Source organism: Phyllobates terribilis, unplaced genomic scaffold (assembly GCF_046119375.1).
Source record: "Phyllobates terribilis strain yellow unplaced genomic scaffold, ASM4611937v1 Scaffold_249__1_contigs__length_2872098, whole genome shotgun sequence".
NCBI lineage: Eukaryota > Metazoa > Chordata > Amphibia > Anura > Dendrobatidae > Phyllobates > Phyllobates terribilis.
The window spans coordinates 2347167-2419255 of NW_027363009.1; positions in this window are offsets into that span (position 1 = coordinate 2347167).

Below are 72089 nucleotides of genomic sequence, written 5' to 3' on the forward strand. Positions count from 1 at the left end.
TGACAGATCCTCTATATACTACACCACACAGGAGAGCTGACAGATCCTCTATATACTACACCACACAGGAGAGCTGACAGATCATCTGTATACTACACCCCACAGGAGAGCTGACAGATCCTCTATATACTACACCACACAGGAGAGCTGACAGATCCACTATATACTACACCACACAGGAGAGCTGACAGATCCTCTATATACTACACCACACAGGAGAGCTGACAGATCCTCTATATACTACACTACACAGGAGAGCTGACACATCCTCTATATACTACACCACACAGGAGAGCTGACAGATCCTCTATATACTACACCACACAGGAGAGCTGACAGATCCAATATATACTACACCACACAGGAGAGCTGACAGATCCTCTATATACTACACCATACAGGAGAGCTGACAGATCCTCTATATACTACACCACACAGGAGAGCTGACAGATACTCTATAAACTACACCACACAGGAGAGCTGACATATCCTCTTTATACTACACCACACAGGAGAGCTGACAGATACTCTATATACTACACCACACAGGAGAGCTGACAGATCCTCTATATACTACACCACACAGGAGAGCTGACACATCCTCTATATACTACACCACACAGGAGAGCCGACAGTTCCCCTATATACTACACCACACAGGAGAGCTGACAGAGCCTCTATATACTACACCACACAGGAGAGCTGACAGATCCTCTATATACTACACCACACAGGAGAGCTTACAGATCCTCCATATACTACACCACACAGGAGAGCTGATAGATCATCTCTATATTACATCACACGGGAGAGCCGACAGATCCTCTATATACTACACCACACAGGAGAGCTGACAGATCCTCTATATACTATACCACACAGGAGAGCTGACAGATCCTCTATATACTACACCACACAGTAGAGCTGACAGATCCTCTATATACTTCACCACACAGGAGAGCTGACAGATCCTATATATACTACACCACACAGGAGAGCCGTCGGATCCTCTATATACTACACCACACAGGAGAGCTGACAGATCCACTATTTACTACACCACACAGGAGAGCTGACAGATCCTCTATATACTACACCTCACAGGAGAGCCGACAGATCCTCTATATACTACACCACACAGTAGAGCTGACAGATCCTCTATATACTACACCACACAGGAGAGCTGACAGATCCTCTATATACTACAGCAGAGAGGAGGGCTGACAGATCCTCTATACACTACACCACAAAGGAGAGCTGACAGATCCTCTATATACTACACCACACAGGAGAGCTGACAGATCCTCTATATACTACACCACACAGGAGAGCTGACAGATCCTCTATATACTACACCACACAGGAGAGCTGACAGATCCTCTATATAATACAGCACACAGGAGGGCTGACAGATCCTCTATACACTACACCACAAAGGAGAGCTGACAGATCCTCTATATACTACACCACACAGGAGAGCTGACAGATCCACTATATACTACACCACACAGGAGAGCTGACAGATCCTCTATATACTACACCACACAGGAGAGCTGACAGATCCTCTATATACTACACCACACAGGAGAGCCAACAGATCCTCTATATACTACACCACACAGGAGAGCTGACAGATCCTCTATATACTACACCACACAGGAGAGCTGACAGATCCTCTATATAGTACACCACACAGTAGAGCTGACAGATCCACTATATACTACACCACACAGGAGAGCTGACAGATCCTCTATATACTACACCACAAAGGAGAGCTGACAGATCCTCTATATACTACACCACACAGGAGAGCCGACAGATCCTCTATATACTACACCACACGGGAAAGCTGACAGATCCTCTATATACTACAGCACACAGGAGGGCTGACAGATCCTCTATACACTACACCACAAAGGAGAGCTGACAGATCCTCTATATACTACACCACACAGGAGAGCTGACAGAGCCTCTATATACTACACCACACAGGAGAGCTGACAGATCCACTATATACTACACCACACAGGAGAGCTGACAGATCCTCTATATACTACACCACACAGGAGAGCTGACAGATCCTCTATATACTACACCACACAGGAGAGCTGACAGAGCCTCTATATACTACACCACACAGGAGAGCTGACAGATCCACTATATACTACACCACACAGGAGAGCTGACAGATCCACTATATACTACACCACACAGGAGAGCTGACAGATCCTCTATATACTACCCCACACAGGAGAGCTGACAGATACTCTATATACTACACCACACAGGAGAGCTGACACATCCTCTATATACTACACCACACAGGAGAGCTGACAGATCCTCTATATACTACACCACACAGGAGAGCGGGCAGATCCTCTATATACTACCTGTGAAGCACCTGAAGGGTTAATAAACGTCTTGAATGTGGTTTGAGTACCTTGAGGGGTGCAGTTTTTAGAATGGTGTCACTTTTGGGTATTTTCTGTCATAAAGGCCTTTTAAAGTCACTTAAAATGTGATGCGGTCCCTAAAAAAATGGTTTTGTAAATTTTGTTGGAAAAATTAGAAATCGCTGGTCAAATTTTAACCCTTATAGCTCTCTAATAAAAAAAAAGTAGACATGTGGAAATGTTATTTATTAACTATTTTGTGTGACATCTCTCTGATTTAAGGGCATAAAAATTCAAATTTTGAAAATTGCTAAAGTTTCAAAATTTTTGCAGATTTCCTTTTTTTTCACAAATAAACGCAAGTGTTATCGAAGAAGTTTAACCACAATCATGAAGTACAATATGTCAAGAAAAAAGAATCTCAGAATCAGGGGGATCCATTGAAGCGTTCCAGAGTAATTACCTCATAAAGTGACAGTGGTCAGATTTGTAAAAATTGGCCCGGTCATTAATGTGTAAACCACCTTAGGTTGTAAAGGGGTTAAGCATTATATATGAGGATTGGAAGAAAATAAGAATTGTCCTTTATTAGAATGCATATAGAATAAATGTACAGGCAAAAATAAAATAAAACCTGGTGAAAAAAAAGCTGGTGAAGTTTGAAGGATTGCTGTATGCAATTAGGCTACTTTCCCTGCATCTTTGACGGTGATTTAATAGCGCTATACCGCTGTTTTGCGCATGCGCCGATGATTCTAAGATGTTTCCCTTACGAAGAAAACGCTGGGAAGCTTCATAGCATGCTCGCGCATGCGCAAAGTGTTTGTTTTCCACTACCTTTCTGTTTTGACATGCGCATTGTACCCAGCAGGACGCCGATGTTGGCGCTTTTTTCACAAATTGTATGGGGTGAGTCATCAAGTGATCAATCATATAAAGCTGTTCTTAAATAATAATAATGACTCTTTTCATGTATTTTGTATGTTATCTTCACAGCACAGGCACTATAATGAACTTTAACTTGATTGTATATACTTGAATTGCCATTCACTCCTTGTATATCGTATCTCCATTATATGATATGCTCCTATTTGTATAATTACTGTTAACACTATTTGTAATTGTTATACTATATAAGGTTCACTATGTTCACTTTGTTAATACTTGAGAGGCTCACACCTGTCTGTCTGTCTATCTACCTATCATTCTCTCATTATGACATCAGGGTAAAATCTACAGTAAGTCACAGTGATGTGATGACATCATCACATTCTATATCCCAGTGTTACAGCCCAAGGGAAATCACTGCCTCACAGACTTACAAGGGTGAGGGAGTACCTTTTGTTTTTCGTGACGAACGAAGCAAAAATTTATTCTAAAATGGAGAGAAGACGAGCCCAAAGAGATCGGGTTCTGAGAGAAAGGAGAGGAATAAATGAAGAGCAGGTATTGTTGTTCGCTTTAGGGCGAAAAGACATTAATCTACCGGACATGGACCCTGACGCCTCAGAAATGGCGTCCAAACGACAACATTTAGAGAAAATGAGAAAGTCCAAAAGACAAGAGATCCTTACACAGAGAAGGAACATGGAGAACCTCATGGCGTCTGACTCTGCTGCCTCCGCTGAGCTTCAGAGGGCCTTTATTATCTCCTTGAAAAAAATCGGAGATCTGGTCCCTGAAATAAGGAGGAGGAATAAAGAAGCCATCCTCAATAAGCAGAGAAACATCAGCGCAGAGATAGAGCTGGAGGAAGTTCTCCAAGAAACTCCAAGACAGGTCTCATCCAAGGCTGAAAGCCAAGACACCCTGAACCTGCAAAGAGCTGCAGCCCAGAAAAGAATGAGGAACAGCAGAGACTGGGTTGTCCAATGCAGGAGACATCTGAGATATGCTACACCCATCATTAATGGGAATGGTGCCCTATGGAGATCCCACTCATCAACCAAAACCATCTCCATCCCGGATTTTCTGTTCCATCTGAGTGTTTCTTCACCAGACAGATCAATGGATAAAGATGAACCAGGTAAGAAATAAACTTACTCAGTATAATAAGACTGGGGGTGAGGGGGATTATACTCCTAATATTATGTACAGGCCTCAATTATAAATACTGACTAATGGAAGAACTGTCCTTGTTGCCCATAGCAACCAGTCACCTTTCAGTGTTCTATAGAATGTTGAGAAATAGAATCTGTGCTGTGAATCGTTGCTATGGGCAACAGGGTCAGTTTTGCTATTAGAGAGTTTTGATAAATGAAGGACCAAATATTAGACATTTCCTGCTCATTTACATAGTTTTGTTTAAAATTATAATATATGCGCTGGAGCTATATCTATTAACCCCCCTTTGACCGGAAAAACTTTCGCTTTTTTTCTTCCTTCTTCGAAAAGCCATAACTTTTCTTTTATTTGCATGTGAGCTTGCTTTTTTAGTGGACCGAGCTGCAGTTTTGAAGAACACTATTTATTTTGTCTTTCAATTATTTAGAAAAGAGGGGAAAAAAATCAAAGAGTGGTAAAATTGTGGGACGGGGGGAGGGATTCCGACATTGTTCTTTTCTATTGTGTTCATTGTGTGGTAAAAATGACCTCATAAAGTAATTCTCCATGTCAGTGACAAGTGTGGTAATGCTGAACATGCATGGGTTTCCTTTTGACATAAGTGGTGGAAGAAAATTAAAAATGTAATAAAAAACATTGATTTGTGTCTCCATATTCTGAGACATTGTAACTTTGTGATTGTGATACCTCAATGGCGCAGTGTAAAGGCTTCTTTATTGTGTATGAAGCTGTAGCTTTTAATGATCCTTTCTTGGGTAGACAGGACATTACGATATCTTTTTATTGCTATTGTTAGATATTTTTTTTTCTCATTTTAGTATTTACTGTTTGGGAAAATTATTTTTATATTTTTGTATAACGGACTTATACTAATGCCGTGATCCCAGTTATGCTTATTTTTCATTTTTTATTATTATTATTATTATTATTATTATTCATTAGGAAAGTTGTTTCATTCAAATTATATTTTTAAATAATTTTTTGGGTTTATTAATTTTTTTAAATTTATTTAATTTTTTAGTCTCCTTAGAAGACTTGAACCTGCAATTTTTTGATCGCTTGTACTACAAGTGCTTCTCACTAAATTAGAATATCATCAAAAAGTAAATTTATTTTTAGTTTTTCAATACAAAAAGTGAAACTCATATATTATATAGAGTCATTACAAACAGAGTGATCTATTTCAAGTGTTTATTTCTGTTAATGTTGATGATTATGGCTTACAGCCAATGAAAACACAAAAGTCATTATCTCAGTAAATTAGAATATTTTATAACACCAGTTTGAAAAATGATTTTAAAATCTGAAATGTATGTTCAGTAAATGAACTCAATACTTGGTCGGGGCGCCTTTTGCATCAATTACTGCATCAATGCCGCGTGGCATGGAGGCGATCAGCCTGTGGCACTGCTGTGGTGTTATGGAAGCCCAGGTTGCTTTGATAGCAGCCTTCAGCTCGTCTGCATTGTTGGGTCTGGTGTCTCTTATCTTCCTCTTGACAATACCCTATAGATTCTCTATGGGGTTAAGGTCAGGCAAGTTTGCTGGCCAATCAAGCACAGTGATAGTGTTGTTTTTAAACCAGGTATTATTTTTGTATTGAAGAACTGAAATAAATTAACTTTTTGATGATATTCTAATTTAGTGAGAAGCACCTGTATGTGCTGTAATGGAACTGTATCGCTGTATATGGCTATATTATATGTTATCATAAGAAATTAAACCAGGCTGGTCTAAACAGGAGGACAAAAGTGAAAGATATGGGTTTTCAGTAGGTCCAGATAGTCATTACAGTTAATTAACCTCTTGCAATTGTGACCTGGTAGGGGCTAATGGGTGCTGGTAGCAAATTGGCAATCACTTCATTTAAATACCACTGTCAGCATTGAAACGGTTAAACCGCAGTAATCAGAGTGTGCTCCAGTCGCTGTATTTATTGGCACGTGGCAGCTATGTAATACAGCCGGTATCAGCCTGGTAAAATGCAGGCTCAGCGACTGAGCCCGCTCCATACACTTACCACACAACATGACAAACATTTCCATTATGTCTTCTCAAAGAGACTAACAAATCTTGTATCATCTCAGCAGGTGGAAGCCTTATGATGCCCTCTGACATAGCAGACATGCCAGCACATGCTGATGCCAGATCCCTTCTTTTACCCCAGAGAGAACTGGTTAAAATGGAAAATCCTGTTGACCTGTGCAGCCTTGAATTCCACAAAGATCTTGGAGTGGGAGGCTTTGGAAAGGTAAGTGTGAATTTCTCCTTCTCTGTGTTCCTCAATGTATCCTGCACCAGATACACAGGAGGATATACATATTCATTACAGGATGTTCATATGTAATGGTGATTGGGATAAACCAGTGATCCATTACACAGATCCCTATAATAGATGGGAGTTTGGTCTGATCTCCTTTGATTTTTCTCCAGGTCCTCTTGGCATCAGATCCGGTCAGCGGAGAACTGCTGGCTATTAAAATGATGGACAAGAGTCGTATTGATGAGGACACAATCTCTACAGAATTAGACATCCTCTGTATGGCCACTGGCTGCCGCTTCCTAACATCTCTGCGGGGGTTTATGGAAACACCATTAGAATATATATTAGCCATGGAGTATATGGCCGGAGGAGATCTGTTTCACCACCTGGCTCCATCTAATTCATTTGATATGGAAACATCAAGGTAAACTTCTAACAGCCAAATCCTAATAATCTGCTGCCCGTACATTGTAGTCCTAGAGTGTATGTAACCACTGATCCATCCTCTACTTTCTACTCCACAGACTCTTTGCGGCAGAAATGGTTTGCGGACTCCAGTTCCTCCATGAACACGGCGTGATACATTGGTAATCAGTTCATCTTCATAAATCTCTGTTGTCTCCTTACATATCTATTGTATAAAGTTATTTTCATGAATTATCCTCACAATCAGTATCTGCTCCTTCTCCCTTCAGTGACCTGAAGCCACAGAACATTCTCATCGATGACATGGGACATATAAAAATCTCTGACTTTGGCTTATCAGTCATGAATATGGGCGAAGATGACCTATTAGAAGAACAAGTTGGCACTCAGGGTTACATCGCACCTGAGGTAAAAAACATCCCAGTGTGATTGATGGCGATAGTAGGACTGAGTATTAATCTGAGTATCCTGCTCATATCTAATCACAGACTGGTCCTCATGGCCTCTGTGTGTAAATCCCCTCCCCGGTATATTCACCTCATCTCCTATATTATGTTCCCACAGATAATGGATGGAGAAGCCTTCAATCATCTGGCAGATTCCTTTTCATTTGGTGTCATCCTGTACATGATGATTGTGGGGAGCCAACCGTTCTATGGCAGCGGCACACTGGAGGAATACCACCGGTCTCTGCAGGAGGACGTCCCAGATATTCCAGACTGGATGCCCAACGATGCCCTTGACATCCTAGAAGGCGTAAGTAGGATCAGAGAAAGAAGGAAGATGAAGGACTATAAGGAAAGCTATAAGATATGATGTGGAGAGTCCATGGACATTGTGTAATAACGTATCAGTAATAATCCGTAATATAATGATTAATGGTCTCTCTCATTTTCCAGCTTCTTTGCAAATCTCCATCTGCCCGGTATGCTATAACATCCTTCATCCGAGAGCGCCCATTCTTCTACCCTATATACTGGTTCGACGTGGAGTCCGGCGAAGCCGACCCACCATTCCGATGGGGCGATGATGTAAGTATAGCACATAGGGACATCCATAGTGTTATCAATGCTCAGTAACACACATATCCACTATACACCTTATCATTATATCCCCCCGGTATACATTATATATGTGAGGAGACGATTCTCAGATGTGTATATTTCTCGTCTTAAAATGGAGAATAGCGGCGCACACCATATCAAATTACTTCTTTATTAATGTCCTTTAAAACATATCAGCAGGGAGAGAGAGAAGGAGCAGGTGTGGCTGGTCAGACAGACCCGACAATATGTTTTAAAGCACATTAATGAAAAAGTAATTTTATACGGTGAGTGACGCTTTTCTCTATTTTTGGACAGCAATTGTTTCCCCAGTCTGGGGTGTATTTAGCTGAGCACTACTGTGGTCCACGAACCCTTTCTTAATTGTGCAACTCGCAACATTGTACTCAGACTTTATGATAGTGCAGAATCGCCTAACTTTCTTTATTTTGAATATATTTCTCTCCTTACAGGAGGATTAGGCTGATATAAATCAGCCCCATTCCAGTAACATCTAGGAATGAAGCTTTCCATTAATCGGATGAGACAATTACACTGGACTTTCTTATTTACCGGACTGTGACAAACTTACCGATCTTCCACCACATAACATCAACGTACATTTGAGCACCAAACATCCAGGGATTCATTCCGATCGCCATATTTGGGGTCAGGAAGGAATTTTTTTCCCTTGATATGAGGATGATCCAACAACGAGTCCTCAGGGTTATTTTTCGCCTTCCTCTGGATCAACATAGCAAGTAATTAAAGGATGAAATTGAAGGATTTCTTTCAGCCATACTTGTTATGTCACCATCTGGACGACTCATCTACAATGTGGTGGTAAGGAGACGACTATCAGATATGGACAGACAGAAGGCAGCCGCTGCTCCTTCTCCTACCAGACAGGAAAAAAAGAAGGTAGCGGCTGCTCCTTCACCTACCGGATATGGACAGACAGAAGAAAGCGGCTGCTCCTTCTTATAATTGGCCAAGTAAAGAGAGATGGAAGCGGCTGCTCCTTCTCATACTTGGCCATGTAGCGACAGAATGAAGCGGCTGCTTCTTCTACTACCTGGCTGTGGACAGAGAGAAGAAGCGGCTGCTCCTTCATCTACCTAGCCATGGTGAAACAGAAGGCCGTATGGTTGATCGCAGTGCTGTAGGAATCCAGGAAAACTCCAACTGCATAGATCACACATTCCTGCTCTTCTCCTCTCCGTCATGTGTGATCCAGACCTGAATGTCCAAAAACAGCTCAAGTGCAACCAAAGGCCTGAAGAGCGGAATCATCATCTGCTCCTTTCTATAGAAAGTGACTGTATCTACAGACTTTCTTTTTTCATCTTTGCATATTATTAACAACTTATATGCACAAATATATATATTGAACATCTATGGTGTTTCTGGTTAGATTATTCTTATATACAGAACTGCTTGTTGGTATGTTTAATAATATCATAATTGAGCGAACCTTTCAAGGGTTGGTTTGGTTCTGCTCGGCGAACTTACCGATGTTCGTCGAACGGTTCGACGAACATATCCGAATCCCATTGCATTCAATGGGAGGCAAAACCAAACGCATACACAACACGTTCAAAGGGACCGAAAAGCTGCCAAAACAGCTCAAATTATGGGCAGACACCAGGAAAAGTGGCATCAATTGACCCACAGTACAAATTTTATAATGGCACAGCAGCAGTCAGCCATGGGCCATGCATGAGGTATCAGGGTATGGGCCAGCATTTATAGCTTTGAATTTAACTTCAAATTAAGACGAGGTGGGTGAGGGATCGGTGTAGGCCTGCTGTGCTGGGAGCCCTGATACCACATGCAACAGTTCAACCTGCTTTTCTGGTCAGCCACACTCAGGTGGCACAAACATCAGTTTCATAGACTACTATTGATAGAAAAATGTAAGGATAGTAACACAGGTAGTTGACTGAAAGTAAGTGCACGCCTTCCGATCTGAGAGCCCTAGCGCTACAGGCAACACACATGAAGGAGATCCAAAGAGGAGTCTCCAGATTTAAAAAAATTAAAGGCAGACACCACCAAAGTGGCATCAATTTCACCAGAGTAAAAATAGTATAATGGGGACCGACACCTCTTCCACTACAGGAAACCCAGCAGATGGAAACCCAACTTGGAGTCTCCATGTTTTGAAAAAATAGGGGCAGACACCAACAAAGTGACATCAATTTCACCAAAGTAGAAATAGTATAATGGGGACCTACTCCCCTTGCACTACAGGAAACACACCAGATGGACACTAGAGATGAGGAAACTTTCAAAGTTCGGTTCTGCTTGGCGAACTTCCCGATGTTCGCTGAACGGTTCGCCGAGCAAATCCGAATCCCATTGCATTCAATGAAAGGTAAAACCAAAAGCATACACAACACCTTCAAAGGGACCCAAAAGCTGCCAAAACAGCTCAAATTAGCTGCAGACACCAGGAAAAGTGGCATCAATTGACCCACAGTACAAATAGTATAATTATTATTATTTATTATTACAGCGCCATTTATTCCATGGCGCTTTACATGTGAAAAGGGCTATACATAGCAAACAACAAGTACAATAATCTTGAACAAAAAAAAGAGTCACCGACTGGTACAAGAGGAGAGCGGACCATGCAAGCGAAGGCTCACAAACAATCTACTAGGAATGGGTGAGGATACAGAAGGTGAGGGTAGAGATGGTCGTGCAGCGATATGGTGGAGCGAGGATTACTGCAAGTTGTACGCTTGTCCGAAGAGGTAAGTCTTCAGGTTCCTTTTGAAGGTGTTCACGGTAGGCGAGAGTCTCATGTATGTTGGGGTTGAGAGTTGCAGAGTAGCGGAGATGCACAGGACAAATCTTGTATGCGATTGTGGGAAGAGGAGATAAGAGGGGAGCAGAGAAGGAGATCCTGTGAGGAACGGAGGTTGTGTGCAGGTAAGCACTGGGAGACTAGGTCAGAGATGTATGGAAGAGACAGATTTTGGATGGCTTTGTAAGCCAAAGTTAGCGTTTTGAACTGGAGTCTTTGGGCAACAGGGAGCCAGTACAGGGATTGACAGGTGGATAAGTCGGCCAGCAGAGTTTAGGATAGATTGGAGGGGTGCAAGAGTTTTAGAAGTGAGGCCACAGAGCAGGAGCTTGTAGTAGTCGAGGCGGGAGATAATGAGGGCGTGCACTAGTGCTTTTGCAGATTCATGGTTGAGAAATGTGCAGATCAGAGAGATATTTTGAAGTTGGAGTCGGCAGGAAGTGGAAAGTGCTTGGATCTCAGGTTTGAAACTAGATCTCAGGTTAAACTAGAAGAAGAGGGGATGGGAAGAAAAACGCCGGACACGATCATGCAACCAGAGAACATACTAATGAAAGATATGAAGTGCGACAAAGAAGGTCCAAGACAAGATACTTGGAAGGGAGGTAAGAAAATTTCTAATACAATCCACAGGGAGAAGATTGGAACAAAACAAAATCGTGTAAACTGCGTGCTAGCAAATGCCAGGAGCCTGACAAACAAGATGGATGAACTGGAAGCAGAAATATCTACAGGTAACTATGACATAGTGGGAATAACCGAGACATGGTTAGATGAAAGCTATGACTGGGCAGTTAACTTACAGGGTTACAGTCTGTTTAGAAGGGATCGAAGAAGTCGGAAAGGGGGTGGAGTCTGTCTATATGTAAAGACGTGTCTAAAGCCTACAATACGGGAGGATGTATGGGAGGGAAATGAGGAGGTCGAGTCCTTATGGGTGGAGATACATGGGGCAAAAAACAATAATAAAATTATCATAGGAGTCTGTTATAAACCACCAAATATAGCAGAAGCCACGGAAAGTCTATTAATGAGACAAATAGACGAAGTAGCAAAAAATAACGAGGTGATTATTATGGGGGACTTCAACTACCCCGATATAGACTGGGAAACCGAAAGCTGTAGATCTCAGAAAGGAAACAGGTTTCTGTCAATTATCAAAGACAATTATTTGTCACAACTTGTGCAGGAACCAACTAGAGGGACGGCCCTTTTAGACTTAATATTAACTAACAGGCCAGACAGAATAACTGAGGTGCAGGTCGGGGGGCACCTGGGAAATAGTGACCACAACATTATACAATTCCACATGTGCTTCAGTAGGGTGCCCAGCAAGGGAGTCACAAAAACACTGAACTTCAGGAGGGCAAAGTTTGATCAGCTAAGAGATGCCCTTCACCTTATAGACTGGGATAGTATCTTTAGTAATAGGAGCACGGATAGAAAATGGGACATTTTCAAAACAGTTCTACATAGTCACTGTAGAAGGTACATACCTTATGGGAATAACAGGGCTAGGAATAGGAGGAAGCCAATGTGGCTAAATAAGGAAGTCAAGAGGGCAATGAAAAACAAAAAAAGGGCTTTCGGTAAACTTAAACAAGAAGGCAGCGAGGAAGCGCTAATATCTTATAGGGAAAAAAACAAAATCTGTAAGAAACAAATAAGAATAGCAAAAGAGGAGACAGAGAGACTAATTGCCAAGGAAAGTAAAACGAATCCCAAACTGTTCTTTAACTATATAAACAGTAAAAGGATTAAAACTGATGGCGTTGGCCCATTGAAAAATAACCTGGGTAAAATCATAGAGGGCGATGAGGGTAAAGCAAACCTACTCAATAGCTTCTTCTCCACTGTTTTCACAAAAGAAAACAATTTATCGGAGGAAATGCAGAGTGATAAAGTAAATCCTCCGCTAAATATCACCCACCTAACCCAGGAGGAAGTTCAGAAACGCCTAAATAATATCAAAATAGACAAGTCACCAGGCCCAGATGACATACACCCCCGGGTACTAAAAGAATTAAGTAATGAGATAGACAGACCGCTGTATCTTATATTCAAGCACTCTTTATGGACAGGGACTGCCCCACTAGACTGGCGCCAAGCAAATGTGGTACCAATATTCAAAAAGGGGTCTAAAAGTGACCCTGGGAACTATAGACCAGTCAGCTTAACGTCTGTTGTGGGTAAATTGTTTGAAGGATTTCTTAGAGATGCTATTGTAGAATATCTTAATGATAATAACTGTCTAACTCCATATCAACATGGATTCATGAGGGATCGCTCCTGCCAAACAAACCTGATCGCCTTCTACGAGGAGGTGAGCTCACAGCTGGACCGGGGAGAGTCAGTGGATGTTGTATACCTTGACTTCTCCAAAGCGTTTGATACCGTGCCACACAAAAGGTTGGTATATAAAATGAGAATGCTTGGTCTGGGGGATAATGTGTGCAAGTGGGTAAATAGCTGGCTGAGTGATAGAAAGCAGAGGGTGGTTATCAATGGAGTAAGCTCAGGGTGTGTCAGGGTTACTAGCGGGGTGCCTCAAGGGTCTGTCTTGGGCCCTATATTATTTAATATATTTATTAATTATCTAGTGGAAGGGTTGCATAGTAAAATAGCAATATTTGCAGATGATACTAAACTTTGTAAAGTAGTTAATACAGATGAGGACAGGGCACAGCTACAGGAGGATTTAGATAAATTGGGGAGTTGGGCCAAAAAATGGCAAATGGGGTTCAATGCCGATAAATGTAAGGTCATGCACATGGGAAAGAAAAACAGCAGTCACCCATACATATTAAATGGGAAACCGTTGGGGAAATCTGACATGGAGTCTTGGTTAACAGCAAATTAAATTGGAGTGCCCAGTGTCAGGCAGCAGCTGCGAAGGCAAATAGAGTCATGGCATGCATCAGAAGAGGAATAGGGGCATATGATGAGAACATTGTTCTTCCTCTGTATAAAGCGCTGGTAAGGCCGCACTTAGAATATTGTGCACAGTTCTGGGCTCCGGTGCTCAGGAAAGACATATTGGAGCTAGAGAGGGTACAAAGGAGGGCGACTAAGGTAATAAAGGGAATGGAGGGACTAGAATACCCAGAGAGGTTGTCAAAATTAGGCCTATTTACATTGGAAAAGAGAAGGCTTAGGGGAGACCTCATAAACATGTATAAATACATCAGGGGGCAGTACAGAGATCTCTCCCATGACCTGTTTATACCAAGGATGGTGACAAAGACGAGGGGGCACACTATGCGTCTGGAGGAAAGGAGGTTCCTGCACCAGCATAGAAGGGGATTCTTTACGGTCAGAGCCGTGAGACTCTGGAACTCTCTGGGAGAGGAAGTGATGTCCAACTCACTTAAAGAGTTCAAGAGAGGCCTGGACGCCTTTCTTGAGAACAATAAAATTACATCTTATGCTTAGTTAATTAATCCAGGGATTTAATCTTACTGCCAGATTGGTGTCGGGAAGTGAATTTTTCCTCAGTGATGTAAATTGGCCTATACCTCATGGTTTTTTGTTGCCTTCCCCTGGATCAACGCTGCGGAATAGCTGCAGTGCACAAGAAATAGGCTGAACTGGATGGACGCTTGTCTTTTTTCGGCCTTATAAACTATGTAACTATGTAACTATGTAACTATGTAAGATCAGAGTCAAGTTTGTAGGACTGGGGAGAGTGGGTAGCCATTGACTTTGATGGATAGGTCAGCTGAAGGGGTTGAATGAGATGGTGGAAAGATAATTGTGACATGCAGAAGCAGTGCTGTTGCTTCCAAAGCATCCAGCAACTGTTACAAATAACACAAGCACAGGAGACAGGAAGTGTTGTGCTTCAGAAGCATCCAGCAACTAGAGGGCTTAACACGGTCACAGGAGACAGGGAGTGTTTTAGCAGAGCCCCAGGGGGACTGTGGTGAACTTGTTATTGTAGTCTGGCTCAAGCCGAAGAGAGAGGTGGTGTGTATCTGACAGAAGGCAACTAAACAGGATTGAAGAGAAGACTGAAGGCAGATGAGAGGGGTGTCGGTACAGGGGTAGCACTGCTGCAGCAAGGCATGTCCCCTGAAAGCCGGAGGAGTGTCAGCTCCAGTAAGGGGGCAAATAGGAGAGCAGGGCAAGTCAGGCAGGTGCTGGTAGTGGGGGACTCAATTATTAGGGGAACAGATAGGGCAATCTGTCACAAAGACAGGGATCGTCGAACAGTGTGCTGCCTACCTGGCGCTCGAGTCCGGCACATCGCTGATCGGGTTGACAGATTACTGGGAGGGGCTGGTGAGGACCCAGCGGTCATGGTGCACATTGGCACAAATGACAAAGTTAGAGGTAGGTGGAAGGTCCTTAAAGATGATTTCAGGGAATTAGGCTGCAAGCTTAGAGCAAGGACCTCCAAGGTGGTATTCTCGGAAATACTACCTGTACCATGTGCCACGCCAGAGAGGCAACGGGAGATTAGGGAGAAAAATAAGTGGCTCAAGAACTGGTGTAGGAAGGAGGGATTTGGGTTCCTGGAGAACTGGGCCGACTACGCTAGGGAACGGCTGCACCTCAATGGGGAGGGTGCAGCTGTGCTGGGGAGAAAATGGCTAGAAGGTTGGAGGAGTGATTAAACTAGGGATTGGGGGGAGGGTGTTCATTTTATAGCTGGGGAAGATAGTGCAGAGAATGACCTGGGCACAAATAAAGAAATTGGGGGTGGGGTTAGAACAGTCAATAAAGTAAGAAGGAATAGAGGTACAGAGAGATACATAAAATGCATGTACACTAATGCCAGAAGCCTCACCAACAAAATGGAGGAATTAGAATTAATTTTCTTGGAAAATAATTATGGCATGGTGGGGATATCTGAGACATGGCTGGACGAGAGCCATGACTGGGCAGTTAACTTACAGGGCTATAGTCTGTTCTGAAATGACCGTACAAACAAGCGAGGGGGGTGTGTGTTTATATGTAAAATCATCCTTAAAACCCATCTTGCGGGAGAATATATGTGAATATAATGAAAATGTAGAGTCCCTGTGGGTGGAGATAAGGGGAAGGGGAAAAAATAATAAATTACTGATAGGGGTTTCTTATAATCTCCAAAAATAATGGAAGCAGTGGAGAATATCCTTGTAAAGCAAATAGATGAAGTAGCGACTCAAGGAGAACTCATTATTATGGGGGACTTCAACTACCCTGAAATACATTGGGGGACAGAAACCTGTAGTTCAAGCAAAGGTAATAGGTTTTTGACTACTATGAGAGACAATTACCTTTCACAACTGGTTAAGGAACAAACAAGAAGGGGGGCACTGCTAGACCTAATATTTACCAACAAGCCAGACCGCATATCAAATATACGAGTTGGGGGTCACTTGGGTAATAGTGATTACAAAATAATAAGTTTTCATGTAACCTTTAATAAGATGGGTAGTAGAGGGGTTACAAGGACACTAAACTTCAGGAAGGCAAATTTCCAACGGTTGAGAGATGATCTTAGTGCAATATACTGGGACGATATCCTGAGACATAAAGCTACACAAAGCAAATGGGAGACATTTATTAGCATCCTGAATAGGACCGTTGCACAATGTATACCCTATGGGAATAAACATGCTAGAAATAGGAGGAAACCACTATGGCTAAATAGAGCTGTAAGGGGCGCAATAAGTGACAAAAAGAAAGCATTTAGAGAACTAAAGCTAGTAGGTAGTGATGAGGCATTAAATAAATATAGAAAATTAAATAAATTCTGTAAAAACCAAATCAAGGCAGCAAAGATTGAGACAGAGAGAATCATTGCCAGATAAAGTAAAAATAATCCCAAAATATTCTTTAACTACACAAATAGTAAAAAACTAAAAAATGATAGTGTTGGTCCCCTTAAAAATAGTCTGGGTGAAATGGTGGATGAGGATGAGGAAAAAGCCAATATGCTAAATGATTTTTTTCAACCGTATTTACACAAGAAAATCGCATGACAGAAAACATGATAAGTCAGTGATAACAAAAATTCTCCATTAAATGTCACTTGCTTAACCCAGCAGGAAGTACGGCGGCGTCTAAAAATCACTAAAGTTGACAAATCCCCGGGCCCGGATGGGATACACCCACGAGAACTGCAGGAATTAAGTAACGTCATAGATAGACCATTATTTTTAATCTTTAAAGATTCCATAATAACAGGGTCTGTACCACAGGACTGGCGTATAGCAAATGTGGTGCCAATATTCAAAAAGGGGACAAAAACTGAACTTGGAAGTTATAGGCCAGTAAGCTTAACCTCTACTGTGTGTAAAATCCTGGAGGGTTTCCTAAGAGATGCTATACTAGAGTATCTGAGGAGGAATAACTTCATGACCCAATATCAACATGGGTTTACGAGGGACCGTTCCTGTCAAACTAATTTGATCAGTTTTTATGAGGAGGCAAGTTCCGGACTGGACCAAGGAAATGAAGTGAATGTTGTGTATATGGACTTTTCAAAAGCTTTTGATACAGTTCCACGCAAAAGATTGATACATAAAATGAGAACAATGGGGATAGGGGAAAATATATGTAAGTGGGTTAAGAATTGGCTCAGTGATAGGAAACAAAGGGTGGTTATTAATGGAACGCACTCAGACTGGGTCTCAGTTAACAGTGGGGTACCACAGGGGTCAGTATTGGGCCCCCTTCTTTTTAACATATTTATTAATGACTTTTTAGAGGGCATACAGAGTAATATTTCAATATTTGCAGATGACACTAAACTCTGCAGGGTAATCAATACAGAGGAGGGTAATTTTATATTACAGGAGGATCTGTGTAAACTAGAACCTTGGGCTGATAAATGGCAAATGAGCTTTAATGGGGATAAATGTAAGGTAATGCACTGGGACAGAGGAAATAAATTGTATAATTATATGCTTAATTGAAAAACACTGTGCAAAACTGGAACTGAAAAAGACCTGGGTGTATTGGTGGACGACAAGCTCACGTTTAGTGGCCAGTGTCAGGCAGCTGCTGCAAAGGCAAATAAAATAATGGGATGCATTAAAAGAGGCATAGATGCTCATGAGGAGAACATAATTTTACCTCTATACAAGTCACTAGTGCGACCACACTTAGAATACTGTGTACAGTTCTGGTCTCCGGTGTATAAGAAAGACATAGCTGAACTAGAGCGGGTGCAGAGAAGAGCGACCAAGGTTATTAGAGGACTGGGGGGTCTGCTATACCAAGACAGGTTATTACACTTGGGGTTATTTACTGAGGAAAAACTAAGGCTTAGGGGTGATCTTATTACTATGTACAAGTATATGAGGGGACAGTACAAAGACCTTTCTACTGATCTTTTTACTCTGAGACCAGAGACGGGGACAAGGGGGCATCTTCTACGTCTGGAGGAAAGAAGGTTTAATAATAATCACAGACGCGGATTCTTTACTGTAAGAGCAGAGAGACTATGGAACTCTCTGCCGCATGATGTTGTAATGAGTGATTCACTATTAAAATTTAAGAAGGGCATGGATGCCTTTCTTGAAAAGTATAATATTACAGGTTATACAGTGGTGGCCAAAAGTATTGGCACCCCTGCAATTCTGTCAGATAATACTCAGTTTCTTCCTGAAAATGATTGCAATCACAAATTCTTTGTTATTATTCTCTTCATTTAATTTGCTTGCAAGGAAAAAACACAAAAGAGAATGAAGCAAAAATCAAATCATTGATCATTTCACACAAAACTCCAAAAATGGGCCAGACAAAAGTATTAGCACCCTCAGCCTAATACTTGGTTGCACAACCTTTAGCCAAAATAACTGCGAACAACCGCTTCCGGTAACCATCAATGAGTTTCTTACAATGCTCTGCTGGAATTGTAGACCATTCTTCTTTGGCAAACTGCTCCAGGTCCCTGATATTTGAAGGGTGCCTTCTCCAAACTGCCATTTTGAGATCTCTCCACAGGTGTTCTATGGGATTCAGGTCTGGACTCATTGCTGGCCACCTTAGAAGTCTCCAGTGCTTTCTCTCAAACCATTTTATAGTACTTTTGGAAGTGTGTTTTGGGTCATTGTCCTGCTGGAAGACCCATGACCTGTGAGGGAGACCCAGCTTTCTCACACTGGGCGCTACATTATGCTGCAAAATTTGTTGGTAGTCTTCAGACTTCATAATGACATGCACACGGTCAAGCAGTCCAGTGCCAGAGGCAGCAAAGCAACCCCAAAACATCAGGGAACCTCCGCCATGTTTGACTGTAGGGACCGTGTTCTTTTCTTTGAATACCTCTTTTTTTTCCTGTACACTCTATGTTGATGCTTTTTGCCAAAAAGCTCTACTTTTGTCTCATCTGACCAGAGAACATTCTTCCAAAACGTTTTAGGCTTTCTCAGGTAAGTTTTGGCAAACTCCAGCCTGGCTTTTTTATGTCTCGGGGTAAGAAGTGGGGTCTTCCTGGGTATCCTACCATACAGTCCCTTTTCATTCAGACGCCGACGGATAGTACGTGTTGACACTGTTGTACCCTCGGACTGCAGGGCAGCTTGAACTTGTTTGGATGTCAGTCAAGGTTCTTTATTCACCATCCGCACAATCTTGCGTTGAAATCTCTCGTCAATTTTTCTTTTCCGTCCACATCTAGGGAGGTTAGCCACAGTGCCATGGGCTTTAAACTTCTTGATGACACTGCGCACGGAAGACACAGGAACATTCAGGTCTTTAGAGATGGACTTGTAGCCTTGAGAATGTTCATGCTTCCTCACAATTTGGTTTCTCAAGTCCTCAGACAGTTCTTTGGTCTTCTTTCTTTTCTCCATGCTCAATGTGGTACACACAAGGACACAGGACAGAGGTTGAGTCAACTTTAATCCATGTTAACTGGCTGCAAGTGTGATTTAGTTATTGCCAACACCTGTTAGGTGCCACAGGTAAGTTACAGGTGCTGTTAATTACACGAATTAGAGAAGCATCACATGATTTTTGAAACAGTGCCAATACTTTTGTCCACCCCCTTTTTTAGGTTTGGTGTGGAATTATATCCAATTTGGCTTTAGGACAATTCTTTTTGTGTTTTTTCATTGAAGACAAATTAAATGAAGATAATAATGCCAAAGAATTTGTGATTGCAATCATTTTCAGGAAGAAACTGAGTATTATCTGACAGAATTACAGGGGTGCCAATACTTCTGGCCACCACTGTAGTATATAATGGCCGACATATATTGCTCAATATAGTATCATGGCCCCATCTACTATATAATTGGCTTATCCCGTCTGTCTGTCCGTCCAGGAATTGCCGGCCGGACCAATCAGCGAAGCGGGATTTCAGAACAAGATGGCGGCCGTTAGCTCCATACTGTATATACTGGGCCCCATATATTGCTCCATACAGTATATACTGGGCCCTATATATTGCTTCATACAGTATAATGGCCCCATATAGTATATAATGGCAGACATATATTGCTCCATACAGTATAATGGCCCCATATAGTATATAATAGGCCCCATATATTGCTCCATACAGTATATAATAGGCCCCATATATTGCTCCACACAGTATATAATAGGCCCCATATATTGCTCCACACAGTATATAATGGGACCCATATATTGCTCCATACAGTATATAATAGGCCCCATATATTGCTCCACACAGTGTATCATGGGCCCCATATATTGCTCCATACAGTATATACTGAGCCCCATATATTGCTGCACAGTATAATTTCCCCTTATAATATATAAAGGGCCACATTTTTTGCTTCATACTGTATATACTGGGCCCCATATATTGCTTCATACAGTATACACTTGGCCCCATATATTGCTCCATACTGTATATACTGGGCCCCATATATTGCTCCATACAGTACTTACTGGGCCCCATAAATTGCTGCACAGTATAATGGCCCCATATAGTATATAATAGGCCCCATATATTGCTCCATACAGTATATACTGGACCCCATATATTGCTCCATACAGTATATACTGAGCCCCATATATTGCTGCACAGTATAATTTCCCCTTATAATATATAAAGGGCCACATTTTTTGCTTCATACTGTATATACTGGGCCCCATATATTGCTCCATACAGTACTTACTGGGCCCCATAAATTGCTGCACAGTATAATGGCCCCATATAGTATAAAATAGGCCCGATATATTGCTCCATATAGTATAATGGCCACATATAGTATATAATGGGCCCTATATATTGCTCCATACAGTATATACTGGGCCCCATATATTGCTGCACAGTATAATGGCCCCATATAGTATATAATGGGCTCCATAAATTGCTAAACAGTATAATGGCCCCAATATAATATATAAGGGGCCCCATATATTGCTCCATACAGCATAATGGCCCCATGTAGTATAATGACCACATATAGTATATAATAGGCCCCATATATTGCTCCATACAGTATAATGGCCACATATAGTGTATAATGGGCCCCATATATTGCTCCATACAGTATATAATGAGCCCCATATATTGCTCCATACAGCATAATGGCCCCATATAGTGCTCCATACAGTATAATGACCACATATAGTATCTAATAGGCCCCATATAGTGCTCCATACAGTATAATGGTCCCCATATATTGCTCCATACAGTATATACTGGGCCCCATATATTGCTCCATACAGTATATACTGGGCCCCAGATATTGATCCACAGTATAATGGCCCCATATAGAATATAACGGGCCCCATATATTGATGCATACAGTATAATGGCTCCATATATTATATAATGGGCCCCATATATTGCTCCATACAGTATATACTGAGCCCCATATATTGCTCCATACAGTAAAATGGCCACGTATAGTATATAATAGGCCCCATATATTGCTCCATACAGTATAATGGCCCCATATAGTATATAATGTGCCCCATATATTGCTCCCATACAGTATATACTGAACCCCATATACAGTTATATGAAAAAGTTTGGGCACCCCTATTAATCTTAAGCTTAATGTTTTATAAAAATTGGTGTTTTTGCAACAGCTATTTCAGTTTGATATATGTAATAACTGTTGGACACCGTAATGTTTCTGCCTTGAAATGAGGTTTATTGTACTAACAGAAAATGTGCAATCTGCATTCAAACAAAATTTGACCGATGCATAAGTATGGGCACCTCACCAGAAAAGTGACATTAATATTTAGTAGATCCTCCTTTTGCAAAAATAACAGCCTCTAGTCGCTTCCTGTAGCTTTTAATGAGTTCCTGGATCCTGGATGAAGGTATTTTTGACCATTCCTCTTTACAAAACAATTCCAGTTCAGTTAAGTTTGATGGTCGCCGAGCATGGACAGCCCTCTTCAAATGACCCCACAGATGTTCAATGATATTCAGGTCTGGGGACTGGGATGACCATTCCAGAACATTGTAATTGTTCCTCTGCATGAATGCCTGAGTAGATTTGGAGCGGTGTTTTGGATCATTGTCTTGCTGAAAGATCCATCCCCTGCGTAACTTCAACTTTATCACTGATTCTTGAACATTATTGTCAAGAATCTGCTGATACTGAGTGAAATTCATGCGTCCCTCAACTTTAACAAGATTGCCGGTGCCGGCATTGGCCACACAGCCCCAAAGCATGATGGAACCTCCACCAAATTTTACTGTGGGTAGCAAGTGTTTTTCTTGGAATGCTATGTTTTTTTGCCGCCATGCATAACGCCTTTTTGTATGACCAAACAACTCAATCTTGGTTTCATCAGTCCAAAGGACCTTCTTCCAAAAAGAAATTGGCTTCTCCAAATGTGCTTTTGCATACCTCAGCCGACTGTTTGTGGTGTGCTTGCAGAAATGGCTTCTTTCGCATCACTCTCCCATACAGCTTCTCCTTGTGCAAAGTGCGTTGTATAGTTGACCGATGCACAGTGACACCATCTGCAGCAAGTTGATGCTGCAGCTCTCTGGAGGTGGTCTGAGGATTGTCCTTGACTGATCTCACCATTCTTCTTCTCTGCCTTTCTGATGTTTTTCTTGGCCTGCCACTTCTGGCCTTAACAAGAACTGTCCCTGTGTTCTTCCATTTCCTTACTATGTTCCTCACAGTGGAAACTGACAGGTTAAATCTCTGAGACAGCTTTTTGTATCCTTCCCCTGAGCAACTATGTTGAATAATCTTTGTTTTCAGATCATTTGACAGTTGTTTTGAGGAGCCCATGATGCCACTCTTCAGAGGAGATTCAAACAGGAGAACAACTTGCAAGTGGCCACTTTAAGTAGCTTTTCTCATGATTGCAAACACCTGGCTATGAAGTTCAAAGCTCAATAAGGTTACAAAACCAATAAAAGTGCTTTAGTAAGTCAGTAAAAAGTAGGTAGGAGTATTTAAACCAAGAAAATGATAAGGGTGCCCATACTTATGCACCTGTCAAATTTTGTTTGAATGCAGATTGCACATTTTCTGTTAGTACAATAAACCTCATTTCAAGGTAGAAACATTACTGTGTCCAACAGTTATTACATATATCAAACTGAAATAGCTGTTTCAAAAACACCAATTTTTATAAAACATTAAGCTTAAGATTAATAGGGGTGCCCAAACTTTTTCATATAACTGTATTGCTGCACAGTATAATGGCCCCATATAGCATATAATGGGCCCCATATATTGCTCCATACAGTATAATGGCCCCATATAGTGTATAATGTGCCACATATTTTGCTCCATACTGTATATACTAGGCACCATAAATTGCTCAATACAATATAATGGCCCCATATAGTATATAATAGGCCCCATATAGTGCTCCAAACAGTAGAATGGGCCCCATATATTGCTCCACACAGTATATACTGGACCCCATATAATGCTCCATTAAGTATAATGGCCCCATATAGTATATAATGGGCCCCACATATTGCTCCATACAGTATAATGGCCCAATATAGTGCTCCATACAGTATATACTGGACCCCATATATTGCTACATAAAGTATAATGGCCCCATATAGTATATAATGAGCCCCATATATTGTTCCATACAGTATACTGGCCACATATATTTCTCCATACAGTATAATAGCCCCTTATAGTATATAATAGGCCCCACATATTACTCCATACAGTATAATAGCCCCATATATTGCTACATACAGTATATGATGGGCCCCATATATTTCTCCATAGAGTATATAATGGGCCCCATATATTGCTCCATAAAGTATATACTGAGCCCCATTTAATGATCCATACACTATAATGGCCTCATATAGTATATAATACGCACCATATATTGCTCTATACAGTATAATGGCCCCATATAGTATATAATAGGCCCCTTATATTGCTCCATACAGTATAATGGCCCCATATAGTATATAATTGGCCCCATGTATTGCTCCATACAGTATAATGACCTCATATAGTATATAATGGGCCCATATATTGCTCCATACAGTATAATGGCCCCATATAGTATATAATGGGCCCTATATATTGTTCCATACAGTATATACTGGGTCCTCTAAATTGCTCCAAACAATATAAAGGCCCCATGTAGTATATAATGGGCCCAATGTACTGCTCCACACATTATATACTGGGCCCCATAAATTGTTCCATACAATTTAATTGCCCCATATAGTATATAATGGGCTCCATGTTTTGCTCTATGCGGAATATTCTGGGCCCCATAAATTGTTCCATACAGTATAATAGCCCCATATAGTATATAATGGCCTACATATATTGCTCCATACAGTATCATGGCCCCATATACCATATAAGAGGCCCCATATATTGCTCCATACAGTATATACTGAGCCCCATATATTGCTGCACAGTATAATTTCCCCTTATAATATATAAGGGCCACATTTTTTGCTCCATACTGTATATAATGGGCCCCATATATTGCTCCATACAGTACATACTGGACCCCATATATTGCTTCATACAGTATAATGGCCCCATATAGTATATAATGGCCTACATATATTGCTCCATACAGTATCATGGCCCCATATACCATATAAGAGGCCCCATATATTGCTCCACACAGTATATAAAGGGCCCCATATATTGCTCCATACAGTATATACTGAGCCCCATATATTGCTGCACAGTATAATTTCCCCTTATAATATATAAGGGCCACATTTTTTGCTCCATACTGTATATAATGGGCCCCATATATTGCTCCATACAGTATATACTGGGCCCCATATATTGCTCCATACAGTACAAACTGGGCCCCATATATTGCTCCATACTGTATATACTGGGCCCCATATATTGCTCCATACAGTACTTACTGGGCCCCATATATTGCTGCACAGTATAATGGCCCCATATATTGCTCCATACAGTATAATGGCCCCATATAGTGTATACTGTGCCACATATTTTGCTCCAAACTGTATATACTGGGTACCATAAATTGCTCAATACAGTATAATGGCCCCATATAGTGCTCCATACAGTATAATGGGCCCATATATTGCTCCATACAGTATATACTGGACCCCATATATTGCTCCATAAAGCATAATGGCCCCATATAGTATATAATGGACCCCATATATTGCTCCATACGGTATAATAGCCCCTTATAGTATATAATTGGGCCCCACATATTGCTCCATACAGTATAATGGCCCCATATAGTGCTCTATACAGTATATACTGGACCCCATATATTGCTCTATAAAGTATAAAGGCCGCATATAGTATATAATGAGCCCCATATATTGTTCCATACAGTATAATGGCCACATATATTTCTCCATACAGTATAACCCCCTCATATAGTATATGATAGGCTCCATATATTGCTCCATAGAGTATATACTGGGCCCCATATATTGCTCCATACAGTATAATGGCCCCATATATTATATAATGGGCCCAATATATTGCTCCATAGAGTATATACTAGGCCCATATATTGCTCCATACAGTATAATGGCCCCATATATTATATAATGGGCCCAATATATTGCTCCATACAGTATATACTGGGCCCTAGATACTGTTCCATACAGTATAATGGTCACATATAGTATATAATAGGTCCCATATATTGCTCCATACAGTGTAATGGCCATATATAGTATATAATAGGCCCCAAATATTGCTCCATACAGTATATACTGGGCCCCATATATTGCTGCAAAGTATAATGGCCCCATGTAATATATAAAGGGCCACATTTTTTGCTCAATACTGTATATAGTGGGCCCCAATATATTGCTAAATACAGTATATACTGGGCCCCATATACAATATAATTGCTCCATATAGTATATAATGGGCTCCATAAATTGCTCCATACAGTATAATGGACCCATATATTATACAATGGGCCCAATATATTGCTCCATACAGTATATACTGGGCCCCATATATTGCTCCATAATGTATATACTGGGCCCAATATATTGCTCCATACACTTCTTACTGTGCCCCTTATATTGCTGCACAGTATTATGGCCCCATATAGTATAAAATAAGCCCGATATATTGTTCCATATAGTATAATGGCCACTTATAGTATATAATGGGCCCCATATATTGCTCCATATAGTATATACTGGGCCCCATATATTGCTGCACAGTATAATGGCCCCATATAGTATATAATAGGCTCCATAAATTGCTAAATACAGTAAAATGGCCCCATATAATATATAATGGGCCCCATATATTGCTCCATACAGCATAATGGCCCCATATAGTGCTCCATATAGTATAATGACCACATATAGTATATAATAGGCCCCATATATTGCTCCATACAGTATAATGGCCACATATAGTATATATTGGGCCCCATATATTGCTCCATACAGTATATAATGGGCCCCATATATTGCTCCATACAGCATAATGGCCACATATAGTGCTCCATACAGTATAATGACCACATATAGTATATAATAGGCCCCATATATTGCTCCAAACAGTATATACTGGGTCCCATATATTGCTCCATACAGTATATACTGGGCCCAGATATTAATCCACAGTATAATGGCCCCATATAGAATATAATGGGCCCCATATATTGATGCATACAGTATAATGGCTCCATATATTATATAATGGGCCCGATATATTGCTCCATACAGTAAAATGGCCACATATAGTATATAATAGGCCCCATTTATTGCTCCATACAGTATAATGGCCCCATATAGTATATAATGGGCCCCATATATTGCTCCATACATTATATACTGAGCCCTATATATTGCTGCACAGTATAATGCCCCATATAGTAAATAATGGCCCCATATATTGCTCCATACAGTGTAATGGCCCCATATAGTGTATAATGTGCCACATATTTTGCTCCATACTGTATATCCTGGGCACCATAAATTACTAAATACAGTATAATGGCCCAATATAGTGCTCTATACAGTATAATGACCACATATAGTATATAATAGGCCCCATATAATGCTCCATACAGTATAATGGGCCCCATATATTGCTCCATACAGCATACACTGGACCTAATATATTGCTCCATAAAGTATAATGGTGCCATATAGTATATAATGGACCCCATATAGTGCTCCATACAGTATATACTGGATCCATATATTGCTCCATAAAGTATAATGGCCCCATATAGTATATAATGATCCCCATATATTGTTCCATACAGTATAATGGCCACATATATCTCTCCATACAGTATAATAGCCCCTTATAGTACATAATAGGCCCCACATATTGCTCCATACAGTATAATGGCCTCATATATTGCTACATACAGTATATAATGGGCCCCATATATTGCTCCATACAGTATATAATGGGCCCCATATATTGCTCCATACAGTATATACTGAGCCCCATTTATTGCTCCATACACTATAATGGCCCCATATAGTATATAATAGGCCCCTTATATTGCTCCATACAGTATATAATTGGCCCCATATCTTGTCCATACAGTATATTGGCCCCATATAGTATATAATGGGCCCTATATAGTATATAATGGGCCCCATGTATTGCTCTATACAGTATAATGGCCCCATATAGTATATAATTGGCCCCATGTATTGCTCCATACAGTATAATGGCCCCATATATTGCTCCATACAGTATAATGGCCCCATATAGTATATAATGGGCCCTATATATTGTTCCACACAGTATATACTGGGTCCTCTAAATAGCTCCAAACAATATAAAGGCCCCATGTAGTATATAATGGGCCCAATGTATTGCTCCTCACAGTATATACTGGGCCCAATAAATTGTTCCATACAATATAATTGCCCCATATAGTATATAATGGGCTCCATGTATTGCTCTATACAGTATATACTGGGCCCCATAAATTGTTCCATACAGTATATTATCTCCATATAGTATATAATGGGCCCCATATATTGCTCCATACAGTATAATGGCTCCATATAGTATATACTGGGCCTCATATACAGTATTGCTCCATACAGTATAATGGCCCCATAAAGTATATAATGGGCCTCATATAATGCTCCATACAGTATATACTGTGTCCCATATATTGCTTCATACAGTACAATGGCCCCATATATAGTATATAATGGCCGACATATATTGCTCCATACAGTATTATGGCCCCATATAGCATATAATAGGCCCCATATATTGCTCCACACAGTATATAATGGGCCCCATATATTGCTCCATACAGAATATACTGAGCCCCATTTATTGCTGCACAGTATAATTTCCCCTTATAATATATAAAGGGACACATTTTTGCCTCCATACTGTATATACTGGGCCCCATAAATTGTTCCATACAGTATATTATCTCCATATAGTATATAATGGGCCCCATATATTGCTCCATACAGTATAATGGCCCCATAGAGTATATAATGGGCCTCATATAATGCTCCATACAGTATATACTGTGTCCCATATATTGCTTCATACAGTACAATGGCCCCATATAGTATATAATGGCCGACATATATTGCTCCATACAGTATTATGGCCCCATATAGCATATAATAGGCCCCATATATTGCTCCACATAGTATATAATGGGCCCCATATATTGCTCCATACAGTATATACTGAGCCCCATTTATTGCTGCACAGTATAATTTCCACTTATAATATATAAAGGGACACATTTTTGGCTCCATACTGTATATACTGGGTCCCATATTTTGCTCCATACAGTATATACTTGGCCCCATATATTGCTCCATACTGTATATACTGGGCCCCATATATTGCTCCATACAGTACTTACTGGTCCCCATATATTGCTGCACAGTATAATGGCCCCATATAGTATTTAATGGGCTCCATAAATTGTAAAATACAGTATAATGGCCCCATATAATATATAATGGGCCCCATATATTGCTCCTTACAGCATAATAGCCCCATATAGTGTTCCATACGGTATAATGACCACATATAGTATATAATGGGCCCCATATATTGCTCCATACAGTATATAATGGGCCCCATATATTGCTCCATACAGTATATACTGAGCCCCATTTATTGCTCCATACACTATAATGGCCCCATATAGTATATAATAGGCCCCTTATATTGCTCCATACAGTATATAATTGGCCCTATATCTTGTCCATACAGTATATTGGCCCCATATAGTATATAATGGGCCCTATATAGTATATAATGGGCCCCATGTATTGCTCCATACAGTATAATGGCCCCATATAGTATAGAATTGGCCCCATGTATTGCTCCATACAGTATAATGGTCCCATATATTGCTCCATACAGTATAATGGCCCCATATAGTATATAATGGGCCCTATATATTGTTCCACACAGTATATACTGGGTCCTCTAAATAGCTCCAAACAATATAAAGGCCCCATGTAGTATATAATGGGCCCAATGTATTGCTCCTCACAGTATATACTGGGCCCAATAAATTGTTCCATACAATATAATTGCCCCATATAGTATATAATGGGCTCCATGTATTGCTCTATACAGTATATACTGGGCCCCATAAATTGTTCCATACAGTATATTATCTCCATATAGTATATAATGGGCCCCATATATTGCTCCATACAGTATAATGGCTCCATATAGTATATACTGGGCCCCATACACAGTATTGCTCCATACAGTATAATGGCCCCATAGAGTATATAATGGGCCTCATATAATGCTCCATACAGTATATACTGTGTCCCATATATTGCTTCATACAGTACAATGGCCCCATATAGTATATAATGGCCAACATATATTGCTCCATACAGTATTATGGCCCCATATAGCATATAATAGGCCCATATATTGCTCCACACAGTATATAATGGGCCCCATATATTGCTCCATACAGTATATACTGGGCCCCATATATTGCTGCACAGTATAATTTCCCCTTATAATATATAAAGGGACACATTTTTGGCTCCATACTGTATATACTGGGCCCCATAAATTGTTCCATACAGTATATTATCTCCATATAGTATATAATGGGCCCCATATATTGCTCCATACAGTATAATGGCTCCATATAGTATATACTGGGCCCCATATACAGTATTGCTCCATACAGTATAATGGCCCCATAGAGTATATAATGGGCCTCATATAATGCTCCATACAGTATATACTGTGTCCCATATATTGCTTCATACAGTACAATGGCCCCATATAGTATATAATGGCCGACATATATTGCTCCATACAGTATTATGGCCCCATATAGCATATAATAGGCCCCATATATTGCTCCACACAGTATATAATGGGCCCCATATATTGCTCCATACAGTATATACTGAGCCCCATTTATTGCTGCACAGTATAATTTCCCCTTACAATATATAAAGGGACACATTTTTGGCTCCATACTGTATATACTGGTCCCATATTTTGCTCCATACAGTATATACTTGGCCTCATATATTGCTCCATACTGTATATACTGGGCCCCATATATTGCTCCATACAGTACTTACTGGTCCCCATATATTGCTGCACAGTATAATGGCCCCATATAGTATTTAATGGGCTCCATAAATTGTAAAATACAGTATAATGGCCCCATATAATATATAATGGGCCCCATATAATGCTCCATACAGTATATACTGTGTCCCATATATTGCTTCATACAGTACAATGGCCCCATATAGTATATAATGGCTGACATATATTGCTCCATACAGTATTATGGCCCCATATAGCATATAATAGGCCCCATATATTGCTCCAAACAGTATATAATGGGCCCCATATATTGCTCCATACAGTATATACTGAGTCCCATTTATTGCTGCACAGTATAATTTCCCCTTATAATATATAAAGGGACACATTTTTGGCTCCATACTGTATATACTGGGCCCCATAAATTGTTCCATACAGTATATTATCTCCATATAGTATATAATGGGCCCCATATATTGCTCCATACAGTATAATGGCTCCATATAGTATATACTGGGCCCCATATACAATATTGCTCCATAAAGTATAATGGCCCCATAGAGTATATAATGGGCCTCATATAATGCTCCATACAGTATATACTGTGTCCCATATATTGCTTCATACAGTACAATGGCCCCATATAGTATATAATGGCCGACATATATTGCTCCATACAGTATTATGGCCCCATATAGCATATAATAGGCCCCATATATTGCTCCACATAGTATGTAATGGGCCCCATATATTGCTCCATACAGTATATACTGAGCCCCATTTATTGCTGCACAGTATAATTTCCCTTTATAATATATAAAGGGACACATTTTTGGCTCCATACTGTATATACTGGGTCCCATATTTTCCTCCATACAGTATATACTTGGCCCCATATATTGCTCCATACTGTATATACTGGGCCCCATATATTGCTCCATACAGTACTTACTGGTCCCCATATATTGCTGCACAGTATAATGGCCCCATATAGTATTTAATGGGCTCCATAAATTGTAAAATACAGTATAATGGCCCCATATATTATATAATGGGCCCCATATATTGCTCCTTACAGCATAATAGCCCCATATAGTGTTCGATACGGTATAATGACCACATATAGTATATAATAGGCCCCATATATTGCTCCATACAGTATAATGACCACATATAGTATATAATGGGCCCCATATATTGCTCCATACAGTATATAATGGACCCCATACATTGCTCCATACAGCATAATGGACCCATATAGTGCTCCAAACAGTATAATGACCACATATAGTATATAATAGGTCCCATATAGTGCTCCATACAGTATATACTGGGCCCCATATATTGCTCCATACAGTATATACTGGACCACATATAGTATATAATAGGCCCCACATAGTGCTCCATACAGTATATACTGGACCCCATATATTGCTCCATACAGTATAATGGCCCCATATAGTATATTATGGGCCCCATATATTGCTCCATACAGTATATACTGAGCCCCAGATATTGCTCCACAGTATAATGGCCCCTTATAATATATAAATGGCCATTTTTTTTGCTCAATACTGTATATACTGGGCCTCATATATTGCTCCATACAGTATATACTGGGCCCCATATATTGCTCCATACAGTATAATGGCCCCATATAGTATATAATAGGCCCCATATATTGCTCCATACAGTATAATGGTCCCATATATTACTTCATACAGTATAATAGGCCCCCATATATTGCTCCATACAGTATAATGGTCCCATATATTACTTCATACAGTATAATAGGCCCCCATATATTGCTCCATACAGTATAATGGTCCCATATATTGCTTCATACAGTATAATAGGCCCCATATATTGCTCCATACAGTATAATGGTCCCATATATTGCTTCATACAGTATAATAGGCCCCATATATTGCTCCATACAGTATAATGGTCCCATATATTGCTGCACAGTAAAATGGCCCCATATAGTATATAATGTGCCACATATTTTGCTCCATACTGTATATACTGGGCACCATAAATTGCTCAATACAGTATAAGGGCCTCATATAGTATATAATGGGCCCCATATATTGCTCCATACAGTATAATGGCCCCATATATTGCCCAGGGGAGGAAATTGTGCAACCCACCTCGGGGTCCTGGGATCCCCCAGTACCCCTGGAACACTTGTGTGCTGAAGATATAGCGGTAGCAAAACAAATGCTGAGAGAATAGTGTCATGTGTTCTCCAAAGATGACTCTGATATGACTCTGATATAGGCAGTATCCCGTCATTGCATTTGAAAATCAATTTGAAAGACACGACCCCAGTAACCAGAAGTGACATGTCTGTGCTAAAACCATTACATTGTGAAGTGAAAGAATATTCACAAGATCTCATCAAGAGAGGTTGGGTCCAAAAGTCGAAGTCATCTTATTCCTCTCCAATTTTCTGTGTTAGGAAGAAGGATGGTACGTTGTGACTCTGTTGTGATTACTGGGAGCTAAACCGAAAGTGAGTACCTGATCGACACCCGATACCAAAGATCCAAGATATGACGGATAGCCAATCAAGAAGCACCTGGTTCTCTGTCCTCGATCAGAGTAAGGCATACCACCAAAGGTTTGTCGAAGAGTCCAGTAGACCTTTGACAGCATTCATCACACCGTGGAGATTATATGAGTGGATCTGCATACCGTTTGGACTCAGTTCAGCTCCAGCATAATTTCAGATGAGCATGGAGTCATGTTTAGAAGGATTGAGGGACGATATCTGCCAGCCGTACTTGGATGACAATGTGGTACACAGCAAAACCTTCCGGGAGCATGTTGAACACGTGAGGACCGTATTTCAACGATATCAACAACATGGAGTTAAGTTGACCCCAAAGAAGTGTGAACTGTTCAAAAGACAAGTCCGCTTTCTAGGGAAAATTGTGTCCAGAGAAGGATATACCATGGACCCAGCAGAAATCGCTCCTGTACTAACCTTAAAAGACAGGCAGCCCTCGACCGTCGGGGAGTTGATGCAGATATTAGGATTCCTCTCCTACTATCGTACTTACGTTCGGAACTTCTCCAGGATTGTCGCCGTACTATACCTCCTCTTGGGGGGGATAACAGAGACAACAACACTCACGGAGAAAAAGAAGAACGCGGGTAGGACATGGCTTAAAAGAAAGAACGCTGTTTCATCCCATCAGCCCATTCTCTGGACAGCCGACCACCAGGAGGTATTGGAAAAACTAGTAGACTACCTGGTAAAACCTTGGGATATCCTGATTTCAATTTACCATTTGTTCTTCATTGTAACGCTTCTCAAGTTGGACTGGGAGCTGCCCTGTATCAGCATCAAGATGGAAAAATGAGAGTGATCGGTTACGGTTCTAGAACGTTGACAGATGTCGAGAAGAAATACCATCTACATTCCAGAAAATTGGAGTTCCTGGCATTGAAATGGGCTATCTGAGAACGATTTAGAGATTAGTTCTACTAGAGGAAAGAGTTTGAGGTATGCACTGACAAAAACCCTTTGACCTATGTCCTTACTACAGCCAAACTGATTGCAACGGGTCAGAAATGGGTTGCTGAACTAGCTGACTTCAATTTCAGCATCAAGTACAGGCCAAGAAAATGCAATGTGGATGCTGACGGATTGTCAAGAATGCCACTAGAGCCTGAGGAGTTCATGCAAGAATGCTCGGAGGAAGTCAGTCTGGAAGCAATTGAGATCAGTACCCAAGCAGTACAAGCTTATCAGGAGGAAGACACACAATTATGGTATCCGTTGATGGTGGAAAACACCATAAAAACGAGAGCACAAGATCACCCCCGGTCTATTCAACAATTACCAAAACGGCAGCACAACGGGAAGATTAGATAATTGGTAGAATACTACTTTATGTGGACCAAAATCGGTTTCCAAGTAAACGAGAGAGAGCCAATGAGTCATCAGCAGTATCTGTTTTAATTAAAGAGTGGACGAAGCTCTACCTCACTGAAGACGGTATCCTGTATCGTAAAGGAGGACAAAAACGGCAGTTGGTACTACCCAGAGTATTCCATAGGTTGGTCTTCAAAGCACTCCATGAAAACATGGGACACCTGGGAGTGGAAAGGACAACCAACTTGATCCATGAACGTTTCTTCTGGCCGTACATACAGAGAGGTATTGAGAGGTACGTGACCAGGGAGTGTGCGTGTCTGAAACACATCAACACATCAACCCGGGCACCTATGGGAAACATCCAAACTACATATCCATTTGAGATGGTCTCAATAGACTTTCTACATCTCGAGACGTGCAAGGGTGGTTACTAATACATCTTGGTGGTGATGGACCATTTTACACGATTTGCTCAAGCATATGCCACCACCAATACATCGGGTCGAACAGCGGCAGAGAAGATCTTCAATGATTTTGCTGTGAGGTTTGGGTTCACTACAAGGTTACGCCACGGCCAAGAAAGAGAATTTGAGAACCAGCTCTTTGCCAAGCTCGGAAAGTACTGTAGAATTCAGAGATCCCACAAAACGCCCTATCACTCAGAAGGTAATGGACAAGTGGAATGTTTTAACCAAACATTATTGTCAATGTTGCGCACTTTAACTGCTGATGAGAAGAAAGACTGGAAGAGTTCTCTGTCAAAAGTGGTACATGCCTATAACTGTGCAAAGTCCAACGGGTTGCTCACCCTTTTTCCTATTGTATGGACGGTCGCCAAGACTGCCAATCAACATCATGTTCCATACTCCGGTGTCAGAGACTTACAGATTGTATCAGGAGTACGTTCGGAAATGGAAGGAACGGATGGCAGGGGCATACAATATAGCGCCCAAAGTAGTTACGCAAGGACTGAGCAAGAGTAATGAGTACTATGATCGAAAATGTTATGGAGCAGAATTGGCACCAGGAAGCCAGGTGCTAGTCAAGAAAGTACGTGAGAAAGGCGGTCCAGGAAAACATTCGTACTGGGAAGACGAGGTGTATGTGGTCGTAAGAAGAAAAGCTGATGACAGCCCAGTGTATGAAATCCGATTGGAAATGGGAGACAAGAAAACCAGAATAGTCCATCGGAATTTACTACTACCCTGTGACTATCTCCCACCACAACAAGACTTCCCAGAAGTAGACTGACATCGTCCGAGATTGACTAAAAGACCACCACAGACTGAAGCTCCGGAGGTGAATAGTGACCTTGAAAGTTCCGATGGAGAAGAACACACCATTGTATCTCTCGGACCAGCAAGGAGAGGGCTGTACCATCCTCAGGAGAGTTAACTAAACCCTGAGGCTCCAGAGTTCGTACCAAAGAGTATAGATGAAGTCCAATTCAGATCTGATGATCGAACACTGGCTCCTGAAGAGACCGATAGAGACTCAGGAGGAGCAAAATTACCAGACTGTGTGGAAACAAGCGACTCAGGAGAAGTACAGGAACTTACAGAGGCAGCTCCATGAGCATTTGAGGATGCACGGGAAATGAGTGCGGCGGAAGAAACTTCTGTGACCGAAGAACCCGTGGTCTCTGAGGAACAACCCACCAGGAGGATGTCGACGCGAGAAGTGAGGAAGCCCATGATGCTGACGTATGAGACACTTGCTGAACCGAGTCAAGTGCCAAGGACTGTCGACAGGAAACAGGTATCTCTGCCTGTGGACTAGGTAAGCCCACTTGAGTGGTATTCACCAACGTGAGGCAGTATTGAAGATGTTGCCTGGTGGAAAGACTTGTTTTCATGCTTTGATTTTCCTTAAAAGACTTTGTAGAAACAAAGAACTGTTAAAGCATAGAGAGAGAGAGCTGGTTGAAGACGTACGAAAAGCTCCAGCTGAAGAGATGCTGAGTGTTTTAATTGTGTTAATTGTTTATTTCTTATAGGCATCCTACAAGAAAAAGGTTATAAGATTAGGTTGTTATCAATGTTTATGAACGTTATACTAATTTCACAATGCCAATTTGCATATAAAGTTATTCAACTTTCACCACTGTCTCAGAATTGGTTAGATTGATCAATTAAGACGAATGTCGAGGACGACATTCAAAAAGGAGGGAAATGTGTGGCATGCAGAAGTAGGGCTGTTGCTTTAAAAGCATTCAGCAACTATTAGAAGTAACACAGGTACATGAGACAGGAAGTGTTGTGCTCCAGAAGCATCCAGCAACTAGAGGGTTTAACACAGTCACAGGAGAAGGGGAGTGTTTTAGCAGAGCCCCAGGGGGATTGTGGGGAAGTTGTGTACTGTCTGGCTGGAGCCAAAGAGAAAGGTGGTGTGTGTGTTCTGTATCTCACAGAAGCACCACTGCAAGTGAAAAGGATTCAAGTCAGGAGTGAAGCTAAGCACAGGTCAGGAAGAGTTCCTGAACTAACAGTGCAGAGTATTGTCAGGCAGACAGATAAGGACTGTAAGAAATGGTGTCACAGGGATCATCTCCCTCAGCAAACCCATCCCCCCTCCTCCATCTCCCTCTGCTGTAAAGAATGCTGTGTTCATTAATGTGCCTTTGCATTAGAACTGTGCTGTTCTGTACTACTGGGAAGACTGTGCACTGCTGTGCTGCTAAGGAAACTGTATTGTTTGTTACTGGAGTCTGTTGCTCATAAGACTTAACTTGCACTGGCTGTGCGGTTTCTTATTAAAAGCTACTGTTCTACCGTTTATAAGGACTCTTGTCAAGTGTGTCTGGTCACCAAGTGAAACAACCTACGTGTTTGTGCCTGAGGGTCAATACCCCTGTGTGCCTGAGAGAAGCTGCAGCACATGGTCTATGGTCTCCCTGAGTAACTGTTCCCCCAGGATGTAACCTGTTTCGCCCCTACCTGAACCTAGAGGCGTGCGTGTAACATGTATATGTTAAAGGGTGAGAATTTCCAACAATCCCATGTCTCAAACAATATTTAATACTAAGTTCTATATGGCATGTGATACTGAATATGTTATCTATGTTTTACAATGCCCATGTAAATTGTTATATGTGGGGAAAACAACTTGGGATTTTAAAACTAGAATAAACCACCATCGATATACAATTAGGAAAAAGAAATTAGATTTACCTATGTGAAAGCATTTTGTGGAATTGGGACAAAAATGGAAGGATCTTATGTAAGCACTTTATATATGTAATTTTTATGATGTGCTGGAATGTTTATTTATTGATATCATTGCTGCACCTATTTAATATATCAATATATACCATTGCACTGCTTGAGAAAGTTCCACACTTGGAACGAAACGTTGCCTTTTCACTATACTGTATATATATGTACAGTATATACTGTATATATATATACACCTATGTTAAAAATCAGGATGGTGGGCCATCCAAATCTTGCACCGGGGCCCAACTGCCTCCAATCACACCACTGTTTAGGGTCACACTGGCATCAACTATAAATCACAAGGTGCTTGAACATTATATTGCTTTTTGGGTGGTTTAGTGGAACAATTGTTATGTGGACTGATGGCAATTATATGGAGCCTGGTAACCACAGTATATAATTAATAGGAGGGGAAGGACATCTCATAATGTGAGTCAAATCATTCTGTATTTGCACAAGCTATTAAAATGTAAAAAACACATTTATGTATCTACAAGTGACATGGACGCCAGAACCCATCATATATAAAATGAGATGAAGGCCCGCCATACTGGTTCCATTTATGTGGCCTAGCAGAGCTGATTGTGCACAAATCTCTTGGTTTGCTTACAGGAACGTTTTACCAAAAGACAGAGGCAAGCTTGTGAGGAGCCATAGCACTCCGCAAAGGAAGGGCGGCAGCACCTCCTTATAAATTAAGCACCACTAGAATCAAATCAAATGGCACAGTTTAAACTTACCTGAGGGCGATAAAAAGATGTTCCTCTACCGAAATACAGCGCCTAATTGTTGTGTTTAGGAACTAAAGGCCAGGATGAAGCTCCTCCAACAGGCGATCAATGGTTACAAGGTGCATGCGGCAAAATGAGAACAATTTGTCAGGGTTGCGCTGTAGCTCCCCATACAGCCAGTAAGAAGTGGCCTTTAGAGACCTGTTGACTAAGCAGAGGATAAACCCATAGGTTGAAACGCCTCCTTGGATCCACATCACCCTGCGTAGATCTCCAAATCACATTGGCACCACCCAGGTCTGAAGAACCCGCTCACCAGGGGTGAAGGATAAATTAGCCATATTGAGAGCTTGGTCAATACATCAGACCAACAATGAGTATTCACTCTGGGATATCCCAGCAAAATGGATGTGGTCTAATCCTATGACCTTATTGGGGTTGTTTTTATAGGGTTAGGATCATAGAGGACCTTCATTTTATAGGAAATTGAAGCAAAACAGACTAGAAAATCAGACTAGAAAAACTGCACTCAGGGATACTGGAGGCTGTGACTCTGTTCACTCATGTGTTCAGGCTAATGAGGAAAGGGCTTTACATGACAGTAGATAAAGCTGAAGTCTTTCTGTAAAGCTGAAATCCCCCAGCATTCCCTGCCACTTCAGTGTCTGTGCGGAGCTTACTCTGATCATTTGCATTAATGAGATGTCATCAGCCTCTGTACATTCATCTGATATAGGAATAACAAAATACCTTTCTGCGTTACAAGAGCTCATCTGATTGGGAGCCATCAATCCATCCAGCTTTCTGATTGTTTCCAAAACTTACCAGCAGAATTATAAATGCAGTTATTCACGTTTGAATCATCATCATAATAATAATAGAATGTGCTACAGTGGTTTCTACCTCTATTTCCTTGGTCCATTTTGTCGACCGAAGGACTTGCCAGTTTTTTACAATAGTATCAGCAGGAAATTATCATTAGATGACTAGTAAACCTGTTGCCAGGTAATCCAACATAGCCCCCACCACTGATTGGCAGCTTTCTGCCTATGCACAGTGTAGACAGGAAGCTGCCAATCAGTGGTGTGGGTGGTGATATACAGAGCTCAGCATTCAGAGAACCGCTAGATCTGCCGCAGATAAAACAGTGATGTTATTAAGTAGTAGCAATAAAATACAGCACTCCTGGTAATTGTAGGTCCCCGGATAGGATCCCAATCTGTATCAATCAAATAGTAGAAAGAATCCGTCACTCTGAGGTGAGTAGAGTGAAAAACGTGAATCTTTTATTGCAGTGGTCCATATGGACAGTGTGTATTACATGTAACGTTTCCATCATCAAAGACCTTTGTCAAACATATACTGTAGAGGTAACTGAATCGCCCTCCCTGGGCTATGGGGGATACTCGGAGCCGGGCCTTGCAGATGTCGCGGGGATGCAGTCGTGGCCTTGGCCCGTTCCGTGCCCAGGGCTGTCACATGAAAAATATGGGCAATTGGATGAGTGGTTGTTTGACTTCGCCACCTGTGGTTTCTGGTGAAGGCCACGAGCGCTGCAACAGTCCTCTGAGGCTGATGTTATGGCAGCTCGGTTTGGTACTACTCCCCACAGGCGGAGTAGGCCTCAGGGCAGTGATCAATGAACGATCTGTGTGGAGGTATGGTGGGTGCAGTGCCGCGCAGGAATAAACAAGCGGAGGCGGTGGATGAAGTCATCCTGGTCTTTACTCACTTTAGATGTACTTTCAGCCGCAAAGCTTCTCTCTGCTACACACGGCGTACTGCGGCCACCGGGTAGGGGGTTCAGCACTTCCCAGGTAGATCAAGGGCACCTGTCAAGACCCCGCTGGTGTGTTCCTCTCCTTTTTCTCTCCTCCCGCTTGTGTTCCTCCTTGGGATCCACTAAGCCGCCGGGCTTTTCCAACAGTGACGTGAAGTACACAGTCAGATATCGGGAGCCGGTCACCCCTCTTGCAGAAGGAATCCCTCTGGCTAAGCCAGAGTGAAGAATACAGGTGGCGACTCCGCTCCGTCCGTATTCCCCTGGGATCCTTTTGCCTGTGGAGCCTATCTCCTCTGCTCCCCTCCAAGGCCTTCTTAGAACAGGACCCTGACCGGGCAGAGAAACTGGTTAACCCTGACCCGCTCCTCGTCTCAAGGCCAGAGAACGAGGACCGTGAATCTTCAGCCAGCTGCAGACTCTTGCTGGACCCTGACAGAAGACCACAATCAAAAGACCTTGAACTAAAGATGGCCATTTATTATATATGGTTCTATAAGTGCTTCCTGTAAGTGTTTCCTCCACCCTCACCCACTACTTGGTTCCCCCTATCTTTGGTTACCCCCCATCTCCTCTATCCCGGGCCAGGGCAGCACCCTGGTGCATTTAGGCCCCCTACAGGACAGGAGTGGTGTAGTGTTGAGTGCGAAGTGGGGTTCTGAGTGATGCTCCATCCTTACTTGGGAGAGGAGATACCACATCTCTATCTGACGTGCAGTACCCCTGTGGCGACTGAACCCTCAGGGGCGCCACACAACAAATAAAAAAACAAAAGACTTAACATCAGAAATATAATACAGAACATGAAACTATAAAGATAGATATGACGTAATGCTTAAGTGAGGACCACAAGATCTGGCAGATACAGACACCAAGTCTATGAGCAATGGTGAAAAATATATATGTATTGCAGTTTGTAAGAGCCACCAAACAATATACATGAAGACCAGGGTTGGAGGTAAGCAGGTCCCTAACTCCAAAATATATATAGTGTAGAAGATACTATGTCTCTATGGGGAAATAAATATGCAGGGTACAACGCAAAATAGAAATAAGCAATACTTAACATGGGACTATAAAAAATGAAACAGATGGTACATAGAAGGTGGGGGGATTGAATGGTGGTCACAAAGAAGCCCCAAGTCCAAAGTCCACTGGAGAGTCCTGATCTAGAACTAATTTATCCCAAACTGTAAAATAAGATACAAAGCGGAACCTTATCATATACAGTACAGACCAAAAGTTTGGACACACCTTCTCATTGAAAGATTTTTCTGTATTTTACATTCACACTGAAGGCATCAAAACTATGAATTAACACGTGGAATTATATACTTAACAAAACAGTGTGAAACCACTGAAAATATGTCTTATATTCTAGGTTCTTCAAAGTAGCCACCTTTTGCTTTGATGACTGCTTTGCACATTCTTGGCATTCTCTTGATGAGCTTCAAGAGGTAGTCACCGGAAATGGTCTTAGAATAATCTTGAAGGAGTTCCCAGAGATGCTTAGCACTTGTTGGCCCTTTTGCCTTCACTCTGCGGTCCAGCTCACCCCAAACCATCTTGATTGGGTTCAGGTCTGGTGACTGTGGAGGCCAGGTCATCTGGCGTAGCACCCCTTCACTCTCCTTCTTGGTCAAATAGCCCTTACACAGCCTGGAGGTGTGTTTGGGGTCATTGTCCTGTTGAAAAATAAATGATTGTCCAACTAAGCGCAAACCGGATAGAATAGCATGCCATTGCAAGATGCTGTGGTAGCCATGCTGGTTCAGTATGCCTTCAATTTTGAATAAATCCCCAACAGTGTCACCAGCAAAGCACCCCCACACCATCACACCTCCTCCTTCATGCTTCACGGTGGGAACCAGGCATGTAGAGTCCATCCGTTCACCTTTTCTGCGTCGCACAAAGACACGGTGGTTGGAACCAAAGATCTCAAATTTGGACTCATCAGACCAAAGCACAGATTTCCACTGGTCTAATGTCCATTCCTTGTGTTCTTTAGCCCAAACAAGTCTCTTCTGCTTGTTGCCTGTCCTTAGCAGTGGTTTCCTAGCAGCTATTTTACCATGAAGGCCTGCTGCACAAAGTCTCCTCTTAACAGTTGTTGAAGAGATGTGTCTGCTGCTAGAACTCTGTGTGGCATTGACCTGGTCTCTAATCTGAGCTGCTGTTAACCTGCGATTTCTGAGGCTGGTGACTCGGATAAACTTATCCTCAGAAGCAGAGGTGACTCTTGGTCTTCCTTTCCTGGGGCGGTCCTCATGTGAGCCAGTTTCTTTGTAGCGTTTGATGGTTTTTGCAACTGCACTTGGGGACACTTTCAAAGTTTTCCTAATTTTTCGCACTGACTGACCTTCATTTCTTAAAGCAATGATGGCCACTCGTTTTTATTTGCTTAGCTGCTTTTTTCTTGCCATAATACAAATTCTAACAGTCTATTCAGTAGGACTATCAGCTGTGTATCCACCAGACTTCTGCACAACACAACTGATGGTCCCAACGCCATTTAAAAGGCAAGAAATCCCACTTATTAAACCTGACAGGGCACACCTGTGAAGTGAAAACCATTTCCGGTGACTACCTCTTGAAGCTCATCAAGAGAATGCCAAGAGTGTGCAAAGCAGTCATCAAAGCAAAAGGTGGCTACTTTGAAGAACCTAGAATATAAGACATATTTTCAGTTGTTTCACACTTTTTTGTTAAGTATATAATTCCACATGTGTTAATTCAAAGTTTTGATGCCTTCAGTGTGAATGTACAATTTTCATAGTCATGAAAATACAGAAAAATCTTTAAATGAGAAGGTGTGTCCAAACTTTTGGTCTGTACTGTATGTCAGGCCACTAACGGATGGAGCAGAACATGAGGAATGGGTGGGAAAGCAGGAGGGGTAGTTTTATTGTCATAAAAAAACAGAAGAGAGAAAGAGGTGGAAAATGAAACCATGCTAGGAGCAGATAAAAAGTGTAGAGGAAGGGAAAAAAACATAGGAAAAGACTGAATAAGAGGAAAGAAAAATACAATAAAAATGAAAATGAAAAAAAATAAAGGAAAAAATAAAATTAATAAAAAATAAAATAAAATAAAAAAATAAAGATGAAAAAAGGGGAAAAATAAAGATAAAAGATGAAAAATAAAGAAAAATAATGAAAAATGAACCATAAGGAATAAAAAATAATAGGTTATTCAGAAAGAATAAATAATAATAATCAAAGAAATTAAAAAATATGTAGCAGCCCGATGTGCTCCAGGTTCCTAAATACATGGGATGATGAGATTCCTGATATAAAATGGATCAAGAAGACTGTCCTCCTGTCTTGAATAATAAATACTTTGATCTCTGTAATATTCACATAATTCCGATACTTCAATGTCCTATATATTAATACTAGATGGTGGCCCGATTCTAACGCATCGGGTATTCTACAATATGTACGCGGCCGACCGGGTGCATCCAGCAGAGCGTTGTTTAAATTTGGCGCCAAAATCGCTGATTGGTCGCGGCCGGCAACCGCGACCAATCAGCAAAACGGTGTTTAAATTTGGCAGCAATATCGGTGATTGGTTGCGGGTGGCGGCCGCGACCATTCAGCGAACTGTGTTAGTGAGGACCGGAGAGCTTGTTTAAATTTGGCGCTAAAATCGCTGATTAGTCGCGACCGAGACCAATCAGCAAAACGGTGTTTAAATTTGGCGCCAATATCGCTGACTGGTCGCGGCCAGCGGTCGCGACCAATCAGCAGAGCGGGGTTTAGATTTGGCGCCAATAATGCTGATTGGTGGCGACTGCGACCAATCAGCAGAGCGGTGTTTAAATTTGGCGCCAATCTCCCTGATTGTTCGCTGCTGGCGGCCGCGACCAATCAGCAGAGCGTTGTTTAAATTTGGCGCCAATCTCGCTGATTGGTAGCGGCCGCGACCAATCAGCAGAGCGGTGTTTAAATCAGCGAACCGTATTACTGAGGACCGGGCAGCGTCGCCGTCCCTCCCTTCACACTTGCCGTCGGGAGATCAGCGGCCCAAGCAGCTGATCTCCCGACAGTAGCCGCATGGAGGTCAGCGGCGCCGCCCGTCGGGGTACTTGTGCTGCCAGCAGCGGGGAGATGAGCAGCTAGCGCCGCTCATCTCCCGGCTGCATCGCCGCTGACTTCCGTCCGGCAGATGAGCCGCTAACGGCCGCCATCTTTTTCTGAAATCCCGCGTCGCTGATTGGCCCAATCAGCGACGTGGGATTTCCTGGACAGACAGACAGGATAAGACGATTATATATATTAAATATTTTACTGTATTGCAGTTATCTATTGTTAAACGTGTGATACAATACCTGCAACATTGTTTTAAAATGGATATTTACTGATGTTTATAACAGGATTCGGATTTCTATCTTATTGCTGTATATTTGTAACATTTATTATAAAGAATTCTTCAAGAAACGAGTTTAAAAAAAACAATAATAATTCTGCACACATAGATATTCTCATAAGAAAGACAAAACCTCACTTTTATTTTCCTAAATATTCAGGGTTCAGGTTTATTAACGTTTTAAATTGACCGACTGCACTGGAGTTGTTCAATATTAAAATGAATAATCAAAAATGCAAATTGAGCACACAGTGCATATATATATATATTTATTTATTTATAAGCAAAAGTTTGGTTCAGCATCCTCCAAATTTGATATCTATCTATCTAATCCAAAAATATGGAGGCAGCACACAGTTGAAGAATTTTTTTTTTTTATTATTTAATAGCCCATGTGGCGACGTTTCGGTCCAGTATTGTGCACCTTTCTGAAGCTACATGGGCTATTACATAATATAAATTTTTCTACTTCATCTGTGTGCTGCCTCCATATTTTTGGATTATATAAGAGGACTGGTATATAACAGGGGGCTTTTCACCTAAACTTTTTGCTTGTGCTGTTTTTTATCTTTTTTCTTATCTATCTATCTATCTATCTATCTATCTATCTATCTATCTATCTATCCATCTATCTATCTATCTATCCATCTATCTCATTGTGAGGTGAGATCAGAATGAAAATGATGTCACAAGTGATGTGATGACATCACCGCATTCTATATCCCAGTGTTCCGGCCTAAGGGAAATCACTGCCTTACAGACTCCCAAGGGTGAGGCAGCCCCTTTTGTTTTTCGTCACGAACGAAGCAAAAATTGATTATAAAATGGATAAAGAGAGAAGAAGAGCCCATAGAGATCGGGTTCTCAGTGAGAGGAGAGGATTAAATGAAGAGCAGGTACCATTGTTCGCTATTGGGCGAAAAGGCTTTATACTACCGGACGTGGACACTGACGCCTCAGAAATGGCGTCCAAACGTCAAACTCTGGACAAAATGAGAAAGACCAAAAGACATGAGATCCTTACAGAGAGAAGGAAAATGGAGACCCTCATGGAGTCTCACTCTGCAACGTCCGCTGAGCTTCAGAGGGCCATACTTATCGCCTTGAAAAAACTCGGAGATCTGGTCCCTGAAATACGGAGGAGGAACAAAGATGTCATCCTCAATAAGAGGAGAAACATCAGCGCAGAGTTAGAGCTGGAAGAGGTTCTCCAAGAGACACCGAGACAAGTGACATCCTCCAGATCTGAAAGTCTGGAGGCACCGAAACTACAAAGAGTGGCAGCCCAGAAGAGGATCCGGAACAGCAGAGACTGGGTTGTCCAATGTAGAAGACGTCTCATCTACGCTAAATCCATTATAAATGGGAATGGTGCATTGCGGAGGTCGAGGTCATCAGCTGAAAACATCTCCATCCCAGAGAACAAACAGCTGAGTGTTTCTCCACCAAACACATCACTGGATACAGATGGACCAGGTAAGATGGATCTGCTCAGTGTAATAAGACTGGGGGTGAGGAGGATTATACTCCTAATATTATGTACTGGCATCAATTATCAAAAGTGCAGAAAAACTGTCCTTGTTGCCCATAGCAACCAATCACAATGCAGCTTTCATTGTTCCATAGAATGTTAAGAGATGGAATCTATGTTGTGATTCGTTGCTATGGACAACAAGGACAGTTTTGCTATTGGACAGTTTTGATAAATGAGAGCCCAAATATTAGACATTTCCTGCTCATTTACATAATGCCATTTAAAATTATAATATTTTCTCTGGAGCTACATTTGTTAACCCCTTATTGACCAGGCAACCTTTTTTTTTCTCCCCCTCCTTTGAAAACCCATAACTATTTATTTATTCATTTTTCTGGCAATGTAGCTGTATGTGGACTTGTTTTTTTAGTGGCCGAGCTGTAGTTTTGAACATTATTTATTTTACCATTCAATGTTCTGGAACACGGGGAAAAAGATTTAATCTGTGGTAAAATTGTGGAAAAAAAGTGATTCCAACATTGTTTTTTTCTAGATGTTCATTGAGTGGTAAAAATGACCTGACAAAATGATTCTCCATGTCAGTTACAGCTATGATACTGCTGAACTTGCATAGGGGTTTCTAAAAAATACTTAAGAATTTTATTTAAACAAATGCTTTGTGTGGCCATGTTCTGAGACATTGGAACTGTGTGATTGTGATCGCTGGATGGAGATGTGTGAGGGCTTGATGATTTTTTGCGTGGTGAACTGTAGCTTTTATTGATACCTTTCCTGGGTAGACAGGACATTGTGATATCTTTTTATTGCAATTTTTTAGGTGGATACAGCGCCCCCCAAAAATGCAATTCTAATGTTTAATTTTTTTATCATGTTAGTGTTCACTGTTTGCAATATTTAATTTTATATTTTTGTAAATCGGACTTATGCGGATGTCGTGATACAAGATGTGCTTATAAATATGATTATAATTATGTCAATTTGGTGATTCAAATATTTTTTACATTTTCCCTCTTTTTTAAACTATTTTTTTTTATTTACTTCACTTTTTAGTTTCCTTGGGGGACTTAAACCTGTGATTTTCTGATCGCTTGTACTATATACTGTGGTAGAACTGTATATAGATAAATTGACATTCTCGTATGAAATTAAGCCAGGCTGGTCTTAACACTAGGCCAAAAGTGACAGACTGGGGCTTTCAGCAGTAGGCCCAGGTAGTCATTTTAAACAATTGACCCCCTGCAATAGTGTCCTGGGGGGTTAATAGGTGCTGGTGCACTCAAATCGGCAATAGCTTCATTTAAATATCACTGTCAGCATTGAAATGGTTAAACTACAGTAATTGGAGTGTGCTCCAGTCGCTGCAGTTATAGGCAAGTGGCAGCTATGTAATACAGCCAGCATCTGCCTGATATGGTGCATGCTCAGCTAATGAGCCCGCTTCATACATTTTATGCACAACATGACAAACATTTCCATTATGTGTTCGCAAAGGGTTTAATATATCTTGTATTTTCTCAGCAGATGGAGGCCTTATGATACCCCCTGACATAGCAGACATGCCAGCAGAAGACCACGGTGATGCTAGAATCTGTATTTCACCCCTGAGAGAAGTGGTCAACACTAATAATACTATTGACTTTGACAGCCTTGACTTCCAGAAAGTTCTTGGAAAGGGAGGCTTCGGAAATGTAAGTGTGAATTTATCCTCCACCATGTTCATCAATGTATCCTGCACCAGATGCACAGGAGGGTTGTACATATTCATTACAGGATTCTCATATGTAATGATATATGAGATAAACTAGTGAACTACTACACACTAATAGATGGGAGTTTGGTCTGATCTGTTGTGATTTTTCTCCAGGTCATCTTGGCATTAGATCTGGTTAATGAAGGACTTCAGGCCATTAAAATCATGGACAGAAGTTATTGTAGAGAGGACATATTCTCTACAGAGCTAGAAGTCCTGAGAATGGCAGCAGGATGCCCCTACCTAATGACTATGCGGGCGTTTATGGAATCACCATTGGAGTATGTGATAGCCATGGACTATATGGCCGGAGGAGACCTGTTTGACCACATGGCAGATTCAATGCTGTTTAACACAAGGACAACAAGGTAAATGTCTTATACTGAATATTAATAATCCGTTGCCCTCGCACTGTAGTCCTAGAGCAATGGACAACGACAACAGGAGAAAATAATGACATGAAAAGGACACGTGTGTGATCTCCTCATGTTCTCTGTATGATTGTGCATGTAACCACTGAACCATCCTTTCTACTCCACAGACTCTTTGCGGCAGAGATGGTGTGCGGACTCCAGTTCCTGCATGAACGCGGCATCATACATCGGTAATCATTTCACCTTCATAAATCTGTCACCTGTGACTCTCTGTTGTCTCCTTACATATCTATTGTAGAAAGTTCTTTCCATGAATTGTCCTCACAATCAGTGTCTGCTCCTTCTCCCTGCAGTGACCTGAAGCCAGATAATATCCTCCTCCAAGACACCGGACACATCAAAATCTCCGACTTTGGCTTAGCAGCCATGAATGTATTTGAGGATGGCATAGTGAAGAACAAGGTTGGCACTAAGGGTTACATAGCGCCCGAGGTAAGGAACATCTCTGTGTGATTGATGCCAATAGTAGGATTGAGGGATAATCTGATCCCAATGTATCCTGCTGATATCTAATCACAGACCGGTCCTCATAGTCTCTGTGTGTAAATCCCCTTCCCGGTATATTAAGCTCCTCTCCAATCTCATGTTTCCACAGATAATGGACAGTAAAGGCTACAACCATCTGGCAGACTCCTTTTCCTTCGGCGTCATCTTATATATAATGAGTGTAGGTGAACAGCCATTCTATTGCAAAGGCACAATGGATGAATACCACCAGTCTCTGCGTGATGACATCCCTTATTTTCCACCTGGGATCTGCTGTCATACCATGGACATCATAAAAGGGGTGAGTAAGATCAGATGGATAAGTATGATGGGGGGATTACTAAAAGAGATAGAAGATAAGATGGGAATAGTCCATAGACATTGTGTAAAAACTTGTCAGTAATAATACATAATATAATGACTAATGGTCTCTATCATTTTCTAGCTTCTCTGCAAATCTCCATCTGCCCGATCTGCCATTACATCATCCATCAGATCGCATCCGTTTTTCTATTCTATAGACTGGAGCGATGTGGAGTCCGGCAGAGCCGACCCACCATTCCCATATTGCTATGTAAGTACAACACATACAGACATCCATAGTGTTATCACTACCCAGTAACACACTTACCCACTATACACCTTATCGCTATATCCCCCTAGTACTGTATATACTGTATGTGAGGGGCTGATTCTCAGACGTGTATATTTCTCTTCTTACAGCAGGAGTATTAGGCTGATAAAAATCAGCCCCATTCCAGCAACATCCAGGAATGAAGATTTACATTAATCGGATGAGACAATTACACTGGACTTTCTTATTTACCGGTCTGTGACAAACCTACCAAGCTTCCACCACATAACATCCAAGTAGATTTGAGCACCAAACATCCAGGGATTTATTCCGATCGCCATATTTGGGGTCAGGAAGGAATTTTTTTCCCTTGATATGAGGATGATCCAGCAACGAGTCCTCAGGGTTATTTTTCGCCTTCCTCTGGATCAACATAGCAAGTAATTAAAGGCTGAAATTGAAGGACTTCTTTCAGCCATACTTGTTATGTCACCATCTGGACGACTCATCTACAATGTGGTGGTAAGGAGACAACTACAAGATATGGACATAAAGAAGGAAGCGGCTGCTCCTTCTCCTACTTGGCCATGTACAGACACAAGGAAGCGGCTGCTCCTTCTCCTACTTGGCCATGTACAGACAGAAGGAAGCGGCTGCTCCTTCCTCTACCAGGCCATGGTCAGACAGAAGGAAGCGGCTGCTCCTTCACCTTCCTGACCATGGTCAGACAGAAGGCCATATGGCTAATCGCGATGCTGAAGGAATCCAGGAAAACTCCAACTATACAGATCACAAGTCACACATTCCTGCTCTTCTCCTCTCTCATGTGTGATCCAGACCTGGATGTCCAAAAGCGGCAAAAGTGTAAGCCGAGGCCTGAGGAGCAGAATCATCTGCTCCTTTCTATAGAAAGTCACTGTATCTACACACTTTCTTTTATCATCATTGCAAATTTGTAACAACTTTATTGCACAAATATATATATATGTATATATAAAACATCTAAGTGTCTTTTGTGCGTTTGGTTAAATTCTTCTCATATACAGACCTGCTTTTTGTTATTTTTATTAATATCATGATAAGGACAAGGTATTTTGGTGCCTTAGGCAAATGAAGCCTATGGTGACCCCCACCAAAGGAATAGGCAAGAAACTGAGGTAACAGGACCCCTAATACTGCACCTCCTCCCTCCGATCAGTCCGATAATAATCTCTGACGACCACTTCCACTCAAATTATTACTTTTCTCACCAAAAAAATACCAGCACAAGTAAAAAAAATGTGGCGTACTTTAGGGATGAGGCTTAAAAGGGAGCGCAATGTCAAAGTTCTATATAGAATCGTTCATTGTTTGTGGACCAATTACACATTACAAGGGACAAATAGCGATATTCATCCCTGATATTCTATATTTTAAATGTCCTACCCAAGGATAGTGATGGAAACTAATATAGCTGTTAGTATAATGGAGGCCGTGGGTTTCAATTAAGGTCATGTGACAGATGACCTTAATTGAAAGAATGAAGTGATTAACCAGAGTCAGCATGGGTTTGTAACTAACAAGTCATGTCAGACTAACTTAATTTCCTTCTATGACAGAATCACTGACTGGGTGGATCAGGGAAATGCTGTAGATATAGTATATCTTGACTTCAGCAAAGCATTTGACAAAGTATCTCACACCATCCTTATTGAAAAAATGACCAAGTATGCAATGGACCAGGCAACTGTTAGGTGGATTCATAACTGGCTTAGTGATCGGACTCAAAGGGTGGTTGTAAATGGCTTCACATCCAACTGGATGAATGTCTCAAGTGGGGTACCACAGGGCTCCGTCCTGGGACCTGTATTGTTCAACATCTTTATCAATGATTTAGATGAAGGAATTGAGGGTAAACTGATTAAATTTGCTGATGACACAAAGCTAGGAGGGATAGCTAATACTAGAGAAGAGAGAGAGAGGATTCAAAAAGACCTAAATAAACTGGAGCAGTGGGCAGCAACCAACAGAATGGTTTTTAACAGGGAAAAATGCAAAGTACTACATCTGGGCAATAAAAATGAAAAAAGCATATACAGAATGGGAGGAATAGAGCTAAGCAACAGTACATGTGAAAAAGACTTAGGTATACTAATAGATCATAGACTGAACATGAGTCAACAGTGTGATGCAGCAGCAAAAAAGGCAAATACAATTCTGGGATGTATTAACAGAAGCATACAGTCTAGATCACGTGAAGTCATTATCGGTCTTTACTCCTCTTTGGTCAGACCACATCTGGAATACTGTGTACAGTTTTGGGCACCACATTTTAAAAAAGACATAGACAAACTGGAGCAAGTTCAGAGAAGAGCGACCAGAATGGTGACTGGTCTGCAAACCATGTCCTATGAGGAACGGTTGCAGGATTTGGGAATGTTTAGCTTGCAAAAAAGAAGACTGAGAGGAGACTTAATAGCTGTCTACAAATATGTCAAGGGCTGTCACATTGTTGAAGGATCATCTTTATTCTCATTTGCACAAGGAAAGACTAGAAGCAATGGGATGAAACTAAATGGGAGGAGACACAGATTAGATATTAGAAAAAACTTTTTGACAGTTAGGGTGATTAATGAGTGGAATAGGCTGCCACGAGAGGTGGTGAGTTCCCCTTCAATGGACGTCTTCAAACAGAGGCTGGACAGACATCTGTCTGAGATGATCTAGTGAATCCTGCTTTGAGCAGGGGGTTGGACCAGATGACCCAGGAGGTCCCTTCCAACTCTACCATTCTATGATTCTATGATTCTAGATGCAACTTGTAACAAAACTGATGGCGTTTCTAGTGCCGTATTCCTGTGTGGCGCCATCCTGTAACAGAGAACACACCGGAAGTAGCCTGCGTCTTGTTGGAGTTACCGGCAGGGGAGGGAGCTGATTACAGCTCTTTTGCTCTTGTCCTGGGCAGCGCTCAGATTGTCTTAAAGAGGCAAATACAATTCAGTGCAGAGAGGGAGCGACAGGCGGTGAGCGGTGTTAGTGACTCACTGAATGCCTGTGACTGGAGGAAGGGGCCGAAACAATGTCATTTTTTTTTTTAAACTGAGCCCCCTCGGGGAGACAAGGGGTAGCGCCCTAGGCTAGTGCCTACCCTGCCTACCTGTCGAACCAGCCCTTATTATGAATCATGTTTGATAATTTTTTTGTGATCTTTATTAATTCATTCTTCGTTCACTTTTTTCCTAATAAATACTATAATCAATGTAGTCTTGACCTATATTTATATCTGTATATGGGCACTTTGTGGTAGTAACAAATCCACATTGTATCAATTTTTCAAAGACCCCGGTGCTGTCATCTTTTTCATATGTTTTTATTATTTTCGAGGAGCTTTTCCAGCCTAATGGCAATGTGCCCAGGGCATTCTGGTTAATACCAGATGAAGGGGAACGCAGTCTCCATTATTTGATTGGACTAAACATGATAGGATGAGATACACAGCTCAGCAGACTGTATTATTTGATTGAACTGCACATGATAGGATTAGATACACAGCTTAAAGGGAAACCGTCACCAGAAATAACGCTATTAGCCTGCACATATGGGGTTAATCTGCAGGATAACAGCGTTATTATGCTGCCCGGCGCCTGCACTCAGCCAAATACGTGCAGAATCAAAGCTTTCCTGTATTATAAAAACACATTTAAAATACAGCTTCAACATCTACACCAAAAACACATCAAATAAGGGAGAAAATTCATAAAAAAGGCAGCGAAAATGCAATAATGAGTATTTACTCTCTGTGTGAACTCGGCCTTAAAGACACCAAAAAAGCCAGATGTCATATAGTGATGCTTATGTAAAAATGAAAGAGTTCTGACTAATGTGGCGTCCCTGCAGGTCCAGTTGCCACAGAGGTACTGCATCTCACCCAGAGGTGTGGTACCCCACTCTTAGGTAAGGATGGAGTACTACCCAGGACCCACACATCTACATCCAACACTACACCACGCCAGACCAGCAGGCGGTGCAATATGCACTTGTTCACTGCGGAGCCCTGTCCCTGGCTGGAAGGGGGGGAACCAAGAGAGGGGGAACCATGTAGTTTGTGTGGATGGAGGAAGAAGTTCAGTAGAGCACAGACTTGGAGTCAGGAGAAAGAGTTGAGTGGAGAGGAGTCTGTGAGAGCTCAGGAGGAGCTCTGCTCAGGAGAGCAAGGAGGAGAGAGAGAGAGAGGAAAGAAGAGAGGAGCAGTGAGGAGGGCTCCAGGAAGACAGAAGGGATCCCAGAGGCACGGCGAGTGCAGAGGCAACCCGTGACCCCGAATTCACGCTGACATGGAGGGATGAGGCTGCAGAAGGGGACCGGCCCCAAACTAGTTGAGAACAACCACTCTCAGCTAGCCAACCGGAGGCAGCAGCATTTTCAAGGTGTTGCAGCCAAAATCCACAATTACATCGCCGAAAAGGTGGCCGCATAGGGTCCAGGGGACTGAGAGCACGTCGCCCGACAAGACCCGAGGCCACTAGCTTGGGACACTGATTGTGAGGTGCAGGGCAGGAGGGTGAGAGCCAGCGCAGTGAGACGACCGAAAAAGGTACATAGAACGGGGTCCCGTGTAAGTGCTCCTGAGATACCTGAGGGTTTGCTGGACCCCTACCCCGGAGGACACAGGACGATGTTACACACCGGTAACTGTAACCTGGAGTCTTGAACAACTGTGAGTAAAACCTGAAGACCCACTGTGTCCTTGAATAATTGATGCGCCATCAACTGCCCTGCACTACACTGCACCGACAACATCTACCTCATAAAATCACCATCTACACTGCCCTGGAGCTAAGCTCTGCCTGTGGAGAACTGAACCAACTTTGCTGCGTCACCATCGGCTCCAGTGGATCTGCACCGCAGCGGTAGCCCTATATAGCCGCATACCACAGGTGGCGTCACAAAATATTATTCTCCAAAAACTTTATTCCCGTTTTACTTTTCCTTTAATTGACCGCTCTGGGTCGCGGACCGGGTCACCGCCACCATGACATCCCCAGCATCGACCGACCCGGCTACCGAGTACCCCACGGCCCAGGGGGCGCTTCAGATACAACTAAAAATGACAAAAATAAATCCAAGTCCCAATTTGAGATGAGCGGATCGATTTGCAAGACTCCGGTTCATGTTCCAGGGCAGTGGCACCTGGCAGGTAGACGGGAGGCCTGCGGATCTCTTACATTCGGAGTCTCTAGGACAGCCTTTGATTTGTCATGACTGTTATGACATCATCAGTCTGTAAAAAGTTGACTGTAAAAGTTTGAAGTTGTGAAATAGGACCTGCTGTACTATGAATGTTATGTGTTGTATTTAAGTTGATTTTCTCCCCTAGAATTAATGCAATCTTTTCCACTCTGATTCCTGCAGAATTTTAGAGAAAAACCTCCTTATAAATTGGAGTTGTATATACAGTTGACACCAGAAGTTTACATACACTATATAAAAAGACACATATGCATGTTTTTCTCAATATATAACTTGAAATCAGAATAAACCTTTCCCATTTTAGGTCAATTAGGATTACCATAATTTTTAATATTTGCCAAAATGCCAGAATAATGAGAGAGAGAGAATGTTTTAAGGCATTTTTATTACTTACTACAAAGTCAAAAGTTTACATACATTTCATTAGTATTTGGTGCCATTGCCCTTAAACTGAATGACTTGGATCTGACTTCCACAAGCTTCTCACAATAGTTGGTCGGAATTCGGGCCCATTCCTCCTGACAAAACTGGTGTAACTGATCCAGGTTTGTAGGTCGCCTTGCTCACACCTGCGTTTTCAGCTTTGCCCATAAATTTTCAATAGGATTGAGATGAGGGTTCTGTAATGGCCACTTCAAAACATTGACTTTGTTATCCTTAAGCCACTTTGTTAGCATTTTAGCAGTATGTTTCTGTAACATACCTGGCGGCGTCCTTGCATAGTGGTCCATCTCCCACTGTGCAAGAGCGCGCACTTGATCTCCAGTCCAGTCTGCTAGCCTGGCTTCCCTCCATGCTGTTTGCTTGCCTCTGTGTCTGCTGCTTAAGGGCGGCGCCCGATCACTTCCTGTTTCTTGTACCTGCTGCAGGCACACCCCTTGTGTGTTCTCAGCCTATTGCTGTCTGTCATCTGCTATTTAACCCAGCTACTCCAATGAATCCCTGCCTGAGCATTGTGTTTCATTCAGTGTGGTCTTTCACTCTGATTGTGCCAGGTCCCCTTCTGTGTTCTCTTGTCTGCCTATCCTGGAGGCTGTATTTCCAGGCCTGTCTGAACACGCTCCTTGCCTGTTCGTCTCGCCTTCTAGGGGCCGCATACCTAGACCCGCTCCTGTATCTTGTCTGTCCTGTCTGAACACGCTCCTGGCCTGTTCCTCCCACCTTCTAGGGGCTGCATTCCTAGACCCGCTCCTGTATCTTGCTACTGTGTCTGTTCTTGTCTGTATACTCTTCTAGCCTGTTTTGCCGTGTTTCTCTACGTCCGTACCTTTCCTTTTTCTGCACAGTCTGAACTCGTACCTAACTCCTGCTCGTTGTCACTGTACTCCCGGTTGTGAGTTTGTGGTCCACTCGCTACTTCACTGCAAGTACCCTGTGGGTATCTGGTTCTGCCTTTCCCTTCCTGTCTGTTCCGTGTGAACAGAGCCCTGTTCTAGCCTGCTCTGCCTTTGCTCACTGCTCCGGCGGTTCTAGCCTGCTCTGCCTTTGCTCACCGCTCCGGCGGTTCTAGCCTGCTCTGCCTTTGCTCACCGCTCCGGCGGTTCTAGCCTGCTCTGCCTTTGCTCACTGCTCTGGCGGTTCTAGCCTGCTCTGCCTTTGCTCACCGCTCCGGCGGTTCTAGCCTGCTCTGCCTTTGCTCACCGCTCTGGCGGTTCTAGCCTGCTCTGCCTTTGCTCACCGCTCCAGCGGTTCTAGCCTGCTCTGCCTTTGCTCACCGCTCCGGCGGTTCTAGCCTGCTCTGCCTTTGCTCACCGCTCCGGCGGTTCTAGTCTGCTCTGCCTTTGCTCACCGCTCTGGTAGTTCTAGCCTGCTCTGCCTTTGCTCACCGCTCTGGCGGTTCTAGCCTGCTCTGCCTTTGCTCACCGCTCCGGCGGATCTAGCCTGCTCTGCCTTTGCTCACCGCTCCGGCGGTTCTAGCCTGCTCTGCCTTTGCTCACCGCTCCGGCGGTTCTAGCCTGCTCTGCCTTTGCTCACCGCTCCAGCGGTTCTAGCCTGCTCTGCCTTTGCTCACCGCTCTGGCGGTTCTAGCCTGCTCTGCCTTTGCTCACCGCTTCGGCGGTTCTAGTCTGCTCTGCCTTTGCTCACCGCTCTGGTAGTTCTAGCCTGCTCTGCGTTTGCTCACCGCTCTGGCGGTTCTAGCCTGCTCTGCCTTTGCTCACCGCTCCGGCGGATCTAGCCTGCTCTGCCTTTGCTCACCGCTCCGGCGGTTCTAGCCTGCTCTGCCTTTGCTCACCGCTCCGGCGGTTCTAGCCTGCTCTGCCTTTGCTCACCGCTCTGGCGGTTCTAGCCTGCTCTGCTCTTGCTCACCGCTCCGGCGGTTCTAGCCTGCTCTGCTCTTGCTCGCCGCTCCTGGCGGTTCTAGCCTGCTCTGCTCTTGCTCGCCGCTCCAGGCGGCCTTGTCCTGCTCTGCTCTTGCTCCGAGCGGCCTTGTCTTGCTCTGCTCTTGCTCGCCGCTCCGGGCGGCCTTGTCTTGCTCTGTTCTTGCTCGCCGCTCCAGGCGGCCTCGTCCTGCTCTGCTCTTGCTCACCGCTCCGGGCGGCCTCGTCCTGCTCTGCTCTTGCTCCGGGCGGCCTTGTCCTGCTCTGCTCTTGCTCGCTGCTCCGGGCGGCCTTGTCCTGCTCTGCTCTTGCTCGCCGCTCCAGGCGGCCTCGTCCTGCTCTGCTCTTGCTCGCCGCTCCGGGCGGCCTCGTCCTGCTCTGCTCTCGCTCGCCGCTTTAGGCGGTCTCGTCCTGCCCTGCTCTCGCTCGCCTCTCTGGGCGGCCTCACTCTGCTGTGTTTGTCCGCCACATCTGTGGTTCTGTTCCTGAGTCCCACTGTGTACTGGGTCCTATCCCGCCTGTGTTCCTACCTGCTAGCGCCTCCCTGTCTGCACTCTAGCCGTGCTTGCCTGTACCCCCCTGCCTGCATACCCGCCTGCCTGCATACCAGTCGTGCCTGCCTATACCCACCAGTCTGTGTGCCAGCCTAACCTGTCTGTTCCTGTATTCCCCTGTGTGGGTCAACAGCTGTGTCCGGGGTCTGTCCTGGAGTAGCACCTGGTCCCTCTGCTCGGTTCCTCCTTGGTGCACTGGCATCGTATGCCGTCGTGCGACCCTGGTCGGATCGGGTGAATACCTAGTTACGCCCCTCCAGGCATTCACTCTCCGGCATGGTCCAGTGGAATCGCACGCACACGCCGCTCAGCCCGGGCGTGTGCATTACAGTTTCAGGTCATTGTCCATTTGGAAGACGCATTTCTTACCAAGCTTTAACTTCCTAGCTGATGTCTTGAGATGTTGCTTCAGTATTGTCACATGATCTTCTTTTCTCATGATGCCATCTATTTTGTGAAGGGCACCAGACCCTCCTGCAGCAAAACAACCCCACAACATGATGATGCCACCCCCGTATTTCACAGTTGGGATGGTATTCTTAGGCTTCCAAGCTTCTCCCTTTTTCCTCCAAACTTAACGATGGTCATTATGCCTAAAAAGTTCAATTTTAGTTTCTTCAGACCACAGGACAAGTTTCCAAAAATTAAGGTCTTTGTTCCTGTGTACATTTACAAATATTAATCTGGTTTCTTTATGTTTCTTTTGGAGTAATGACTTCTTCCTGGCAGCATGGACTTTCAGCCTATGTTGATACAGTACTCGTTTCACTGTGGATATTGACACAATCTTATCAGCTTCTGCCATCATCTTCACAAGGTCTTTTGCTTTTGTCCTTGGATTTATATTCACATGTTGGACCAAAGCACGTTCATGTCTGGGACACAGAACCCATTACCTTCCTGAGCAGTATGAATGCTGGACATTCCCATCTTGTTTGTACTTATGTATAATTGTTTGTACAGATGAGCGAGGCACCTTCAGGTATCTTGAAATTGTACCCAAGGATGAGCCAGACTTGTGAAAGTCCACATTTCTCTTTCTGATATCTTGGCTGATTTCTTTACACTTTCCCATGATGCTACACAAAAAAGAAGTGTGTTTCAGGTGTGCATTAAAATACATTCACATCCAAATTGTTTTTGCTCTTAATCCTGATTATTTATATCTATAACGCCACTGCTTAAAACCGTGGTCAGACGTGATATGATATTACTTCTGTAATAATCGTGACATTTTTTGGAGCATGCCAAATTTTACCCTCCATTTAAAGTCTGCAAGTTATGTGTTGTTCAACATATTCACACTTGGTCGCTGACCAATGCCACATCTATAAGGCCACTGCCTAAAACCATGGTCATCAGACATTATCCGATATTACTGCTGTAATAATCATGACATTTTTTGGAGCATGCCAAATTTTACCCTCCATTTAAAGTCTGCCAGCTGTGTGTTATTCATGCTATTCACACTTGGTCTATGACCAATACCACATCTATAAGGCCACTGCCTAAAACCGTGGTCATCAGACGTCATCTGATATTACTGCAGTAATCATGACATTTTTTGGAGCGTGCCAAATATTACCCTCCATTTAAAGTCTGCCAGTTGTGTGTTGTTCATCCTATTCACACTTGATCGCTGACCAATACCACATCTATAAGGCCACTGCCTAAAACCGTGGTCATCAGACGTCATCTGATATTACTGCAGTAATCATGACATTTTTTGGAGCGTGCCAAATATTACCCTCCATTTAAAGTCTGCCAGTTGTGTGTTGTTCATCCTATTCACACTTGGTCGCTGACCAATACCACATTTATAAGGCCACTGCCTAAAACCGTAGTCATCAGACGTTATCCGATATTACTGAGGAGATAATCGTGACATTTTTTGGAGCAAGCTACATATTACCCTCCATTTAAAGTCTGCCAGTTGTGTGTTGTTCATCCTATTCACACTTGATCGCTGACCAATACCACATCTATAAGGCCATTGTCTAAAATCCTGGTCATCAGACGTGATCCGATATTACTGCAGTTATAATCGTGACATTTTTTTGGAGCGGGCCAAAAATTACACTCCATTTAAAATGGGCAAAACGCTTGGCAAGGGACAGTGAAGTGGACGTAATGGTGATGGTGCACGCAAAGGCCTATGCCGTGGGCAAGCTGAAATTATGTCTGCTGAGTGAGCACAACAAGCACCCACATCATGGTCACCCTATCTTCCTGTCCCACTTTGTAGGGGGCAGCGGAACCCCACTCTTAAAGCCAGAGCAGTGTGAAAAGGTTGTTGGTTGGATAGCATATAATGCTTCCAGTCACTTTGCCACCACCACCACCGTCTTTCACACTGTCCAGTCTCAGTAGCCATGAGTATGGACTACATATTCCTCACCCTGATCCTCCTTACTCCCACTATGCCGAGTGCCCAGAGACAACTGATCCCACACTTGAACGCTCAGAAGAGCTGTTTACTTTCCCATTTATAGATTTGGGCCTCTCTCCTGGCCCGTTTCAAGTGGGGCAAGAAGAGATCACATGTAGCTATGCCCAAATATTTGAGCAGCCATGGTTACATAAAGGCGACGGTCGAAAAGTGCAATTACTGTCGCAAGAGGTGGATGATGATGATGAGACACAATTGCCAGCGAGTCAGAAGGAGGCCCAGGGTGCATACGGGGAAGACGAGGTGGGACATTAACATGAGGAAAGTTGCCAGTCCAACTGTTAGGTCTTCCAGAGTCTGGCTCTTTTTTAAAAACTGTCCAGTTAACCCAAAAAAAGGCTATTTGCAAAATCTGCCATGCCAGCATCATCAGGGGCAGCAAAACTACCAGCCTGACCACCACCAGCAAGCTCAGGCACATGACAGCAAAGCACCCGACTAGTAATGCCAGAGTCCAGAAACAGTGTCTAAGGGTGACAAAACTGCCTGTACCGCTGTTGTGCGTGCACACCAATCCTCTGTCCATGGTGCAGGCAAAGATGCCTCCCGCCCTGCACCTGTAGTTTGACACTCACAACCACCACCATCAGCAACCACGTGCACATCCTTGTCCCAGGGCTGCATTCATTTGTTCCTGCCCCAGTCCTTTGAACGCAAGCGCAAATATGCAGCCAACCACTCACAGGCCATAGCACTAAACTGCCACATTTCTAAAATGCTTGCACTTTAAATATTGTCTTTTAGGCTCGTGGAGACACAATCTTTCTTCAACCTCATGGTGGCGGCCATCCCTCAGTACTCGGTTTCCAGCTGCCACTATTTCTCCCTGTGTGGTGTCCCTGCCTTACACAAGCACGTGTCCCAGATCATTAGCCGTGCCCTCAACAATGCAGTTACAGGGAAGGTCCACCTAACCACGGACACATGGACAAGTGCTTGTGGCCAGGGACGATACATCTCGCTGATGGCACACTGGGTTAATAGGGGAAGCCGGGACCCAGTCGGACGGAACACATCCTCCTGACGCCAAGGATTGTGGGCCCTGGGTCAATCAGGGTTGCCCCTACATTATAAAGCTCCTGCACCTCCTCCTCCTCTTCAGCCTCCATCTCCGAAATTAGCAGCACTGCATCGGCCAAGTGGCAACAGGCTGTGCTGAAGCTGATATGCTTATGGGACAAACCGCACACCTCTATGGTGTTGTTGACAGCTTTAACAGAGCAGGCAGAACTCTGGCTGTCACCGCTGCACCTACAGCCAGGCATGGTGGTGTGTGACAATGGCCAGAACCTGGTGGTGGCTCTGAAGCTTGGCAACCTCGCACAAGTACCATGCCTGTTCCATGTGCTCAACCTAGTGATTCAGCGGTTTTTCAAAACTTACCCGGATCTGCCGGAGCTGGTTGTCAAAGCAACCCCACAACATGATGATGCCACCCCCGTATTTCACAGTTGGGATGGTATTCTTAGGCTTCCAATCTTCTCTCTTTTTCCTCCAAACTTAACGATGGTCATTATGCCCAAAAAGTTCAATTTTAGTTTCTTTAGACCACAGGACAAGTTTCCAAAAATTAAGGTCTTTGTTCCTGTGTACATTTACAAACATTAATCTGGTTTCTTTATGTTTCTTTTGGAGTAATGACTTCTTCCTGGCAGCATGGACTTTCAGCCTATGTTGATACAGTATTCGTTTCACTGTGGATATTGACACAATCTTATCAGCTTCTGCCATCATCTTCACAAGGTCTTTTGCTTTTGTCCTTGGATTTATATGCACATGTTGGACCAAAGCACGTTCATGTCTGGGACACAGAACCCATTACCTTCCTGAGCAGTATGAATGCTGGACATTCCCATCTTGTTTGTACTTATGTATAATTGTTTGTACAGATGAGCGAGGCACCTTCAGGTATCTTGAAATTGTACCCAAGGATGAGCCAGACTTGTGAAAGTCCACATTTCTCTTCCTGATATCTTGGCTGATTTCTTTACACTTTCCCATGATGCTACACAAAAAAGAAGTGTGTTTCAGATGTGCATTAAAATACATTCACATCCAAATTGTTTTTGCTCTTAATCCTGATTATTTATATCTATAACGCCACTGCTTAAAACCGTGGTCAGACGTGATATGATATTACTTCTGTAATAATCGTGACATTTTTTGGAGCATGCCAAATTTTACCCTCCATTTAAAGTCTGCAAGTTATGTGTTGTTCAACATATTCACACTTGGTCGCTGACCAATGCCACATCTATAAGGCCACTGCCTAAAACCATGGTCATCAGACATTATCCGATATTACTGCTGTAATAATCATGACATTTTTTGGAGCATGCCAAATTTTACCCTCCATTTAAAGTCTGCCAGCTGTGTGTTATTCATGCTATTCACACTTGGTTTATGACCAATACCACATCTATAAGGCCTAAAACCGTGGTCATCAGACGTTATCTGATATTACTGCGGTAATCATGACATTTTTTGGAGCGTGCCAAATATTACCCTCCATTTAAAGTCTGCCAGTTGTGTGTTGTTCATCCTATTCACACTTGGTCGCTGACCAATACCACATTTATAAGGCCACTGCCTAAAACCGTAGTCATCAGACGTTATCCGATATTACTGAGGAGATAATCGTGACATTTTTTGGAGCAAGCTACATATTACCCTCCATTTAAAGTCTGCCAGTTGTGTGTTGTTCATCCTATTCACACTTGATCGCTGACCAATACCACATCTATAAGGCCATTGCCTAAAACCCTGGTCATCAGACGTGATCCGATATTACTGCAGTTATAATCGTGACATTTTTTGGAGCGGGCCAAAAATTACACTCCATTTAAAATGGGCAAAACGCTTGGCAAGGGACAGTGAAGTGGACGTAATGGTGATGGTGCATGCAAAGGCCTATGCCGTGGGCAAGCTGAAATTATGTCTGCTGAGTGAGCACAACAAGCACTCACATCATGGTCACCCTATCTTCCTGTCCCACTTTGTAGGGGGCAGCGGAACCCCACTCTTAAAGCCAGAGCAGTGTGAAAAGGTTGTTGGTTGGATAGCATATAATGCTTCCAGTCACTTTGCCACCACCACCACCGTCTTTCACACTGTCCAGTCTCAGTAGCCATGAGTATGGACCACATATTCCTCACCCTGATCCTCCTTACTCCCACTATGCCGAGTGCCCAGAGACAGCTGATCCCACACTTGAACGCTCAGAAGAGCTGTTTACTTTCCCATTTATAGATTTGGGCCTCTCTCCTGGCCCGTTTCAAGTGGGGCAAGAAGAGATCACATGTAGCTATGCCCAAATATTTGAGCAGCCATGGTTACATAAAGGCGACGGTCGAAAAGTGCAATTACTGTCGCAAGAGGTGGATGATGATGATGAGACACAATTGCCAGCGAGTCAGAAGGAGGCCCAGGGTGCATACGGGGAAGACGAGGTGGGACATTAACACGAGGAAAGTTGCCAGTCCAACTGTTAGGTCTTCCAGAGTCTGGCTCTTTTTTAAAAACTGTCCAGTTAACCCAAAAAAAGGCTATTTGCAAAATCTGCCATGCCAGCATCATCAGGGGCAGCAAAACTACCAGCCTGACCACCACCAGCAAGCTCAGGCACATGACAGCAAAGCACCCGACTAGTAATGTCAGAGTCCAGAAACAGTGTCTAAGGGTGACAATACTGCCTGTACCGCTGTTGTGCGTGCACACCAATCCTCTGTCCATGGTGCAGGCAAAGATGCCTCCCGCCCTGCACCTGTAGTTTGACACTCACAACCACCACCATCAGCAACCACGTGCACATCCTTGTCCCAGGGCTGCATTCATTTGTCCCTGCCCCAGTCCTTTGAACGCAAGCGCAAATATGCAGCCAACCACTCACAGGCCATAGCACTAAACTGCCACATTTCTAAAATGCTTGCACTTTAAATATTGTCTTTTAGGCTCGTGGAGACACAATCTTTCTTCAACCTCATGGTGGCGGCCATCCCTCAGTACTCGGTTTCCAGCTGCCACTATTTCTCCCTGTGTGGTGTCCCTGCCTTACACAAGCACGTGTCCCAGATCATTAGCCGTGCCCTCAACAATGCAGTTACAGGGAAGGTCCACCTAACCACGGACACATGGACAAGTGCTTGTGGCCAGGGATGATACATCTCGCTGATGGCACACTGGGTTAATAGGGGAAGCCGGGAACCAGTCGGACGGAACACATCCTCCTGACGCTAAGGATTGTGGGCCCTGGGTCAATCAGGGTTGCCCCTACATTATAAAGCTCCTGCACCTCCTCCTCCTCTTCAGCCTCCATCTCCGAAATTACCACATCAGTAGGAAGCTGGAAGCACTGCAGTACTGCCTCGGCCAAGTGGCAACAGGCTGTGCTGAAGCTGATATGCTTATGGGACAAACCGCACACCTCTATGGTGTTGTTGACAGCTTTAACAGAGCAGGCAGAACTCTGTCTGTCACCGCTGCACCTACAGCCAGGCATGGTGGTGTGTGACAATGGCCAGAACCTGGTGGTGGCTCTGAAGCTTGGCAACCTCGCACAAGTACCATGCCTGGTCCATGTGCTCAACCTAGTGATTCAGCGGTTTTTCAAAACTTACCCGGATCTGCCGGAGCTGGTTGTCAAAGTACGCCGTCAGTCTGCCCATTTCGGAAAGTCAGCTACAGCTTCCACCACCCTCGCTGTGCTTCAGCAGCGCTTGCAGCTTCCAGCTCATCAACTGGTGTGTGATGTCACCATACAGTAGAACTCAACCTTGCATATGTTGGGGAGGATTTGTGAGCAGCAGAGGGCAGTCGTTGAGTACCAGCTTCAATACGCCTGTCGGTATTCAAGTCAGCCTCCACACATAAGAGCTGATGAGTGGGCATAAATGTCTGACATCTGTGCCATCCTCCAAAACTTTGAGGACTCCATCAAGATGGTGAGCGGCGATGACGTCACCATCCTTCTTCTCTGTCTAATGAAACGCTTGTTGCTCACAATTAAAGAGGAAGCATTGCAGGCGGAGCATGATATGGAGCAAGGAACTATACAGGTTGATGCTACACAGCCTAGCCTCATCTCATCTCAATGCAGGTTGGGTGATAATGAGGAGAAGGAGGAACAGGAGGAGGAACAGGAGCTGGTTTCATGCGCTACAGATGTTACTACCCACACAACATTCATACCGCCTGGTCAGCGTGGATGGCGTGAGGAGAGGGAGAATGAAGAGGTGGAAAGGTGGAGGATGAGGAGGAGGAAAGCATGGACAGTCGTCCTCTTTGTCAGGAAAGGGAAGTCTTGGCTGTTGGCAGTCTGGCTGTTAGAATCTATGTTGTTTTACTATCGGCCATCTTGTTGTGGTTTGCTGGCTTCTAGTCTTTTCCTCTGGTGCTGGGTGTCTTGGTCACGTGATCTCTTCACTCTTTATTACTTAGCACCTGTCTCCCATTCCATGCTGCACATCAGTGTTGTTACGCTTGTGCTCTGGCTAAGTAGCCTTGTTAAGTTCTTTGTGCTTTGGACAATTGATTGCTTGGGACTTCTTGTTCCACCAGTTTTGTTCCCTTTTATCTTCGTTTCTGCAACTAACTTTTCTGTTAGGAGGTCTCCAGTTTTGCTCCCAGTCCTTAGATCTTTTAGGGACCCCTTTTCCCCTTCCTTCATGTCTTCGTTTGAGTTCAGTGCAGGAGTTTAGGTGCGGCTATTCATAATAGGGCACCCACTCCAGCGTAGGGTTAAGCTGAGTCTCCGTGAAGGGACAGCTTTTCCCTCCTATTCCTTAGTTCTAAGTTGCAGTACATAACAGTATGTCCCGCCTGTTTAAAAAAAAAAAAGTTTTTTTTTTTTTTCTCCTCTCCTCTTCCTGGGTTATCTTCAGTATGTGTACCATCCAGGAGCTTGCTCAATGCTTGAAAGGATTGACTCTGGAGGTTGCCGATCTTCAGCAGTACATGAGTAAATACCCTGCAGAATGCTATGAAGAACTTAAGGTAGGATTACCTGAGTGTTTCTCGGGTAAACAACAGAATTTTTTTTCATTTAAAAACGCTTGTTTGTTGTATTTTCGGCTCAGACCTAAATCTTCTGGGAGTGAACTACAGTGTGTAGGCATTATTATTAGTGATGAGCGAGCACTAAAATGCTTGGGTACTCGTTGCTCGGGTCGAGCACATTGTAATACTCGGGTGCTCGACCCGAGCAACGAGCCCAATGTAAGTCTATGGGAAACTCGAGCATTTTTCAGGCGGCTCCACCCGGCGGTCTGCAGAGGGCCTAAAAATTTCCCAAATCGATGGGAACAGTGCCCAAATGACATGGGAACAGCATGGGGAAGACCCCTGGAAGCATTTCTGACTCCCAAGTCACTGCTGTCAACAACGTTGTCAGAGTATTACGCCACTTTTACGGACTCACAATAAAACATACAAAAACAAAACCAAAATGGATTTTCCTGGGAAATATATTAAGGAACATCCTTTCCAGGGTAATGACTTGTATATATGGCAAAATAAATAACCAAAACCAAAAATACTCCTCCACACATTGGGCTATGTTCACACGTAGTTTTTGATGCGATTTTGCACTTCTGCATTGCTTTCAGCAAAGACAAATGCATACACTGGGAAATGTCATTTTAACATTTTACAACCTTATCTGGCCATGTGGTGTGTGACACATCATCAGACACATGCATACAGTGCTGAAAAGACATGGGACCAGCATGGGGAAGACCTCTGGAACCATTTCTGACTCCCAGGTCACTGCCTAAAAGTGTGTCCATCATAAGTGATTCTTGGCGCATGCGAAGATGCCTCCCGCCATGCACCTGTCGTTGCAGACATCACCGTCCACGTCCTTGTCCCAGTGCAGCATTCAGTTTTCCCTACCCCATTCCTTGGAATGCAAGCGCAAGTATGCAGGCAGCCACCCACCCACAGGCTGCAATACTATACTGCCAAATTTTTGACAGCTGCTTGCACTTGAAATGTGGCCTTTTAGGCTCGTGGAGGCGGAAGCTTTTCATAACCTCATGCCTGCGGCGGCCGGGTGTCCATACTCGGTCCCCAGCCGCCACTGTTTCTCCCGGTGTCGTCTCCGCCTTCCACAAGCATGGGTCCCACAACATTACCAGTGCCCTCCCCAGTGCACTTACTGGGAAGGACCGCCTAACCACAAACACGTGGACAGGTGAATGTGGCCAGGGACGGTATGGAGCCACTCCACAGCTTTTTTTGCTGAGAGTTGTATTTAGCTCGGCGAAAGGTCTGGCATAGAGGGAAACCATATCTATTCTGGGTGTCATTTCTCCGTCACCAGGTTCCGGACATTGACACACACGACCATGCCTGGCTGTATGTTCAGCGGTGAGAGCCACAGATCAGACTGCTGTGTTACAGCTTTCAACAACTCTGCAGCGCTGGGCGGTTTGTCAATTAAGTATTAAGCATGTTATCTTCAGCACAGCCTGTTGCTGCTTGGCCAAGACAGTGCTGCAGTGCTGTCAGCTTGTGACTGATGTGGTCATTTCGGAGATGGAGGAGGAGGTGCATGAGCTGAACAATGTGATTACATTGTTGCTAAATTGGTGACGCTGTTTTTTATACTAAAGAAAGATCCTATTGTTTTGTTTTTTTTTATGTATTTTTTTAAGACAAATGCATTCACCGGGAAATGTCATTTTAACATTTTACAACCTTAGCTGGTAATGTGGTGTGTGACACATCATCAGACACTTCCTGTTTTATTTATGATGGAGGGACTCTGAAAGTCATAAAGCCTATTTTTATAGGGACATCAGACGGCCCTTACTATTCTTAAAAGGCCAGCAGTCGGCCCTAGCTATTGTTAGAGAGCCATCAGCCGGCTATGCTTTGTTGTTCCCATTATTAACAAGTGGGTCTCCTATACTGTTATAGCTTATCCAGTGACTGCAAGGGCTGCCAGAAATTTGGATGCAACCCAATACCCCTTTGAAGAGACATAGAGGAGGGTCTCAGTAAAAAAATGTTCCCATTATAAAGGATCGGGTCTCCTATAAGTGGTAATGCCCATGCTGTGACTGCAAGGGCTGCCAAAATTTGGGAAAAACCCCATTAAGAATTTAAAGACACATAGAGCAGGGCCACAGTAACAAGGTACGACATGTTCCCATTAGAAAGGAGAGGGTCTGCTATACAGTTATAGGGTATGCAATGAGTCCAATGGCTGACAATTTTAGGAAAAAACCCACTAAGAATTTAAAGACACACAGAGCAGGGCCACAGTAACAAGGTACGACTTGTTCCCATTAGAAAGGAGAGAGTCTGCTATACAGTTATAGGGTATGCAGTGAGTCCAGCAGCTGACAATTTTAGGAAAAACCCCACTAAGAATTTAAAGACACATGGAGCAGGGCCACAGTAACAAGTACGACATGTTCCCATTAGAAAAGAGAGAGTCTGCTATACAGTTATAGGGTATGCAGTGAGTCCAACGGCTGACAATTTTAGGAAAAACCCCACTAAGAATTTATAGACACATGGCCCCGGAGCTGGGCTCACTGAGTGACAGGACACCGCTCCTGAGCTCAGCTCCGGGGCCCGCTCGCTGGTGCGGCTCATTATCCCTGGCTCCTCAGCATCAGCGGTCAGAGAATTAAAGCTAGGGACACATAGGACATGTGAGTATAAGGATTTTATTATTTTATTCTTATTTTTACAGGTGGACACTGCGGGAGCAGACACTACTACCCTCATCATTGTCTCCTGCTGGTGCTGATCGCAGCACCGGTAGGAACCATGATGAGGGCAGTGTTCAGCACCCCGCGCATGGGAACAGTGCTAACTGTACAGTGATTCCCAGGCACCGTTCCGTGTGATCTTGATGCTGCTCAGGGGTGGCACATGGTTGCCACATGTGACACACAGGGAAACATGAGACACGGATATCTCTGGTACCGGTTTATACCGAAATATACGGACATGTGAAACCGGCCTAAATCGGCTGCGAAAAATCCTCCGAATAAACAAACTGCTCAATCGTCAGGTGAAATGATCTTTTGGCATGCACACAACATTATCATTCTTGGCACAAGACTTGTGCTGCCGAGAACAATGACAGCCAATGAACAATTGTCTAATACAGATCATTCAGAGTGTATCTGAAGCGCAGTATTCCTGTGTAAATTGTCTATTAACCCCTTAGTGACTGAGACAATTTGGACATTAATGACCAGGCCAAATTTTTGAATTCTGACCAGTGTCACTTCATGTGGTAATAACTCTGGAACGCTTCAATGGATCCCGCTGATTCTGAGACTGTTTTTAGTGACATATTGTATTTCATGATAGTGGTAAAAAATTTTGATACGACAATTTGGTGAAAATGTTGAAAATTTTGCAATTTTCAAACTTCTAATCCCTATGCCTTTAAACCAGAGAGTTATGTCACACAAAATAGTTAATAAATAACATTTCCCATATGTTTACTTTACATCAGCACAATTTTTAAAACATATTTTTTTTTTGTTAGGAAGTTAGAAGGTTTAAATGTTGACCAGTGATTTCTAATTTTTCCAACAAAATTTACAAAACTATTTTTATAGGGACCATATCACATTTGAAGTGACTTTGGGAGGCCGATATGACAGAAAATACCCAAAAGTGACACCATTCTAAAACCTGCACCCCTCCAAGTCCTCAAAACCGCATTCAAGAAGTTTATTAACCCTTCAGGTGCTTCACAGGAACTAAAGCAATGTGGAAGCAAAAATGAAAATTTTTTCATAAAAATTTTACTATAGCCCCAAATTTTTTATTTTCACAAGGGTAACAGGATAAAATGGACCACAAAATTTGTTGTGCAATTTCTACTGAGCATGTTGATTCCCCATATGTGGGGGAAAACTATTGTTTGGGCACACAACAAGGCTTGGAAGGGAAGGAGCACCGTTTTGACTTTTTGAACGCAAAAAAGACTGAATCAAGAGTGGATGCCATGTCACATTTGGAGAGCCCCTGACATGAAAAACAGCAGAAACCCCCACAAGTGACAGCATTTTGGAAACTAGCCCCCTCAAGGAATAACACATTTAGATGTGAGAACAAATTTTTTTTTTTTTTTTACAAAAACACTGTTTTAGCACCAAATTTGGACCCAACAATTTGTTCTGCAATTTCTCCCGCATGTGGCAGCATTCTATATGTGGATATACACTACTGTTTGAGCACCCGGCAGGGATCAGATGGGAAGGAGCGCTACTTGGCTTTTAGAACGCAGATTTCTTTTGAATAGATTATGGGCTCCATTAGTTTAGCCCCTGAGGTGCCAAAACAGCAGAACCCCCACCCCCAGGTCACCCCATATTGGAAACTCCACTACCTAAGGAATTCATCTAGGGGTGTAGTGAGATTTTGAACTCATGGATGCCTCACAGAATTTTATAACATTGAGACATGGAAATTTGTTCTCAGTAGCGATCTGGGAGTCAGAGATGCTTCCAGGGGTCTTCTCCATGCTGTTCTCCTTCCATTCAGCACTTTTACCATCCATTTCATCATTTTCAGTGCCCCCCAGACCTCCTTGTAGGGTCTTCTGGAAAAATGCTTTGATTTCTCATTGACGCTCATTATACTCGTTACTTGAAATGAGCATCCAAGCATTAGAAATTGTTTAGGTCGAGTAACGAGCATCTGAGCATTTTAGTGCTCACTCATCTCTAATTTTTACCTGTGGATTTTCAGCATTTTATGCAATGCAATGCAATTCTGACTTTAAACTCTGAATGTCCACAAGAAAATTGACATGTTGAGGATTTCAAACACACACGGCTGGTCAGTTTACGCTATGTAAAAAAAAATTAAACAGTGGACCCCAGGATGGGGGACATTATACAAGGAAGGGGCCTAGGATGGGGGTTATTATACCAGCAAGGAGCCCAGGATGGGGGACATTACACCAGGAAGGGGTTAAGGATCAGGATTATTATACCAAGATGGAGGTCATTATACCAGGAAGGGGCACAGTATACCAGGAAGGGGTCCAGGATGGGAGAAATTATACTAGGAAGGGGCTGGGAATTCTGGGACATGGTTATACAATGGAGGACATTATAACAGGAAAGGGTCCATGATGGTGTCAGGATGGTGTACAATATTACAGTAAGGGGCCCAGTACAGGAGACATTACACCAGGAAGCCCCCATGATGGGGGACATTATACCAGGATGGGTGACATTGTTACACGAAGGTACCAGAATGTGGAACATTATTACAATAAGGGGTCAAGGACAGGGGACATTATACCAGGAAGAGGCTCAGGATGGGGGACATTATTACTGGAAAGGGCTCAGGATGGAGGACATTTTACCAGAAAGAGTACAGGACAGGGGACATTATACAACCCCTGGCAAAAATTATGCTTGGTCTGAAAAAAATTACCCCTACTGAGTACCACATTTTTAATCTTGATTTCTTTTAGTGTTTCTTAAAGCCCTAAAGTTGCCATTTGAAATGACTTTAGTTTTGTGCCATGTCTGTGATCTGCTTTTTTTCAACAACATTAAACAACTGAATGAACATCCTCCGAGCCCGGTGATTCCATAATTTTTTCGAGGGGTTGTAATAGGAAGAGGCAAAGGATGGAGGAAATTATACCAGGAAGAGGTGTAGGTGGAGGTGACGCGCCCCCTGGGCCGTGGGGTACCAGGTGCTGGGCCTATGGATGCCGGTATGGGGGATATCACGGTGGCTGGCCCGGTCCGTGACCCAGTGTGGTCAGTAAAAGGGGGAATATGTATAGGGGATTTGGAAAGTTCTGGAGCCGTCCTCTGGAGCTGGTGTTACGGCAGCAGGGATGGTGTGGCTCTCCACAGGTAGAGCTAGCTCCAGGGCAGCGTGAGGTGTAATGGATGGTGGTGCAG